The 60,948-nt window shown below is 38.0% G+C and overlaps 2 protein-coding genes and 1 long non-coding RNA gene across 33 annotated transcripts in view; 1 reads left to right on the top strand and 2 right to left on the bottom strand.

The window, feature by feature from the left end:
- Nucleotides 1–8,671: 8,671 nt before the first annotated feature.
- LOC139755585 (ribitol-5-phosphate xylosyltransferase 1-like) lies at nucleotides 8,672–33,684 on the top strand. Of its 2 annotated transcripts, XM_071674096.1 has the most exons (11): nucleotides 8,672–8,965; nucleotides 11,768–11,815; nucleotides 12,148–12,346; nucleotides 13,346–13,458; nucleotides 15,002–15,167; nucleotides 18,514–18,677; nucleotides 21,644–21,771; nucleotides 24,057–24,230; nucleotides 28,931–29,035; nucleotides 31,831–31,995; nucleotides 32,912–33,684. In XM_071674096.1, exons 1-11 carry the CDS (start codon nucleotides 8,921–8,923, stop codon nucleotides 33,033–33,035), a joined length of 1,431 nt encoding a protein of 476 aa, XP_071530197.1. In that variant the 5' UTR covers nucleotides 8,672–8,920; the 3' UTR covers nucleotides 33,036–33,684. The 2 variants fall into 2 exon arrangements, with proteins under 2 accessions (XP_071530197.1, XP_071530198.1); XM_071674097.1 differs by lacking the exon at nucleotides 11,768–11,815 and having other exon boundaries at nucleotides 8,674–8,965.
- A 9,433-nt stretch (nucleotides 33,685–43,117) lies between these two features.
- LOC139755584 (uncharacterized) lies at nucleotides 43,118–49,724 on the bottom strand. The gene is made up of 2 exons (XR_011714129.1): nucleotides 49,064–49,724; nucleotides 43,118–46,469 (listed from the first exon to the last, which is right to left on the bottom strand). It is a non-coding gene; the product is annotated as an uncharacterized lncRNA (long non-coding RNA).
- Nucleotides 49,725–49,734: 10 nt separating this feature from the next.
- Nucleotides 49,735–60,948, bottom strand: part of LOC139755581 (uncharacterized) — an 887,125-nt gene continuing 875,911 nt past the window's right edge. For all 30 annotated transcript variants that reach the window (XM_071674063.1, XM_071674071.1, XM_071674089.1 and 27 more), the window contains one exon: nucleotides 49,735–53,261. In XM_071674063.1, the coding sequence (XP_071530164.1) occupies nucleotides 53,190–53,261 (72 nt within the window). In that variant the 3' untranslated portion in view covers nucleotides 49,735–53,189. The remainder of the gene's footprint in view (nucleotides 53,262–60,948) is intronic.

The following is a 60,948-nucleotide window of genomic DNA, read 5'->3' as shown; positions in this document are numbered from 1 at the left end:
TGAAAACAGCAAATACAGTTGCTTGATTCAACTTAAGCCTGGTTACTCTTACTTCACTCTCAAGTGTGGTTTTGCTCAATGGTTCAGTTTTACACAGAAGTATTTAACTATCTGTCCTTCCATCATATATTGAAACAGTCACTACATGTATCAGGAGACAAGATGAATATGGAAGGAAGAAATTTGCCTCAGAAAATATATCCTCTTGGAGGTTTGAAGTACAATAGCAAGAAACACAAAGAAATGTTATAAGGAAAGATAAAAGAGAAATGTGAAAATAATTATGTTTGACAGCTAATACAGAATTTGAGAATATATGGTAGACCAGTAATTAGTGCTGCAGTGAACTTGTGACTGAAGAAAAGAGCCCTGAATGAGATATTGTCATCATGTGTGACTGAGGTTAAGAACTGTCTTTCAAAGAGTATCATGCAGGAATTAAGGGCAATAAAACTATATTACAGAAAAATGGCAAGAATATCCATTACAATGTTGGTGTTACCTACCATTCTTCGGAATTAAAGTATTTTCACAAGTTTTTAGATATCAGTCACAAGTTTTCATTGAAACACTGTGTTTTATGCAAATGATATACTGTAATATAAAGTTTCCAGTTCATAGGACTGAGGTTATTTTGTCATTTCACTGTGTGTTTATCTTTATCTTGTATTACAAGGTGTACAGTGCAGTTTCTCTCAGTAATGCTTATGGTGTCCTTTTCTGAATGATTCCTATAGCCCAAAGTAGCCACGATATCTCACAATGTAATTTATATAGTTGATTATATTGTTAAAACTGTTATCCAGAAACTTCATCAGTAGAATGAATTTCAGATTCCTGAAAATAACTATTGTGAACTTCATAAATCTTTTATAGCAAGAGAGAAATATAATTACGAATCAATATTTTTCATAATATTGTTATTGTTTGAGGTGTTAGAAAAGTAGTTTTTGACAGATGCTATTCTCTGTTCATAACATATCAATGATTAAAAGATTTGTAACATCCTGACAAAAGCTAGTGGGTACAATAGTGTTATGTTCATATGTCTGTGTGTATGTCTGTCAGTGGATAAATTCTCTTGAAATAGCCTTCACCATTGTTGTATAATGAGACCATTTTTGGGTTTAGCTTAATGATCATATGGTTGGAATTTGACACAAGAAAATATGCTGCCATTAGTATAAACCTAGAGTTTTAGGTTAGGTTGTATCTGAGTGATTAGACAATTATAAGGGGTACAGCTGTTTGCAAAATAACATCTTTTTAATGGTATACTCATAGCTTATGTCATATATATATATATATATATATATATATATATATATATATATATATATATATATATATATATATTTACAATTCATTGTACCCCAATTTATTTTGTATAATGAGATCATGTTTGAGGGTAGCTTAATGATCATGTGGTTAGAATTAACACAAGAAAATAAAATATGCTGCCATTAGTATGAACCTGGAGTTCTAGGTTAGGTTGTATGTGAGGTATTAGTCAGATATAAGGGGTACAGATGTTTGCATAGCTTATGTTTTATATATATATATATATATATATATATATATATATATATATATATATATATATATATATATATATATATATATATATAAGTATAATAAATAAATAAATAATATATATATATATATATATATATATATATATGGAACCATGGAAGCGGAAGTGGATCATAGGGTGGGGGAGGGGGCGAAAATTCTGGGGGCCTTGAAGAATGTGTGGAAGTCGAGAACATTATCTCGGAAAGCAAAAATGGGTATGTTTGAAGGAATAGTGGTTCCAACAATGTTGTATGGTTGCGAGGTGTGGGCTATGGATAGAGTTGTGCGCAGGAGGATGGATGTGCTGGAAATGAGATGTTTGAGGACAATGTGTGGTGTGAGGTGGTTTGATCGAGTGAGTAACGTAAGGGTAAGAGAGATGTGTGGAAATAAAAAGAGCATGGTTGAGAGAGCAGAAGAGGGTGTTTTGAAGTGGTTTGGGCACATGGAGAGAATGAGTGAGGAAAGATTGACCAAGAGGATATATGTGTCGGAGGTGGAGGGAACGAGGAGAAGAGGGAGACCAAATTGGAGGTGGAAAGATGGAGTGAAGAAGATTTTGTGTGATCGGGGCCTGAACATGCAGGAGGGTGAAAGGAGGGCAAGGAATAGAGTGAATTGGAGCGATGTGATATACCGGGGTTGACGTGCTGTCAGTGGATTGAATCAAGGCATGTGAAGCGTCTGGGGTAATTCATGGAAAGCTGTGTAGGTATGTATATTTGCGTGTGTGGACGTATGTATATACATGTGTATGGGGGGGGTTGGGCCATTTCTTTCGTCTGTTTCCTTGCGCTACCTCGCAAACGCGGGAAACAGCGACAAAGTATAATAAATAAATAAATAAATATATATATATATATATATATATATATTTTTTTTTTTTTTTTTGAAAGATATATATATATATATATATATATATATATATATATATATATATATATATATATATATATATATATATATGTTAGCAAGGGTGCATCAAGAAGAGATGACTGAGGCCCAGAGGGGAAAAAGAAGATATATATATCACATACAGTTCATCGTACCCCAGTTTATGGAGTGAGTTGCACCATGTAATGTATTGTAGTGCTTGTACATAAGGATATTGAAAAATGTGAATATTTTGCTCTTCAGCTTCTTTCTGAACAAGAGTGTAAAGTCTGTCTTCAGTTTCTTCTTTGAGTAAATTTTATGTTTTTCACTGTTGTCATTAAAAAAAAAAAAATATATGGTGGTGTCTGGCAGCTGGATAGTAGCAATGCAATTTGTGAATATGCTTCTGTATTGAACAGTAAACTTCAGCAAATATATGTGTATATATGCAGTGAGTGTGTATGTGTGTGTATTAAATATATAAATATTTATTTTTCATACTTGATTGCTGTTTCCCACGTTTGCAAGGTAGCTTCAGGAACAGATGGAGAAAGGCTGCATTTGCTCACGTTCATTTTCTAGCTGTCATATAAAATGCACTGAAACCACAGCTCCCTATCCACAATCAGGCCCCACAGATCTTTCCATGGTTTTACCAGGCTGCTTCACATGCCCTGGTTCAGTCCATTGACAGCACATTACCCCTCTATGAAACATTGTTCCAATTCACTCTCTTCTGTGCCAGGCTTTTACCCTCCTGCATGGTCAGGCCCTGATCACTCAAAATCTTTTTCAATCTATCCTTCCAACTCCAGTTTGGTCTCCCTCTTCTTGCTCAATTCAATCCTGACACACATATATCCTCTTTGTCAAACTTTCCTTTCTGTTTCCCTTTATACATCCAAACCATTTCAGAACACCATCTTCACCTCTCTCAACCACACTCCTTTTGTTACCAAACCTCTCTTTTACTCATTTATTATGCTCTCGAGGAAACCACTTCACAAAACATATCGTCCACAAACATTTCATCCGTAACACATCCACTCTCCTCTGCATATACTCATCTATAGCCCATGCCAGACTAGTCACAGAACCAAAGGAAACATGGAATGGGATCGAGTGACCATGTAATTAGTAAGAGATGAAGTTGCCACAAAGGTCAAGTAGAGGTTGGGTCACTGAGACTCATGTGCCAACCTCGTCTCATTGATTACAAAGTCACTTAACCCTATTCCATGTTTCCTCTGGTTGTGTTTACATAACCTTCATTGTATCTATTTTCTCCCTCAGTAAATAGTCCTCCGAAGATGTGATGATACACAAAAGTACTGAGGATTCTTATGTTTACTTTTCAAAGTGGTGTTTCGGCATGTGTGTATATATACCACATCGTTCCAGTTCACTCTATTCCTTGCAACCTTTCACCCTCCTGCATGTTCAGGCCCCGATCGCTCAAAATCTTTTTCACTCCATCCTTCCACCTCTAGTCTGGTCTCCCACTTCAAATTGCTCCCTCCACCTCTGACACATATATCCTCTTTGTCAATCTTTCCTCACTCATTCTCTCCATGTGACCAAACCATTTCAATACACCCTCTTCTGCTCTCTCAACCACACTCTTTTTATTACCACACATCTTTCTTACCCTTTCATTACTTACTCGATCAAACCACCTCACACCACATGTTGTCCTCAAAATCTCATTTCCAACACATCCACCCTCCTCTGCGCAACCCTATCTATAGCCCACACCTTGCAACCATATAACATTGTTGGAACCATTATTCCTTCAAACATACCCATTTTTGCTTTCCGAGATAACGTTCTCACCTTCCACACATTTTTCAACGCTCCCAGAACTTTCGCCCCCTCCCCCACCGTAACTCACTTCCGCTTCCATGGTTCCATCCGCTGCCAAATCCACTCCCAGATATCTAAAACACTTCTTCCTCCAGTTTTTCTCCATTCAAACTTAACTCCCAATTGACTTGTCCCTCAACCCACTGTACCAAATAACCTTGCTCTTATTCACATTTCCTCTCAGCTTTCTTCTTTCACACACTTTACCAAACTCAGTCACCAGCTTCTGCAGTTTCTCACCCGAATCAGCCACCAGCGCTGTATCATCAGCGAATAACAACTGACTCACTTCCCAAGCCCTCTCATCCACAACAGACTGCATACTTGCCCCTCTCTCCAAAACTCTTGCGTTCACCCCCTCACTTGGGAGATAACAATCTTGTTTGAAATCTATATGAATATATATATTGAGAGAGATGTTTGAAAGATGGCATTAGACTGAAGTTGTTTGAGGCAGAAATGTGTTGAAGCTGTGTTTGAATCTTGCTCAATTATGGTAATACAGTGTACTGCTATAAGAATTTATTGTTGACATGCCAGTTCCAGTGTGCAGTTACAAATTCAAATATTTTAACAAGCTTCCAATCTTGCTGTAGAAGATAATGTGTTAAATGTTTTGCAAGTTTATTTATAACATTAAAATCTTTGCTTAAGCATGGACTTTAATTTTCCTAAATTTTTGAAAATTTATTATTTTTCTCTAGCAAAGTACTGTTTTTCCCCCACTATGAAAGTGGAGTGATAGTAGCACTTCCTGGATGTAGATGGTACTGTGTTGATATAGCTAATGACATTTGAAATAGAGTCTTGGCTTGTCCTATGAAAAGGCTGTGTAAGCCCTACGGAAGGAAAGGCTACAAATATATATTTGCTTCCAGTTTTCCACTTTTTGGATTGAAAACAGCTTTATCTATCATGTATGGTTTCCAGACATTACAAATTTCTTGAATTGTCCTCTGAAAAAAAGTTGCATCTGCTGTTGCAATTAAAATGAACCTTGGTAATCACATGGTATTTGCCAACCCACATACCATCAGGGATATTTCTGTTACCATGATCTCGGTTTCATTGCCCTGTTGAGTGACGATTGAAAAAAGAAATTGCAAACATTCTATAATTACACTCATGGGATCCTATTCCTTGAGCTTTCCTTATCGTTTGTATAAAGCTGATATTGCAGTATCATTACTTTATTCCAACTATCCACCACTGTTACAGTAAAACATGAGACAGTTCAATTAAAAATGTGATGCAGTGCTTGTTGATAGTAATATTTTGAGTTTTTACTGCTTTTTTTTTCTTAGTTATAAACTGACGAAAATTTAGCCACAAGTTGTGAAATTTGGCCAAAAATCTTTACGTGCCCTACACTATACATACATCAAAATTATAATGACCATTTTTAACTCTACAAGAGTGTCCACAGAAAATTAATGTAACCCCTTAAAAGTTTTTTTGAACTTATTTTCTTTCATATTTTCTCTAAAATGATATTACTATCAAATTTTCTCTAAAATGATATTACTGTTTTATTCATCACACTAAAAATCATTTACCACCTGCATAAGCTTTTTTCTTAACTCCTGAAGGACCCTAGCCATACTAGTATGTTTTATGGCCTGATCCTAACTATTCTCGTACTGCCTCCTTTTGCCCTCATTTGAATACAAAGGTGCTTTTTGTTGGTATCAATGTAAGGGTACCTCATGTTACAAGCAACAGTAAATACCACTGAGGAAAATATCCTTCAGTTACAGTTACACATAAAGCACATTCTTACTCCACCAGCTTCCTATCCATACTTGTACAGGATCTTTTCCTTACCATCATTTGAATTTAAAAGGCATACTTTATTGGTATGTAGGGAAGCCTAAGTCACACAATATCATAATGATGAATGCAGTGTTGAGTTTTTAGCACTCAAATGCACCTGGTTATCTGTTAAAGATGGAAAAATCATTGAATACAAGGAGTGTAGGTAACAGGACAAAACTCTGGGAACACTGATGTTGATGGAAAAGAGGAAAAGATTGATTCATTAACAAATATGGAGATAGATTAGCCAATGAGGAAATTAGGCATAAAAAAGGCGAAACTAGTATATCTGTCAAAAGCTTTTGATATATCAAGGGGCTACAAAAATTTTTTTTCCAGAATCTCGCGGAGATGACTGAATGATCTTGCCCTGTGGAAGCCATTCTGATGATGAGAAGAAGACTAAGATTCAAGATGTTTAAGGAAGTAAGGAGGAATTCAAATATGAGGGAATAAAAGTCAAAGCAACAGGCCCATAGTTGGAAGGGTTAGAGTGGTCATTTGTCTTTGTTGGAGGCTGCACATGTACATGTTAATGAAAGAAAAATTGCAGTTTTTTTTTAAACATGGGACAGATGACCAAGCACAGATGCAAGTAAAGAGGCACACTTTAAAACAAGGATGGGTGCCATCTGGTCCATATTCCTTACCTGTGTCCACAGAAAGATGCATTCGGACTGTATGAAAATATCATAGAGGAACATTAGACTAGTAAGAACATCTGGGGATGAAAAGTTAACCATCCCAGTTACAGGAAAAAAAAGAAGCAAAACTAGTTGATTTGCCAGTGAAAGAGACAGGTATACAGTATGATCACTGGAACAGAAAAGCAAAGGCAGGTGTGAGAGAGGGAGACCTACGTGTGGATGAGGAGAGGTTGTCACTTTTCCTTTGGTTGGAACACTTCATCTTATGACTAACATATGTCCCAACAATGATTTCAAGCAGAGATGACACCTAAATGTCAATCTGAGGAAAATTTTTTTTTTTTCATGTCATCTATCACTTCCCTTACCCAAATAGCTCTAGAAAAGAATGTTTGTACAGCATGTTGGAAAAAGAAAGTTTGGTTAGAAGAGGGGATATGTGCTTCCATTCCTGCACCAACAACTTCAGTTGCATGCTTGGTAGGGACAAAAGTACCACCACAGGAGCAGTGATTACTCACGAAAGCCACGTTAGCTATTTTTTGAATACCAATATTCTATAGTAGGGCATCTGGAGGAGTTGCACTTTATAAAGAAATATTTGCATGTAGCCATGTCATCTAAAGGGGGTAACACTGCTTTACCATGTAGGCTTCCTTTTCTCTCTCAAGAAACTTTTGAAATCTGTAAATCTGAATGATCAAGGAGGGAAATGATCATGAGGCCTCATGCCAGTAATGAATGGCTTATGAGGCCTGCGGGCACTATATCTTCTGCTGTGAATTAAGATTGTGAAAAAAAAGAAATGTGGACCAAACCTAAATTTTACCTGGCACCAAGGTCACTGAAGCCATCTAAGCTGTGATTTTTAGTTGTTCAAAAATACTAGAATAGCCAGATGTATTTAACAAACATTTCTTCACAGTATAAGCTAACCCCTGCCCCATCTTTTTGAGGTCTGTCCCAACTATCATATGACAAAGTGTTTTCCTTTCCCTTTGAGAGAAGCGAGATGCAAGAGGAACGGGGTACCAGTGACACTTAACCTCACCTTTCGAATTGCTGGCCAAAATATGAAAAAGAAAATATCCTTTGCTTTACTATACAGCATCCATCTATTTGAAGTACAGCCTAGGAGTACAATTCTTATTCCAAAGATAACTTTGTCATAGACCATTAGATCATCTATTTTGTGGCTTTCCCATACTCCCATGTACGAGTCCTTTTAGACTATTTCCAGGCTGGGACAATCTTAACCACATCCAATAATCATAAACCTCTGTTGATAGCATTATCTATCTATCTATCATTATTTCTAACGCCTGTTCCCTTAATGTGCCACTGGCAGAGAAATCAGCGCAACTTTTGCGTGGGGTTTCAGTCTCCTAGATGTTCCCACCAATTATTATTACCTAATGAGTTTACCTAATGCTCTAGTCTGGAAGTGTGTGTGATAGGAGGGAGCTGAGAGTAGATGTTAATGAAAGCTAGGTTAAGGGACCGGTTAGATGGGATGCGAGCCAGAATTGAGAAAACTATGGCACATGGTAGTGTACATAATAGCGAATGGAACCATAGAAGAATCACAAGGTAGGTTATGGGGATAATGGATACATAATAAGGATACAGGTTATATATCCTAAGCATATTTATTACATAGACAAAAGTTGATATGTGTTTGAGCCTGCTATATACCAAAGCTTTACCCATAAAGCTAGTAAGAAAATCAGAGAAGGTAAAAGTTCTAAATTAATTTATCCTATCTTGGTTCACAGTTTTCCAAAGTTTTTCGTAAAAGAAAATAATTGATTTTCGTTGGAATTTGTGTTGCAAGTCAGAACGTACGTCAACCCTCAGGGACTACCAGCCTAAAGCACTGTAAACATTGTAATCACTTCAAATGTCTTCAATAAAAACTCGTCATACATTCAATAAGGATATTAGTGGTAGAATAAATTTCAGAAGTTTAATTCCAATAATGATTTCATGGTTATAAGTATTCATTGAACGATATAGATCAGAGGAGACAAAAGTGTGTAAATACCACAGGTTCTGGTAAATACCACTGCAATGCGCATGTGTTTCTCAAAGATATTTTTCGTCTGCAGTCCAGTACTACGGTGTGTTTAAGGTCTGTCACTGATATGGCTGAGAGAAGAGTTTCAGCTTCGCCTCACAGGATTCCTGAGGTGAGTTAAGATCCTAAATGATGTTTCAAGTGGATTGTTGTCTGGACTTGAGGATGAATTTTGCATTGCAACATCTTGCAAGTCGAGCTTAAGGAGCCACTCCCATGTGGCTCCTCCCATAGACCGGACCAAAAATCTGTTTCATTTGGTGTTAGAATGTAATTGCTTTTCTATGAGTAGAGTAAGTTTAGGGTGCTTTAGGTTTTGCTATATTTAAACCTCCTTATACCCCATGGGTGTAGCAGGACTCTATTATTATGTTCGCGTTTACATCGCTAGTGAAAAGTCTCATTTGGCGAAGCTGTGCAACTGGGAATACAATTTTGTCAAAGAACTTTTCACTCTAAAGGAGTCTACGTTGTCCTGCTACTGGGTAATGCTGCCTTGGGTTGAAGGAGCATCTAGAAAGGTTCTGGGTAACACCAGGACTTTCATAGAAATTGGTCCTAGGGTAATGATTTGTAAATATTCTCTGTGCTCTAAAGCTTTTCCTGTTTATTTAGGATAAATGGATAAAGAAGTCTAAGTTAACCCTCAGTCTATCTTGACACATCATGATAAAATTTTGGAAGATGGAAGTGCATTTTCTAGATGATAGAATTGAACGAAATTTAGAGTTGATGTATTGTGGGATTTTAGGTGTAGCACCTCTTACTCCATCAATTTTTAGTTTTTATTCAGAGAACAGGGCTTTGAAGTAAATGGAAATCGTGGGGTAAAAACACTGAAAATGAACAGCTGAGAGTGTAAAAATTGCATTTGTTACACTTTCATTCGAATTTTACTAATAGTAAATGAACAGGAGGAATATCCATGGCATCCCTACATCATATTCTAATGTCCTTGAACCGTATGTGAAGACATTAGAAAAGTGACTATTGTGCAGACAGCTGACAAAAACTTTCACCTGTTAATTTATTTGTATATCGATACACAAACGGAAAGAAGCTGTAGTACTAGAAGAAAACTAGCCTTTGTTATGCCTCTGTAAAAAGTTATTTAAGATTGTTGGATTTTCCATTTTCAACTTTAAAATTGATGTTTTTTATTCTAATCAAATCATTAGGGATTGTGTCATGAGGGATAGGGAAAATGTGGGGGTCATATAATCATTAGGTAATGGAGAATACCCATAAGTATAAAAACACAGATAACCTGCCAGTTTTGATGGTTCAGATGTCTCATGGGTTTTATTTTTTAAATCAGATCATTATCATAACATGTACCCCACTTAATTGTGCCATGCTTCGTTTGGTACAGAAGGTAGATGATGAGATGTCTGTTGAGATATAGAAATCTGACACTTTGTGGGACAGATCTCACAGGAATTAATTCAATCCCTAAATCTAAGTAGACATCTGAACTTACCCAGCATATTTGCAAATATCAGATTCTGTCAGATTTAAGTGCAATGCTTAAATGATAAAGGCATAATATTGACCACTAAATTACTTGAGTACTTAGATTACTATATTTCAAGTGAAGGGATTAAACCATCTCCAAGGAAACTCTTAGATGCCCCTCCTTCTGCCAGTGTATTGGAAGTACAATCATTTCTTGGAATGGTCACATAATATGATACATTTGTTAAGAATTTTTCAACTAACTTATCACCTGTGTACGATATGCAAGAGAAAGATGCTAAATTTAAAGGATCTGTTGTTGAACAGAAAGCTTTTAAATATATTAGAAATAACTCATTAAATTGTAAGAAATTAATTCATTTTTATGTAAATTATTCACTGTTTGTGGAAGTTGATGCTTCATTAGTAGGTATAGGTTTGTTCCAATGCAAAATATGGATTGTCAAGAAAAATGAATTATTTGGGGGGGTAAACAAATTTCCCTTAATGTTAATGGTAAGATTCAAAGGTGGGCTTTGTTATTGCCCGTTTAATTATCCCTTGGTTTATAAGTTAGTTTAAGGAAAATGTGATAGCAGATGTATAAACCCATTTGCCAGTTAATGATCATTTTGAATTAAATACCCCTGTTGAGTATGTTGAACCACTTGAATTCAATGACATATCCATTGAAACTATCAAATGGTTAACAAGTGAAGGTACAATTTTGACACTTGATTTCTTGCATAATATTTGGTTGGTCTGACTCTAGTCTGTAACTTTCTGAATATGCATCAGTTAACTCAGATCTCATTTTTCATAATGATGTGCTTTTGTACAGAAATAGGGTTTCATCAGCTCCAACATGGATATGTAAAATCTTAGAACATTTACACTTTGGTCATAATGGCATAATTGCCATGAAAGGTTAGGTACTAAATTGTGGTATGTTAGCCTAAGATAGATAGATCAGGACATTGGTGGTCACAAAGAATTCTCTTCACATTTTTGCTTAATAATACAAGTATGTGTTGAGTGTTTCAGTCATGTGGTAGTTAAATGAAAATGCAGAGTTCTTCAATAGAGGCTTAGATTTTTTTGAAGGTAGAGAGGTTTTCTCTAACTAAAAAGTTTGTTTGACTCATTCTGCTTTGAAAGTAGGAAAAGATGTTGACAAGTTAATCCTTTAGAATAGATAAATGTATTTGAGACACAGCAACAGGAGGAAACAGTACACTGTAAGCATATTGAATTAGCAGGTTTGATGATTCTTAATCCCAGTAAATGAAAAAGAAAAAACTACTAGATGCTGGAGAATTTACGGTTTGAATTGGTGTAGGTCCAGTCTCCTGTTTCTTGACTAGAAACTTACTTTTTGCATTAAGATGAAAAATAAAGATGAATTATTCTGTATTAAAGGGTTTTGCACGCATTTGAAAGTTTTGTTGTATATTTACAGTATTTCTCGAAGGAAGCGCAAGGGAAACTCTTGCTGGAGAATAACAGGGTATGCAAAGCTTTAATAGTTCATGGTAAACAAGTTTCTAATTATATGCTTTGCCATTGTTCAATATCAGGATGATTTATTTGTATATCATTTCAGTTGTTTTACTTGAAGATATTGATAGCATCTGTGAATTTGATGATTTTGATTATATACATCATTTCTGTATATATATTTCTCTTAGTTCCATGCAGTGCTTCAGATTTGAAATAGTGGCTGTTAATGTTCCTGCTAATAAGATCTTATGAAATTTTGCTTTTGGCATAGGTCTTGGTAAAAGTACCAGTATATTACTATGAAGTTTATTAAAAGATCTGTATTTGTATCACCAACAGATGTCTAAGGGACCTGGAATGATTCTTCGCCGGGTCCTGCTAGGTGTGTGCATTATCCAAGTTCTTATAACGGGTTATCTTGCCCTTTGTATCTTCAATTCTGCGTATTCCTCTGTCAAAGATATGAAGAAATTGCCTCGGTTAGATACCAAACGACAGAGTGAGAATCAACAGCAAGGTCGTGGCAAGAAAGTTGTTGGTACGTACTGTTATACTGGGGTGCAAGATAATTGATTTTTTTGTAGCTTTTTCCTATTGCTTTTAACACTGTACTGCTGAGTATCTTTGCTTCATGTATCGTAAGAGCAAACCAGACACAGTATTTTTGTTTATATGCATCTGAAATCATTTATGGATTTTTATATGTAATATTTAACAATACTTAGATAGAGTTTTACACTCAAAAAATGAAATGAGAGAAACTTCTAGTTGTCTGGAAGATTAACTGGATTACAGTGTTTTACATTGGCTAATTATGTTCTTGGAAGCTAGTTCCAAAACACAGACAGTAGCTGTTACTTGAGGCTCATATTGAATTGACTTACTCTGTACTGAACAGTTTTTATTAGCACCAAAGCCAGCAAGCTTTGGTGCAAATAGAATATATTCCTGTTCAACATTTATCCTTGATGTGCATTATGTTTCAAACTTTTTATCTGTTTAATTACATCCATAAATGTATGAGTAGTTATGATGAGCATCTAGAATAACTGAAGGATTTGTCATAGATTGTCTCATGAAGGAGAATGGGGAAGTTTCAAAGAAAGTCATATAAAGGAGTGCCACTTGCTTATTGCACTGTGTACATCAAAGCATTGAGAGAATGTATGTTGATATTTCATTACTTGAGTACATTGTTTCAGTGTATCTTATCAGCACTTGCTGCATTCAGAGAATTGTAGTAAAGTACAAACAAACTATTCCTCAAACATATTTTGTTTTGAGCATTGCCAAACATCAGTGCTGAAGAATTGAAAATTTCTATACTGAAGGATTCGTTTGTGAAGTATAGCCACCTGATGTCATTATGACAAAAAAATAATGCAGTACATTCATAACAACAGGATCAGCTATGAATATAAGACTTTGATGTTGTGGAGTATTTATGATGCACTGCATAAAAGAGCTTTTTATCCTATGTCTGTATTGATATTGTATTTAAAGAGATGTTGGTAATGAAATAGATATCTCATTACAGATTTTGATATTGGGGAAAATCAGGCTGCAATTGTTCTTGCACAGCAGGAGATGAAACCTCATGCAGTTCAAGGGATGGAAGTAAAGTGGGATGATACTCCTGTCAGAAAGCCGGTATGTTGAAGTTTTTTACCATCAAGAAAGTTCGTGAAATTTTGATAACCATAAATGATAGTGTTTGATGTATATCCCTCTATCTCTCTATTTGCATATCCATCTAGCTATTTGTATATCTGTTTATCTGTGTGTATGTATATCTGCCACTTTATCTATTTGTATATTTAGATATATCTAACTGTCTTTAAAGAAAACTTTGAGGAAGTGGGTTGTGTAAGGTACTTAGGAACAGACATGTCTGTGAATTGATTCAAAGAATTGGATGTGAGTTATCAGGTAAGTGAGGGCAGCGTGAATTTTCAAAGAGCTTTGAGGAAAGTGTGGAAAGAGAGGTCGCTGTCTGGGAGGGTGAAAGTGGGCATTTTTAAAGGTATAGTAGTTACACCAATGTTGTTTGGAAGTGAGGCTAGGGCTACAGATGAGAATGTATAGAAGAGGATGAATATGTTGGAAATGAAATGTTTGAGGACAGAATTTGCTATGATGAGCGCCGATTGAGTAAGTAATGGTAAGGTAAGAGTGAAATGTGGTAATGATAAGAGTATGATTGAGAGAGCTGTAGAGGGTGTGCTGAAATGGTTTGGACATAGGGAGAGAATGAGTGATAGGGAGATAATAAGTGAGAAGTGGTTGATAAAGAAGCAGTATGTGTCAGGAATGGAGGGAACAAGAAGGAGACCAAATTGGAGATGGAGGGATGGAGTGAAAAAGATTTTGAGTGTTCTAGGCTTGAACATACAGGAGGGTGAAAGGTGTTTACTGGATAGAGTGAATTGGGGTGATGTGGTATACAGGGGGTGACATGTTAATGGATTGAACTAGGGCATGTGGAGCAGCCAGGGGAAACCATGGAAAGCTCTGTGGCTTTAGTACATTTCACATGACATTTAGAAAATGAATACAAGTGAATGAGGCCCTTTTTTGATCTGTTCCTGGAGCTACTTCATTAATGCAGGAAATAGTTGAAGTAGTCAGTAGGAACATTAGGTAGGAGCCTCTGCAAACACTCATGTGGGTGGCCACGGCAAAACAATCTCCATAACTGGTGAATTTCAGTGCTGCTTTGTAGCCCTTAGTGCTATACCTTCAGCAGGCCACTGGCAGAGGGCAACTCTAGCACAGTGATTTCAAAGGCTCCTACTCAGTGTTCTTACTGACTATTTCTACCTAATGTATTTACCTAATGTTCCTGTCTAATGCTCCCAAGTAATATTCCTACCTAATAATTTTACCTAATGCCCCTGTTTAATGTTATTTCCTCTCAGAATCTAACCATTTCTTTTTCACATTTAAGTCCACCTTGATTATAGTTTTTTCTAGAGGTGTTAGTTAATTCAAGTAAAATATTTTTCCAAATGATACCAGAACACTGTACCGGTTTTGCACATATCTTTACATTATTGTAATGTGCTCATACTCTCTGCTTTCATTTCTTACTACAGTTTCCCCTCTCAAATCTTATACCTTTTATTTTTCACATGCTGATCCTAGCTTAACTTTCTCAGATTTTATGATTTTTTGATATATTTATATTAAACAGGCTGCTGTTATAAATCTTCCTGTGGTAGAGGTGTGGAGCAAAGCTGCAGTTGGTACGTATCTCTGGCAGCACATTTTGGAAGGTTTAGAGAGCCTAGATGAGACAATTCCTGGAGCCACTGTTGGAGAATTGCGTATGCCAGCATTTATACTCAGGTATAGATCAGGTAATGTAACTTAACAAATGATGTGTAGATATAATCAAGTTGATTATTAACAGTAAACTTTTGCCATCATTCATCTGTGTGTAAGGCTGATTATGTAAAAAAAATCTATATTTCTCTGCATTGCTAGAAATGCTCCACCTCAAGATCTCTTCAATACAATATTCCTTCCACATGATCTCTTTACTCTAAATTTGTATCTATCTTGTAACATTGCTGCGATTATCAATTAACTGAACATCTTGATTCCCTTCCCTACATTGGCATTGTGAGATATGCATAGATTTATTTTTCATACTTTTTCATTATTTCCCTGTTATAGACTGTGTACTTGCCCCTTTTTCCAAGACTCATGCGTTTACCTGCCTCGCTACCTCATTCATAAACAAATCTTATGTTAACCCTGTCGTATACTTTTTTCAGATCTAAAATTGCCACATACAAATCCTTCTGTTTTTAAGACAGATTTTGCATTTGTGAAATTTTTTTAGTATTCTTTCTGTATGTAATATACATTCTTTATTCTTTGTGAAATGCTTGAATAATCTGTCTGTTTGTGACATATATTCTCGATTTTGTTATATTGCATGTTTTCCTGTGGATATTGTTTTGTATACAGAAACACTTATATATACTAATAGTGTTCATAGTCTTTTGTGAGAGTGGCTGTAGTTTAAAATAAAAGCCTTCATCAAGGCCAGGCTTTGGAAGGAGAAGGGGGCAAAGAAAGATAAGGAAAATTAATAGTCAAAGAGCTTTTAGAATGAAGTAGGGTGAGAAGTATTGACCCATGAGGTAAAACAAAAAATTTATTCAGTATATGCTTTGAAAAAATATTAAGTTTATTTTTGTATCATTATTTAAATGGGAATGGAAGATTATAATTTTCAGTCTTTCTGCTTTTTTATTTCCACCATAGTCCTCTTCTGACTTTATTTCTATTGTTTGTATCATTTATACACAATTCACTGAATTGTTTATGTGTCTTCATCTTCTTCTGTGACTTGTTTTAGGTTCATATACTTTTGATGGTATCGACTAGGCAGAGAAATCTTTATATGTCAATCTAAGATTGCTCAAAGAGGATATATGTGTCGGAGGTGGAGAGAACGAGGAGAAGAGGGAGACCAAATTGGAGGTGGAAAGATGGAGTGAAAAAGATTTTGTGTGATCGGGGCCTGAACATGCAGGAGGGTGAAAGGAGGGCAAGGAATAGAGTGAATTGGAGCGATGTGGTATACCGGGGTTGACGTGCTGTCAGTGGATTGAATCAGGGCATGTGAAGCGTCTGGGGTAAACCATGGAAAGCTGTGTAGGTATGTATATTTGCGTGTGTGGACGTATGTATATACATGTGTATGGGGTGGGTTGGGCCATTTCTTTCATCTGTTTCCTTGCGCTACCTCGCAAACGCGGGAGACAGCGACAAAGCAAAAAAAAAGAAAAAAAAAAAAAAAGATTGCTCAAAATTTTACTTGTCAAATAAATCAGCTTTTACCACCTACAGAATACAAAATCCATTGAAAAGTGCCCAGTGCCCATGATAAGTCAGTATTATGGATGATTGGTCCTGCTGAATTGGACTTTTGTTTGGTATCTGCAAGAGAAGTATCATTGAAATTCATCATAAAAGATGTGAAACCCATCTTTTATTCTGGAAATCTAGAAGCATGCCAAAAATTCTTTGTTGGGCCACCAGACACTTTGCCTACTTGTCAGAGTTCCTAATGTATCCATACTTGCATTTCACAAAGAATCCAAGCCTGCTCTGGTCTTCTGTTAGGGGTCTTATGATTAAGTCAACCATTCAGATTGGAGTGGTTAGACAAAATCCACATGTTCAGTTTTAAGGTGCAGGGCAAAACATCACTTTTTTATTAAGTATTAGAATCTGACATAGATGACGACATAAATGTTTTGATAATTCATAAGATTTGCATAAAAATTTTGTCCAAAGCACAGCATATATCACAGATATACAGTATACGGGTACACCACCAAATTTCCGGCAACTGATGGCTTGACACCTCCTTTAGTCCGGACAGAATTATGTGAGGAACTTGAAATTACCCTGGCCACCAGACTAGTTTATTGGGCGACCACAGATGGCGTTTTGTGTAGTGTGTGCTTATTTACATTCTTTACACTGCATTTGTTGGTGGTGATACCACAATTCTGTGAGATTCTTAGCTTATTTTGCTTAAATTTAACCCTAGCTTTGGCTTCTAAGACATATGAGAGTGTCAGTCATGGTGTCAAATGTATACACCAGTCCATATCGATCCAAGATAAAGTAGAACTGTTGAAAAAATGGGCTGTGGTGTTTCGGTGCGTAAGCTGTGTGACATCATCTGTATTGTTTTATCAATTGTTTATGGTATAAAGAAGCAAAGGGAAGAAATATTGAAATTCTATGCAGACAGTGATTCCAAGAAGCAAATGATGATTAGAAAAACTATGAAAGATGGTAAGAGCACGATTGAGTGATGATGGAATGGTTTCGACATTGTCGGAGTGATGGAGTGGACTTGTCAGGTAGCATGATAATGGACCAGGCTAATTTGTTCCATAAAGAACTTAAATTACAACATGAGTGTGACTCTAGTGAAGGATGGCTTCAAAGATTCAAGAAGCATCATGAAATTCTGTGAATAAAGTGTGCGGAGAAAAGCGGTCTGCAAACCACGAAGGAGCTGCCGAGTATGTGGATGAATTTGCGAAACTCGTAGCTGACCAGCATCTCAGTCCTGAGCAGATGTATAATGCAGACAAAACTGCATTATTCTGGTGATGTACACCTAGGAAAACACTAACAACAGAGGACAGAGAAGACCCCACAGGATTCTAACAATCTAAGGACAGACTTACCATCTTAGGGTGCTCAGACATTTGATATTTGTTTAATCAAAGTTTCTAGCAGTTCATGGTATACTTTAGACACTTGGGAGGTGTATAATTAGTGGGTTAGAGGTGCGTTGATGAATTATTATTATGTGACCAAGGTTGGTCCGGCAAAATGGTTAATTCAGCAAGGCTTTGGAACCAAGAGTGCCGGAAAATTGGTGGTGTACCTGTATGGCATTTCAAGTAGAACTTACGCATATCATGTTACACGGGGATGTACTCTCGTAGTAAGCTTGGAGAAGCTCTGTTTAATTTGGATTTCAAGGCAGCTTTGAAAGTTGACTTCTCAGGATTGTACTGTAGTTTCAGAACCTAAGGGGTAGTAACTAGAATGACACAAGTAAGTGGAGGAGACTTGTTCAGAAGGAGATTGGATTAATGTATATTTGAAATTCCATCTTGCCTCACTTTGATATGACCATAGCTTCCAATTTTACTATTTCAGGTCCAGGGGTGGTACCTGAGATTGTGCCACATGATGTGAAACATCTGGTCTTAGTTGTGAATGGTCGCACTGAAGAGAAAGTGAAAGATGCAAAGCTTTGGCTTGACTATTTACAAACCTGGGAATCACCTCCTGTTACAATATTGCTTATGCTGGGGAATGAGGTAAGTTGGATTAATTGGGAAGGATGTAAGTTTTACTTGTTAGTTATAGAGATAAGGGATACTTGCAATTAGAAATGATTGTCAATCACATGGCATTCTACTGATGTATTATGATTGTGTGGTTCAGAGATTTTAGCATATGAATGATGAAATATTTGAATGCAGAATGGAAAAGGTATTTATATCTCGGGTTGACCTATGTTGCAAGCTGAGAGATCTCTTAATTTCCAAGAGTCAAAATCCTTTAACCCCCAACCTTCTGCCTAGGTTGAGAGCCCCCCGCTTATCGTCAACCATCCATTCAGCAGTAGCTACTTAGCTTGGTGGGTGTCTGCTTTCAGCCATTCAGTAACCCCCACCTGGCAGTGTAGGACATACCCCTTTTTTACTTTCTTTGCTTTTGTGTGGCTGTTCCTTACCTCCTTGATACTTAAGTGTCTTTTCATGATACTTAGGGAGAGGTTTATGTATAATATTTTTTTTTTTTTTTTTTTGCCGCTGTCTCCCGCGTTTGCGAGGTAGCGCAAGGAAACAGACGAAAGAAATGGCCCAACCCACCCCCATACACATGTATATACATACGTCCACACACGCAAATATACATACCTACACAGCTTTCCATGGTTTACCCCAGACGCTTCACATGCCCTGATTCAATCCACTGACAGCACGTCAACCCCGGTATACCACATCGCTCCAATTCACTCTATTCCTTGCCCTCCTTTCACCCTCCTGCATGTTCAGGCCCCGATCACACAAAATCTTCTTCACCCCATCTTTCCACCTCCAATTTGGTCTCCCTCTTCTCCTCGTTCCCTCCACCTCCAACACATATATCCTCTTGGTCAATCTTTCCTCACTCATTCTCTCCATGTGCCCAAACCATTTCAAAACACCCTCTTCTGCTCTCTCAACCACGCTCTTTTTATTTCCACACATCTCTCTTACCCTTACGTTACTTACTCGATCAAACCACCTCACACCACACATTGTCCTCAAACATCTCATTTCCAGCACCTCCATCCTCCTGCGCACCACTCTATCCATAGCCCACGCCTCGCAACCATACAACATTGTTGGAACCACTATTCCTTCAAACATACCCATTTTTGCTTTCCGAGATAATGTTCTCGACTTCCACACATTCTTCAAGGCTCCCAGAATTTTCGCCCCCTCCCCCACCATAGCTATGATCCACTTCCGCTTCCATGGTTCCATCCGCTGCCAGATCCACTCCTAGATATCTAAAACACTTCACTTCCTCCAGTTTTTCTCCATTCAAACTCACCTCCCAATTGACTTGACCCTCAACCCTACTGTACCTAATAACCTTGCTCTTATTCACATTTACTCTTAACTTTCTTCTTTCACACACTTTACCAAACTCAGTCACCAGCTTCTGCAGTTTCTCACATGAATCAGCCACCAGCGCTGTATCATCAGCGAACAACAACTGACTCACTTCCCACGCTCTCTCATCCCCAACAGACTTCATACTTGCCCCTCTTTCCAAAACTCTTGCATTCACCTCCCTAACAACCCCATCCATAAACAAATTAAACAACCATGGAGACATCACACACCCCTGCCGCAAACCTACATTCACTGAGAACCAATCACTTTCCTCTCTTCCTACATGTACACATGCCTTACATCCTCGATAAAAACTTCTCACTGCTTCTAACAACTTGCCTCCCACACCATATATTCTTAATACCTTCCACAGAGCATCTCTATCAACTCTATCATATGCCTTCTCCAGATCCATAAATGCTACATACAAATCCATTTGCTTTTCTAAGTATTTCTCACATACATTCTTCAAAACAAACACCTGATCCACACATCCTCTACCACTTCTGAAACCACACTGCTCTTCCCCAATCTGATGCTCTGTACATGCCTTCACCCTCTCAATCAATACCCTCCCATATAATTTACCAGGAATACTCAACAAACTTATACCTCTGTAATTTGAGCACTCACTCTTATCCCCTTTGCCTTTGTACATTTGTATATTTATAGTATATATTTGTGTATATCACTGCACATGGATCTTATGTATTTCCTTGTCACCTTTGACAATATTGTTGATGCTAAGGAATTAAGGAAGATGGACTATTATAAGAGGTACTTCAGATTCACAGTCATACTTTGTTATAGCTGTTCTATCAAAATAAGAAGAATGTGATAATTGATTATGTGACATACATTATAGAAAGATTATAATTAACTTTGAATAATATATGGGAAGGTTATTTTTGAAAAACTAGTTTATGGGACTTTTAAACAGCTTGGTTTAAGTTTTTAGCTCAAAATAGGAACTTCCAGTTTGTGAGGTGATTGTTTTCAGAATTAGAATTATTACATCGTTCATATTAAAGCTGTGGTAAAATAACACAAAATGGTCCCAGTACTGCATTTCTGGGGAAACATATCCAAAGTCAGCAGCTAGTTATGTTGTAGATGGATGAAATTATGGTGAAAGGTAATGAATAGAGTGAGTTTAGCAGTAGTTTTATTTTATCTTTATTGACGGTCCTTGCGTAGAACATTAAGGACCCAAAGTGAATCCTGTATGGTGCTTTGTGATGCATCTTTTTACTGGTATTTTGTGATTTTACTAAACTAATTTATTTCGTGTCATTCCCTTCTTTGTTGATGCACTTAAAAATGTATCAGGAATGATAAGCTGTGGGTGATGTGGTGGAGGTGACGTGCTGTCATTGGGCTGAATCAGGGTATAAAAAGCAGTCAAGGCAAACCTTAGAAAATTCTGTAGGGCATAGCTTGTGAATGGTGGGCTTTAGTTTCTGTACATTATGCAAGACATTTAGAGGGTTGATATGTGTAAATGAGCCCATAGTTTGGTTGCTGATGGTACCTCATTAGCGTGGAAGAAGTAGTTGTGTATAAAAGCTAGAATCAAAGTTCTGAAATGCTGATGTCTCCCTCTCTCTCTTCAGAAGTGTGAAAATAGTTGGGTGGATAGTTACTTGATACCAAAAGGTCCTTTAAAGGCTGTTCTTTTAACCTATGATGATCCTCGAGTAGATCAAGTGATCTTTCACCAGTGGCCTCTTGGTGTTGCTACGTAAGTCTTCAGATGTTTTCTGCATTGTTTGAAGGTTTAAGAGTTGTACTGCTATAGGGCTTAGATTATCTCATACCTAATTTGTATGTTATATGAAGATATCTGTCACATAGTTTCATTTTTTAATTCTATGTCTTTTTGTATGACCTCCAGTCTTTCTTTGTAAACTAATTACAGTAATGTTTCTCTCTTTCAGAGCTTCACTCATATGTTTCCTTTTTTTTCTTTCTCATTTTCATGTTTAACTAATTTGGAATTCTTAAGGGCCATGATTTAGTGAGGGCACCCCGCAGATTTTCTGTAATTTTACTCATTATTTCCTGCCGGAGAGGTTTGATGGTGGTGAGAAACTTGTGGCTATGGCAAGGTCCATGGATCTCACTCCTTCAGCTGCAATCATCATTAAAAACATAAAGACAAAATAAGACTTAAATCTTTGACACTCCATCAGCTGCTAGATTAGTGTATAATAGGAGCAATGAGATGGAAGAGATGGAAATCCTACTAAGATTTTAGGTAGAAGACCAGAATCAGAGGAACATGCTGATAATAACTACATTTATTCATGAGAAAGCAAAGTCTTGGAATGAAAGAGCACTGTAGGGAGAGAATTGGGGGAAGAATATGCAGAATAGTGTATGCAAGGGATGCATATAAGGACAGGGATAAGTGAGGACCTTATCCATGGTAACTTACCCCCTTGATAGCCAAGTTCTTACATAATGATTTGAAGAGGGAACTAGGGGAGGCAACTATAGAGGAAACTTTTGGTGTGAATAAGGGGGGGTTTGAGATGTTTAAACATATCTCACTTTGCATAACATCCACATGTTTTGGGAAGCTGCCACTGCTCGTACGGAGGCAACACAACAGTACTACCCTGAGCACTTGAAGAAAATTGAAAAGTGTTTAATGTGGATGAAACTGACTTACTGGAAGAGAATTCCAATCAGGATTTTTATTAGCATCGAAGAAAAGACTGCTCCAGGGTTGAAAGCAGCGAAAGATCAATGATACTTTTACTGGGAAGGACTGCTGAGGGAGATATTAAGCTTAAGCTTAAAGATTTGGAAAATCTCAGGGTTATGTAGAGTTTGCATTATGTGAGATTTTATATTCTAACTAGAAGGCTTGGGTTACCCAAAGCATTTTTCACGAGTGGTTTATATGCTCTTTTTCACAAGCCGTAGAGCACTACTGTGCTTGGAGAATTTTTGTCAACAAAGCATTGGTTAAGTTATCCTGCCAATGCGCCAGTTCATTGTGAATATTTGACTGAGATGAATCCAAATGTTAATATGGAGTTCACTTCTAAAAACACCACTTCCATGTTTCAGACCTTGGATCTAGGTTCAATTGCCACAATAAAGGCACAGTTTAGTGGGACATTTGCAAACTCTTCAGTAATGCTAATGGGGAGGATAAGCCTTTGATAAGGGAGTGATGGAAGAGTTATATCATCATTGAATGGCTTTGGACATCCTCCAAATGTTATGAGAGGAAGGTAAACCCGTAAAAGTGAATGGTATTTGGAATAATGTATAGCCTGAATGTGTGCACGGTTTCTCAGGTTTTTAGCAAGCAGAAACAGTTCATCAGATCAAGTAGACAGTGACTGTTGCCAGCAGTTTTGACTTTGAGGATGTTGAAGAACTAGGTGTGGCTGAATTGCATAGTTGCATTCTGGGTAGTTGGCAAAGTTTGCAGCAGAAAATCTTCAAGGAAAGTGCAAAAACATCCTCTTCCACATGCTACTTTACAACAAAGGGTTAACAGAAGTGTTTAACCACTTAGGCAAGGCTGTTGGCATCATTAATATGTATCCTTGTGTTACTTAGAGGGCTTACAGATCTTTTACATAGCTACTGGAAGCTTTATAGAAAGAAAGAGACATGCCACACAGCAAAGATTGGATAGCTTTTCCTAAAGGCTTAGGAAAACTAATCTTTTACTTCCAGTTGCCATAGTTACTGATTCAGTTACTCAGGGAGTAACATAGACAGTCCTAAAGCCCTTCCCGCTCCTTCCTAGTGACACTTAGTCCACTCCACCACCACCTGAAATACTCTGTATATTTTCTGGTAGTTTTTCATTGAATTTGCTGAGATTGATCAATAGAATTCTGTGATAAGTTGTTCTTAGGCAGACTTTTATAATTTCAATTTTCACCCCCATTCTCTCTTCATCCCCTCATCACAGCTCTGAAAAAGACTAGCCGTAGATTTCTCTTCATTTTACACAACTAAATCCATTTGTACTATATTTACATTTGTCATTCTTTGCAGGTACAGACAATTTCCAATTATAAGTGAAGACCAAATCTCTGCAGAGAATCCAAGAAAGTTTGTGTGTAACCTTAGGGTAACTGTTCATGCTAATACCAGCAGAAGTGAACTTCATAGATATGTTAAAAATGATCCCTTTGCATTTAGTCACTGCTCTATCAGTGTAAGGGAAAGGTAAGAGAAACACTGCCATTCTTAAATCATAATTTCATAATATGGCTAGTGCCTTTAACATAGATTCATCCATTCAAAATGTGTGGCTGGTAGATGCAAGTTCACAGGGACTCACTGATTATACAAGCCACCTGGCTTGTGAAATCATGGTGTGGAGGCAAGGTGGTATGATTTAACTTTCTATTTTGATTAGTTTAGTTGCTAACTCTGACACATATTAGTTTAGTTGCTTACTCTAACACAGTATACTCTGGTTTTCTTTGACGTGACTCCCTGTGAAAAAGCATCTGCTGGCCTCATATAATTCATGACAGTTGTAGGAGCTGAATCCTCATAGATAGTCCTCCTTCTTAGAATTAAAACTGTATTAATTTTTAATTGAGCAAGTGTTCTCTGAGGTGCTAATTTGGTTTTGTCAAAGGTAAAGAAAGGTTTTTTCATCCATCAGGGTTTACAGTTTTACTAGAGATATGAAAACATGTAGAATAAAAACTTAGGGAATTTGTTTTAGTGACATGCTCTTGATAAGACATACACTAACATTGTTTGAATGATTATTATTCTTCCATTTTGCCACTTTTGCTTTGTACAGAACCTATATATTTGATATCTGTAACTTTTTCATGCAATTCACTGCCCATCCTAATGTTGCACTTCAACTCCCTGTTTTCTTTATTGTTTATGGCAAAGTGTACCACTTCATAGTCCATCTTTTGAAAACAATTATCTTAATCCTAACAACTGTTAACTTTAACTTAATTTCTTAATTGCCACATAAAACTCACCATCACTGTCTTTAATTTCCATTTTTTCTCTGCTAGCATCACTAAATCACACAAATATGCTGGTCACCACAGATTAGGTCTTTCCATCCAGTTTAAGCTTTTTTCCCATACAAATATGCTGGTCACCACAGATTAGATCTTTCCATTCAGTTTAAGCTTTTTTCCCTCCCCTCCTATTCTTGTTATCATCCTCTCAGTGCCTCATCCAAGTATTGAAAAACCAAGGTGACATTACACAACCTTGTCTTGGTCCCATGTTTATTTCAGAACTTCCCCATAACCTGTCATCCATTTTCATACAACACATGCTTTACTGCTTTTGAAGAATGATTTTGTTGGACCCAGCAATATTCCTCATACAGTAATTCTCACCGAGCATTCCAGTCCACTTTATTGAACACCTTTTTTAGGTACATGAATGGTGCATCCAACTTTGTTTACTTTGCTGCCTACTTTTCTTTTGCCATCTTCACATAGAAGATTTTCTTGACATAATCTCTCTCTGAAACCCTCTTCATCTCTTTCACCACTGCTCTTAGACCTGGCTTTTTTTCTCTTCATTTCTGCAATGTTTGCAGCTTCTGTCTAAAGCTGTCTCCCCTCTACAAAATCAATTATTCACCTATAACCTCACCTTCATTTCCACCTCAGTGAAAGGGTTTGTGCTTATTGCAGTACAAAAACATCTCTTGATTTGTGGATCTTGAATCTCCCTACCTTAAAGCCACCAGGCTCAGAATTTTTCTGCTAACTTTGCTTTTCTACTGACTGCTTTTGACGTGCTGTCAATGGACTGAACCAGGGATAGAACCATGGAAATGTCTGTGGGGCTGGATGTGATAGGGAGCTGTGGTTTCGGTGCATTACCATGACAGCTAGAGACTGAGTGTGAGCGAGTGTGGCCTTTTTTGTCTTTTTGTAGTGCTGTCTCGCTGAAGGCAGGGGGATTACTATTTCTTGTATGGCAGGGTAGTGACAGGTATGGATGAAGGCAAGCAAGTATGAATATGTACATGTGTATATATGTATATGACTGTGTATGCATGTGTATGTATATGTCGATATGTATATGTATCCATACGTGCATGTATAGGTGTTTATGTGTGTATATATGGGTATATATAAGAGTGAGTGCTCAAATTACAGAGGTATAAGTTTGTTGAGTATTCCTGGTAAATTATATGGGAGGGTATTGATTGAGAGGGTGAAGGCATGTACAGAGCATCAGATTGGGGAAGAGCAGTGTGGTTTCAGAAGTGGTAGAGGATGTGTGGATCAGGTGTTTGCTTTGAAGAATGTATGTGAGAAATACTTAGAAAAGCAAATGGATTTGTATGTAGCATTTATGGATCTGGAGAAGGCATATGATAGAGTTGATAGAGATGTTCTGTGGAAGGTACTAAAAATATATGGTGTGGGAGGAAAGTTGTTAGAAGCAGTGAAAAGTTTTTATCAAGGATGTAAGGCATGTGTATGTGTAGGAAGAGAGGAAAGTGATTGGTTCTCAGTGAATGTAGGTTTGCGGCAGGGGTGTGTGATGTCTCTATGGTTGTTTAATTTGTTTATGGATGGGGTTGTTAGGGAGGTGAATGCAAGAGTTTTGGAAAGAGGGGCAAGTATGTAGTCTGTTGTGGATGAGAGAGCTTGGGAAGTGAGTCAGTTGTTGGTCGCTGATGATACAGCGCTGGTGGCTGATTCATGTGAGAAACTGCAGAAGCTGGTGACTGAGTTTGGTAGAGTGTGTGAAAGAAGAAAGTTAAGAGTAAATGTAAATAAGAGCATGGTTATTAGGTACAGTAGGGTTGAGGGTCAAGTCAATTGGGAGGTAAGTTTGAATGGAGAAAAACTGGAGGAAGTAAAGTGTTTTAGATATCTGGGAGTGGATCTGGCAGCGGATGGAACCATGGAAGCGGAAGTGAATCATAGGGTGGGGGAGGCGGCAAAAATCCTGGGAGCCTTGAAGAACGTGTTGAAGTCGAGAACATTATCTCGGAAAGCAAAAATGGGTATGTTTGAAGGAATAGTGGTTCCAACAATGTTGTATGGTTGCGAGATATGGGCTGTGGATAGAGTTGTGCGCAGGAGGGTGGATGTGCTGGAAATGAGATGTTTGAGAACAATATGTGGTGTGAGGTGGTTTGATCGAGTAAGTAATGTAAGGGTAAGAGAGATGTGTGGAAATAAAAAGATTGTGGTTGAGAGAGCAGAAGAGGGTGTTTTGAAATGGTTTGGGCACATGGAGAGAATGAGTGAGGAAAGATTGACCAAGAGGATATATGTGTCGGAGGTGGAGGGAACGAGGAGAAGTGGGAGACCAAATTGGAGGTGGAAAGATGGAGTGAAAAAGATTTTGAGTGATCGGGGCCTGAACATGCAGGAGGGTGAAAGGCAGGCAAGGAATAGAGTGAATTGGATCGATGTGGTATACCGGGGTCAATGTGCTGACAATGGATTGAAGCAGGGCATGTGAAGCATCTGGGGTGAACCATGGAAAGTTCTGTGGGGCCTGGATGTGGAAAGGGAGCTGTGGTTTCGGGCATTATTGCATGACAGCTAGAGACTGAATGTGAATGAATGGGGCCTTTGTTGTCTTTTCCTGGTGTTACCTCGCACACATGAGGGGGAGGGGGATGTTATTCCATGTGTGGCGAGGTGGCGATGGGAATGAATAAAGGCAGACAGTGTGAATTGTGTGCATGTGTATATATGTATATGTCTGTGTGTGTATATATATGTGTACATTGAAATGTATGGGTATGTATATTTGCATGTGTGGACGTGTATGTATATACATGTGTATGGGGGTGGGTTGGGCCATTTCTTTTGTCTGTTTCCTTGCGCTGCCTCGCAAACGCAGGAGACAGCGACAAAGCAAAATAATATATATATATATATGTGTATATGAGTGGATGGGCCATTCTTTGTCTGTTTCCTGGCACTACCTCACTGACATGGGAAACAGCAATTAAGTATAATAATGATATAAATATATGTTTTCCTTTCTGGGTCTTCAATGTACAACTTTTAGACTGTTTGACTTCCTACCGTGAAACACTGCTCCAATTCACACATCATATGCCTGCCTTCTACCCTCCTGCATGTTCATGCTCCTAGCACGAAAACCTAATTCATTCCATCCTTCCATCTCTATTTCAATCTTTCCCTTCTCCATACCCCTACTACTTTTGACTCGCATATTCTACTTGTAACTCTCTCCTCATTCATTCTCTCCATATGTCTAAACAATTTCGGCACACCCACATCACCTTTCTCAGCCATACTCTTCCTATTATATTATCACCTGTCTCTCCTGCCATATCATTTCTCATTTGATCCACCCTCCTCACACCACGTATTGCCCTCAAACATATCATTCCCAACAAATTCACTGTTTTAAGAATATTCTCATCTATGACCCATGCCTTGCATTCATGCAGTGCTGTCAGATCTGCTATCCTTTCAGACATACCCATTTCTGCCCTCCATAATAATGACCTCTCTTTCCACACATTCCTTAATGCTCCTAAGGCCTTCACCCCTCGCCCACCCTAAGGCTCTCCTCAGTTCCCATGGGTCCATTTGCTGCCAAGTCCACTCCCAGGTATCTAACACATTTCACCTCCATTTTTTCCATTCAAAATCACTCCATGAATATGTTTAAACTTGCCATAAATTTCCCACACAACAGAATGTTTAAGAAGTAACATGAAATATGTGTTAGGGAAATTAAGGTAATATTGTCATTAGTGTTTGGTTAATCCTTTTGGATGAATTCAGTCAGATGTCAGAAGTCACTGTCATTTATGTGTTAGCATATTTTAGACATTTTAAGTTGATATTGATGACCATCTTATTTTGAAAGAATGTAAATATTAAAATGATACTTTTCCTGATATTTATAATTTTTTTCCGTAGTTGGGTGCCAAATGAAACCCCAGAGTCTATGAATGACTATGTCACATCATTGTTGCAGTCTGATCTTACCTTATGTCCTGCTGGAATGAACACAGAAACATACAGGTATAGCTAATTTTATTTTCTTCACTTGATTTAATGATGTAATGTACCTTGTGGTATTTTTTTGATTTTCCAAAAGAAGGAACAGAGAAGGGGGCCAAGTGAGGACTAAGGCTCAGTCCTCTGTTTTTAACGTTACCTTACTAATGCAGGAAATGGCGAATATGTTATGAAAAAAAAATCATTTAAGGTATTATTCTACAGCAACATATGAAAAATATTTGTAAGTATGGCGATTACAAATTACAGATTGGGGAAGAGCAGTGTGGTTTCAGAAGTGGTAGAGGATGTGTGGATCAGGTGTTTGCTTTGAAGAATGTATGTGAGAAATACTTAGAAAAGCAAATGGATTTGTATGTAGCATTTATGGATCTGGAGAAGGCATATGATAGAGTTGATAGAGATGCTCTGTGGAAGGTATTAAGAATATATGGTGTGGGAGGAAAGTTGTTAGAAGCAGTGAAAAGTTTTTATCGAGGATGTAAGGCATGTGTGCGTGTAGGAAGAGAGGAAAGTGATTGGTTCTCAGTGAATGTAGGTTTGCGGCAGGGGTGTGTGATGTCTCCATGGTTGTTTAATTTGTTTATGGATGGGGTTGTTAGGGAGGTAAATGCAAGAGTTTTGGAAAGAGGGGCAAGTATGAAGTCTGTTGGGGATGAGAGAGCTTGGGAAGTGAGTCAGTTGTTGTTCGCTGATGATACAGCGCTGGTGGCTGATTCATGTGAGAAACTGCAGAAGCTGGTGCCTGAGTTTGGAAAAGTGTGTGGAAGAAGAAAGTTAAGAGTAAATGTGAATAAGAGCAAGGTTATTAGGTACAGTAGGGTTGAGGGTCAAGTCAATTGGGAGGTGAGTTTGAATGGAGAAAAACTGGAGGAAGTGAAGTGTTTTAGATATCTGGGAGTGGATTTGGCAGCGGATGGAACCATGGAAGCGGAAGTGGATCATAGGGTGGGGGAGGGGGCGAAAATCCTGGGGGCCTTGAAGAATGTGTGGAAGTCGAGAACATTATCTCGGAAAGCAAAAATGGGTATGTTTGAAGGAATAGTGGTTCCAACAATGTTGTATGGTTGCGAGGCGTGGGCTATGGATAGAGTTGTGCGCAGGAGGATGGATGTGCTGGAAATGAGATGTTTGAGGACAATGTGTGGTGTGAGGTGGTTTGATCGAGTGAGTAACGTAAGGGTAAGAGAGATGTGTGGAAATAAAAAGAGCGTGGTTGAGAGAGCAGAAGAGGGTGTTTTGAAGTGGTTTGGGCACATGGAGAGGATGAGTGAGGAAAGATTGACCAAGAGGATATATGTGTCGGAGGTGGAGGGAACAAGGAGAAGAGGGAGACCAAATTGGAGGTGGAAAGATGGAGTGAAAAAGATTTTGTGTGATTGGGGCCTGAACATGCAGGAGGGTGAAAGGAGGGCAAGGAATAGAGTGAATTGGAGCGATGTGGTATACCGGGGTTGACGTGCTGTCAGTGGATTGAAGCAAGGCATGTGAAGCGTCTGGGGTAAACCATGGAAAGCTGTGTAGGTATGTATATTTGCGTGTGTGGACGTATGTATATACATGTGTATGGGGGGGGGTTGGGCCATTTCTTTCGTCTGTTTCCTTGCGCTACCTCGCAAACGCGGGAGACAGCGACAAAGTATAATAAAAAAAAAAAAAATATGGCAATTAACATTATTTGATAGAAAACTTGCTCTTTGTATAATTACTCCACATGGTGAATCAATTTGACAAAAGGTATGCCTGTAAGTTGTGGATTTTTTGCAGAAGTGCAGGTTGTAAATAAAGTCAGAAACTGTAAAACACTTTAAATTCCAGTTTTAAAGGAAAATTTTCAAACCAAAAGCAGTTTGTTTGTTTTACTATCTTTACCCGATTTTGATTTGTTGAAAATGATATTTGAATTTTTGGACAACACGCCAATTAATGTTTTTTGAATAAAAGACAGGCATTTCATAACAGATATCACTTCCTGCTGTATGCTAGTTTCCTGTTGCCAAGTTGCACTCCTCTGACCCAGGTAGCTGTCTGTCTTTCTGCCTCACCCACATGTGGACTACTGGATTCAGTCCACAAACATAAGATCTTTCCTTGTCAAAAGTAACACTTGACAACTCTTAACTCACACAGCTCATTCTTTGTAACTCAGTTTTCCTGCGATGAGCACTAAGTGTTTGCCGTGCCTTTTAGCAAAATGGTAGGAGCAGTAGATAGAAGTTGTACGTAGGAACATTTAGGCAGGAGCATTAGGTAGAAAGAAAGATTAGGTAGTAGTAGTAGGTAGGAAGATTAGGTAGAAGTAGTCTGTTGGAACTTTAGGTTGGAGCCTCTGCAAAGACTGTGCTAGAGTTGCCCTCTGCCAGTGGCTTGTTAAAGGTGAGGCACTAAAGGCTGAGAAGTGGCACTGGAGTTCACTAGTTATGGCGACTGTTACCATGGCCGCCCCTTTGAGGGAGTTCCAGTTGGAACAGGCTTAAAAGATATAGATAGATAGCTAGTTACCTGTAAGTCATTTATGAATTGTTAGGTTAAAATGAGGGATTTTTTGTTGTTGACAGTATTTATTTTATTAACAATTTCTTTGGAAAGGCATGGGGGTTTTTGTTACTTTTTTGCAAGCTCATAGTTTTGATTTGGTTTTGATAACACACAACTAATTCTCATGAAATATTCTGTGAATATCCTTTTAGGTAATAAGTGAACAGGAAATTTTTTGTCCAGATACAGAAAGAAGCCACTCCAACTTGAAAATTAAATATATAGCCAAATTTGATGATAAAGGTATTAACCTGTTGCAGAGTGTATGAAGCACTGTCAGCGGGTAGTACACCTGTTATTGAAGATGTTGCAACTCGGGGACATTGTGACAATAACCCATGGAGACTTATGAAAAGGCATGGTCCTCCAGTCATATGGGTCAAGACGTGGAACCAGCTACCTAGGATTCTGGGAAAAGAGCGCAGGTACGTCTAAATAATTTTTCTTATCGCAAGGATCTTACTTTAATATTAGTAGACTGCTAGGATGGAAAGTGGCTTTTTTTTTTTATAGAGAAAACAATATTACCGATGCTCTCAGTTTACAGTTGTCACTGCTCCATTAATTCAGTACTTTCTCTTAATCTTAGTTGCTCTACCTTATCACTTTCACTTGAATGTTGCTTCTCTTTTCTTGGATTTCTGAATCTTAGTCTTAGCGGTGGTTCTTGTTCTTTGAAATTCAGCTGTGGTAATCTTGGATTTCTGAATCTTAGTCTTAGAGGTGGTTCTTGTTTTTTGAAATTCAGCTGTGGTAATCTCCTGTAGCCTTTCCAGACTAGAAACATTTGTTATCACAAACTGATAGTAGAATCATTTTTGGAACATGATTTATACAAACTACTTTTCAGCAAATGTGAAAGTTCTGATAAATGAATAATTTGTTAGTTATACATATGAGTTTATCATTGTATAGTGGGAGAGATACTGTTTATGAGGATATTCCCATATTGGTATGAAGACTGGTCAGACTTTGAGAAACAGATATGAGGATTTCAAGTTATTGATTATGAGTTGCTTAAGGGCATGGTTTTCTGTTAATCTTTGTTTAGCTCCTTCAAAGTGAATGCTTTTAGAATTATGCATGGAAAATAGATCTTAAGTAATTATCAATGCTTGCTCATCTGCACATAGTATTGTTTAAATTGTGCAGGCTCTTAAATGGTTCCTGGCCAGTACCTAAGGAGATGTGATGCCTGTATTTTCAGATTGCCCATTTTAGGCTGGGTGAGAAAAATAGTCTTTCAGCACCTAAAACCTTCTTCACTCTTACAGTACTTTAAAGGTTTTGAATTTGCTGGCAAATATTGAAGATGATTTTTACAGCTCAGATGTCCCTCAGGTACAGCAAGCAGTATAAAGCACTTCGTCGTTTACGTGTTTCTCAGTGGTATGAGTGGTTCAAACTCAAGATGAGAGACCAGTTCATCTCTGTTGTTACATCTTCCTTACTTCATCCTGGTTGAACAAGAATCCCCAATAATGCTGTATTGTGCCTACAGTAAGACTTTCATTTTAAGTCATATAAGTACTTCAGACCTGATACCTCAATAAGATCTATCTAAGTTGTAGGTAGCTTAAGGCACATGAATTATTATATACTAGGCCTAAAGTCAGGGTGATAATTAGTGTATAAGTTATTGATATGATTGAGTGCTGATGTCATCATTGATAGAAAATAGATTTCTTTATTATCCTCTTCAAAAACATGTGCAACAAGACTTGAAAAGAAAGTTATTGTGATAATTAGTGTATAAGATATTGATATGATCGAATTTTTATGTCATCATTGATAGAAAATACATTTCCCTATCATCCCCTTCTAAAACATGTGTAACAAGACTTGAAAATGAAGTTACGATTTCACTACTTGCATTTCTTTGATTACTAAAGATAGTTGGGGTAGTCGTGAAACCATCCGAAATAGCTTTTGACAAGAACATTTAATTAATATGCCTCTTGATAAGAACATTTACTATGCAGTAAGTAATGTAAACTTTTGTCTGTGTGAAACTAATGTGAACATACAGAGAAATGATGATGAATTAATGAGGTGATATTGTGTGATAACTAATCAGACAGAAGTGCTCATGAAGGGCATTAGGATCTATCAAACTGTTTTGACATTATTGTTCCAATATAAGTGTGACCATTTTTCATATATACTATCTTTATATGGTGTTATATCTGTAACTTTTAAAGTTTGATGATTGAATGTTACTAGATATATGCTTTGATAATTGCTTCTCTTGAAATGAATCTCATAACATAAGAATAGTTATTGAATTCATAGCTTAATATCATTGGTGTTACATTCTTATGCTTAGCACAGCATTTTGATTATTGCCATTCTCCACCTTTTTTAAACATGAGCTAGTTCATAGATATACTGTGCATGAAGAAGAGATAAGGAGAAAGCTAGTATTTATTTATTTTATTTATTTTGCTTTGTCGCTGTCTCCCGCGTTAGCGAGGTAGCGCGAGGAAACAGATGAAAGAATGGCCCAACCCTCCCACATACACATGTATACACGTCCTCACACGCAAATATACATACCTATACATCTCAATGTACACATATATATACACACACACAGACATATACATATATACACATGTACATAATTCATACTGTCTGCCTTTATTTGTTCCCATCGCCACCTTGCCACACATGGAATAACAACCCCCTCCCCCCTCATGTGTGCGAGGTAGCGCTAGGAAAAGACACCAAAGGCCCCATTCGTTCACACTCAGTCTCTAGCTGTCATGTAATAATGCAGCGAAACCACAGCAAAGCTAGTAAAGGCATAAATAGAGAATGGGTAATAGGAGTAAGATGTGGAGGTAGTAAGGGGGACTTTGTAAAATTTGGACCATTTAATGGTAATAGCAAAAGTGAGTATAAGAACAGTATGGGTACATAAATCCAGGAAGGTGGTAAAATTCAGATGTGCAAGAGTGTTTGATTGAACAGGAAATTAAGGTGGAGTACCTGAAAAGGGAAATTAGGAAAGAGGAATAAATAGCCAAGAATGGAGGTGAGTGAGGCTGATGTGAGGGATATGTGGTACTACATCAAGGAAAATAAACTGTAGATGGCATAGGATGTTTGTGACAAGAAAGTGAAAAGAGGAGGAGGAAGAGATGGCTGTATTTGGTGGGTTGGAGAGGTAGAGAGGCAGTATGAAAGTGAATTAGAGGCATATGTGAAGTCTCATCAGAAGATTTTTGCCAGAGGAAGTTAGAAAAATGATGAAACAGGTGTACAGGAAGAGTTACAAAAAGTGAAAAAGATGGTAAGAAGAAGAGAAAGAAGCTGATTCAGAATGAAAGATACGAGGAAGGTTTGTTCAGAAAAAGAAACTTTGAAAGGAAGTGCAGAAAAAAGGGGGAAAACTGGTAGAAGGAGAAGATAAAGAGAAAGGTAGCGAGGTAGTGCAAGGAAACAGACGAAAGAATGACCCAACCCACCCACCTACACATGTATATACATACACGTCCACACATGCACATATACATACCTATACATCGCAATGTATACATATATACACACACAGACATATACATATATACACATGTACATAATTCATACTGTACATGCTGTATTCATTCCCGTCACCACCCCGCCACTCATGAAATGAAAACCTCCTTCCCCCGCATGTGTACGAGGTAGAGGTAGCGCTAGAAAAAGACAACAAAGGCCACATTTGTTCACACTCAGTCTCTAGCTGTCATGTATAATGCACCGAAACCACAGCTCCCTTTCCACATCCAGGCCCCACAGAACTTTCCATAGTTTACCCCAGACGCTTCACATGCCCTGGTTCAATCCATTGACAGCACATCGACCCCGTTATACCACATTGTTCCACTTCACTCTATTCCTTGCACGCCTTTCACCCTCCTGCATGTTCAGGCCCCGATCACTCAAAATCTTTTTCACTTCATCTTTCCACTTCCAATTTGGTCTCCCACTTCTCCTCGTTCCCTCCACCTCTGAAACATATATCCTCTTGGTCAATCTTTCCTCACTCATTCTCTCCATGTGCCCAAACCATTTCAAAACACCCTCTTCTGTTCTCTCAACCACACTCTTTTTATTACCACACATCTCTCTTACCCTATTATTACTTACTCGATCAAACCGCCTCACACCACATATTGTTCTCAAACATCTCATTTCCAGCACATCCACCCTCCTTCGCACAACTCTATCCATAACCTTAGCCTCGCAACCATATAACATTGTTGGAACCACTATTCCTTCAAACATACCGGTTTTTGCTTTCCTAGATAACGTTCTCAACTTCCACTCATTTTTCAACGCTCCCAGAACTTTCGCCCCCTCCCCCACCCTATGATTCACTTCTGCTTCCACGGTTCCATCCCCTGCCAAATCCACTCCCAGATATCTAAAACACTTCACTTCCTCCAGTTTTTCTCCATTCAAATTTACCTCCCAATTGACTTGTCCCTCAACCCTACTGTACCTAATGACCTTGCTCTTATTCACATTTACCCTCAGCTTTCTTCTTTCACACACTTTACCAAACTCAGCCACCAGCGTCTGCAGTTTCTCACCCGAATCAGCCACCAGCGCTGTATCATCAGCGAACAACAACTGACTCACTTCCCAAGCTCTCTCATCCACAGCAGACTGCATACTTGCCCCTCTCTCCAAAACTCTTGCATTCATCTCCCTAACAACCCCATCCATAAACAAATTAAACAACCATGGAGACATCACGCACCCCTGCTGCAAACCAACATATATTTTGAAGGTTTGTTGAATGTGTTTGATGATAGAGTGGCAGATATAGGGTGTTTTGGTTGAGGTGGTGTGCAAAGTGAGAGGGTTAGGGAAAATGATTTGGTAAACAGAGAAGAGGTAGTAAAAGCTTTGCAGAAGATGAAAGCCAGCAAGGCAGCAGAGTTGGATGGTATTGCTGTGGAATTTATTAAAAAAGGGGGTGACTGTATTGTTGACTGGTTGGTAAGGTTATTTAATGTATGTATGACTCATGGTGAGGTGCCTGAGGATTGGCGGAATGCCTGCATAGTGCCATTGTACAAAGGCAAAGGGGACAAAGGTGAATGCTCAAATTACAGAGGTATAAGTTTGTTGAGTATTCCTGGGAAATTATATGGGAGGGTATTGATTGAGAGGGTGAAGGCATGTACAGAGCATCAGATTGGGGAAGAGCAGTGTGGTTTCAGAAGTGGTAGAGGATGTGTGAATCAGGTGTTTGCTTTGAAGAATGTATGTGAGAAATACTTAGAAAAGCAAATGGATTTGTATGTAGCATTTATGAATCTGGAGAAGGCATATGATAGAGTTGATAGAGATGCATTGTGGAAGGTATTAAGAATATATGGTGTGGGAGGCAAGTTGTTAGAAGCAGTGAAAAGTTTTTATTGAGGATGTAAGGCATGTGTATGTGTAGGAAGAGAGGGAAGTGATTGGTTCTCAGTGAACGTAGTTTTGCGGCAGGGGTGTGTGATGTCTCCATGGTTGTTTAATTTGTTTATGGATGGAATTGTTTGGGAGGTGGATGCATGGGTTTTGGAAAGAGGGGGCAAGTATGCAGTCTGTTGTGGATGAGGGAGCGTGGGAAGTGAGTCAGTTGTTGTTCGCTGATGATACAGCACTGGTGGCTGATTCATGTGAGAAACTGCAGTAGCTGGTGACTGAGTTTGTTAAAGTGTGTGAGAGAAAAAAGTTGAGAGTAAATGTGAATAAGAGCAAGGTTATTAGGTACAGTAGGGTTGAGGGTCAAGTCAGTTGGGAGGTAAGTTTGAATGGAGAAAAACTGGAGGAAGTGAAGTGTTTTAGATATATGGGAGTGGATTTGGCAGTGGATGGAACCATGGAAGCGAAAGTGAATCATAGGGTGGGGGAGTGGGCGAAAATTCGGGGAGCCTTGAAGAGTGTGTGGAAGTCGAGAACATTATCTCAGAAAGCAAAAATGGCTATGTTTGAAGGAATAGTGGTTCCAACAATGTTGTATGGTTGTGAGGCATGGGCTATGGATAGAGTTGTGCGCAGGAGGGTGGATGTGCTGGAAATGAGATGTTTGAGGACAATATGTGGTGTGAGGTGGTTTGATCGAGTAAGTAATAATAGGGTAAGAAAGATGTGTGGTAATAAAAAGATTGTGGTTGAGAGAGCAGAAGAGGGTGTTTTGAAATGGTTTGGTCACATGGAGAGAATGAGTGAGGAAAGATTGACAAAGAGGATATATGTGTCGGAGGTGGAGGGAACGAGGAGAAGTGGGAGACCAAATTGGAGGTGGAAAGATGGAGTGAAAAAGATTTTGAGTGATCGGGGCCTGAACATGCGGGAGGGTGAAAGGCGTGCAAGGAATAGAGTGAATTGGAACGATGTGGTATACCGGGGCTGACGTGCTGTCAATGGATTGAATCAGGGCATGTGAAGCGTCTGGGGTAAACCATGGAAAGTTCTGTGGGGCCTGGATGTGGAAAGGGAGCTGTGGTTTCGGTGCATTATACATGACAGCTAGAGACTGAGTGTGAACTAATGTGGCCTTTGTTGTCTTCTCCTAGCACTACCTCGCACACATGAGGTGGGAGGGGGTTGTTATTTCATGTGTGGAGGGGTGGCGATGGGAATTAATAAAGGCAGACAGTATGAATTATGTACATGTGTATATGTGTATATGTCTGTGTGTGTATATATATGTATACGTTGAGATGTATAGGTATGTATATTTGTGTGTGTGGACGTATATGTATATACATGTGTATGTGGGTGGGTTGGTCCATTCTTTTGTCTGTTTCCTTGCGCTACCTCGCTAATGTGGGAGACAGTGACAAAGCAAAATAAATAAATATAAATAAATATATAAATATTTATTATTATATGACAGCTAGAGACTGAGTATGAACGAATGTAGGCTTTGTTGTCTTTTCCTAGCACTATCTCGCACACATGAGGGGGGAGGGGGTTGTTATCTCATGTGTGGCGAGGTGGCGATGGGAATGAATAAAGGCAGACAGTATGAATTATGTACATGTGTATATATGTATATGTCTGTGTGTGTATATATATGTATACGTTGAGACGTATAGGTATGTATGTCTGTGTGTGTGGATGTGTATGTATATACATGTGTATGTGGGTGGGTTGGGCCATTCTTTCGTCTGTTTTCTTGCGCTACCTCGCTAACGCGGGAGACAGCGACAAAGCAAAATAATAGATAAATAAATATTTTATTGTTTTCTTGCGCTACCTCGATAACATGGAAGACAGTGACAAAGTATAATATAATATGATATAATATGATATGATATAATATAATATAATATAATATATGTATGTGTATGTGGGTGGGTTGGGCCATTCTTTCGTCTGTTTCCTTGCGCTACCTTGCTAATGCGGGAGACAGCGACAAAGCAAAATAATAAGTACATAAATAAATATTTTATTTACTTATTTTGCTTTGTTGCTATCTTTCGCGTTAGCAAGGTAGTGCAAGGAAACAGATGAAAGAATGGCCCAACCCACCCACATACACATACATATATTATATTATATTATATTATATTATATTATATTATATTATATTATATTATATTATATTATACTTTGTAACTGTCTTCCGCGTTAGCGAGGTAGCGCAGGGAAACAATTGAAAGAATGGCACAACCCACCCACATACGTACACATGTATATACATACACACTTGCATATACATACCTATACATTTCAACGTAGACATATATATATATACATACACAGACATATACATATATACACATATACATACTTGCTGCCCTCATCCATTCCCGTCGCCACCCCACCAAACATGAAATGGCACCCCCATCCCCCTGCGCGCGCATGCGCGAGGTAGTGCTAGGAAAAGACAAACAAAGGCCACATTCGTTCACACTCAGTCTCTAGCTGTCATGTGTAATGCGCCAAAACCACAGCTCCCTTTCCATATATATATATATATATATATATATATATATATATATGGATATATATATATATATATATATATATTAAGAATATATGGTGTGGGAGGCAAGTTGTTAGAAGCAGTGAAAAGTTTTTATCGAGGATGTAAGGCATGTGTACGTGTAGGAAGAGAGGAAAGTGATTGGTTCTCAGTGAATGTAGGTTTGCGGCAGGGGTGTGTGATGTCTCCATGGTTGTTTAATTTGTTTATGGATGGGGTTGTTAGGGAGGTAAATGCAAGAGTCCTGGAAAGAGGGGCAAGTATGAAGTCTGTTGGGGATGAGAGAGCTTGGGAAGTGAGTCAGTTGTTGTTCGCTGATGATACAGCGCTGGTGGCTGATTCATGTGAGAAACTGCAGAAGCTGGTGACTGAGTTTGGTAAAGTGTGTGGAAGAAGAAAGTTAAGAGTAAATGTGAATAAGAGCAAGGTTATTAGGTACAGTAGGGGTGAAGGTCAAGTCAATTGGGAGGTGAGTTTGAATGGAGAAAAACTGGAGGAAGTGAAGTGTTTTAGATATCTGGGAGTGGATCTGTCAGCGGATGGAACCATGGAAGCGGAAGTGGATCATAGGGTGGGGGAGGGGGCGAAAATTTTGGGAGCCTTGAAAAATGTGTGGAAGTCGAGAACATTATCTCGGAAAGCAAAAATGGGTATGTTTGAAGGAATAGTGGTTCCAACAATGTTGTATGGTTGCGAGGCGTGGGCTATGGATAGAGATGTGCGCAGGAGGATGGATGTGCTGGAAATGAGATGTTTGAGGACAATGTGTGGTGTGAGGTGGTTTGAGCGAGTGAGTAACGTAAGGGTAAGAGAGATGTGTGGAAATAAAAAGAGCGTGGTTGAGAGAGCAGAAGAGGGTGTTTTGAAATGGTTTGGGCACATGGAGAGAATGAGTGAGGAAAGATTGACCAAGAGGATATATGTGTCGGAGGTGGAGGGAACGAGGAGAAGAGGGAGACCAAATTGGAGGTGGAAAGATGGAGTGAAAAAGATTTTGTGTGATCGGGGCCTGAACATGCAGGAGGGTGAAAGGAGGGCAAGGAATAGAGTGAATTGGAGCGATGTGGTATACAGGGGTTGACGTGCTGTCAGTGGATTGAATCAAGGCATGTGAAGCGTCTGGGGTAAACCATGGAAAGCTGTGTAGGTATGTATATTTGCGTGTGTGGACGTATGTACATGTGTATGGGGGGGGGGTTGGGCCATTTCTTTCGTCTGTTTCCTTGCGCTACCTCGCAAACGCGGGAGACAGCGACAAAGTATAAAAAAAAAAAAAAAAAAAAAAAAAAAATATATATATATATATATATATATATATATGGAAAAGTTTCTTCCTCATCTCTTCTTTTCATGCTTGTCCATCTTTCTTACACACACTTTCCATTGTGTAATGTCTTGCCTTACTTCTTAGGTGGTGGAGGATTTGATAAAGCTAATCATACAATTTAAGTAATGACTGATAATCGTAATAGAAATAACATGGTTTTGAAAGTTTTGCCTTGTTGCTTGAAAACTTAGATGTGTTAAACTTCAGCAGCATAGTTTCATTCATTAACATCAGTCATGGATGAATTATATGAATGTATAATTATCATATTAATGATAATTAATAGACTGTGAGAAGATTTAAGAAGCATCATCATATTATCAGCTTTTTAAGAAATGATTGAGGATAATATTCAGAACAGGCATAGGATGTTAACAAAAAGCTTTGATTTAGTAGTAAACTGAAAGTATTGTGGCCTCAGACTTGCTGCTTGGAATGTCCAGGCAATAGAGCTGAAGTCCAACTCTGTATTGAGAATAATTGCCAACTCCTCAAACAACCAGTTTCATTAGGTTCATCCAATTCAGTTATCTTTTGTTTATAAATAATCAGATACTCTCCTTCCCCTGCTAAACCTTGGTGCTAGTATCATTCTAGGCTTGTTAAGTTTTAAATGTTTTAAATGAAGTTTGTCTTCTTGTTAAATTGGATGATAGAGATTTTTTTTTCATTTTGGCATGAAATGTTAACATGGTGCTTTTGTTTTCTGTACAATGCACAGAAAATGTAATCAGACCTATGATGAAATCTAAAGAATGTTGGTAAGTTAGCTTTACTGTTTGTAGTCTTATAACACATGATTTATTTGGCATTTAGGCAGATGATCAAAAGCATAATGTGAAACAGTACTAACAGCAAAGAATGATGGCGCTTCCCTATTAGCACACTAAAGATTTAGCAGCAAAAATGGGTTCCTTGAGCTATGATCGTCACTCAACAGATTTTGGGTAGCATAAGTCAAACTAGCATGGTATTCTACAAGAATAGTTAGTAAGATTGATACATAGTGATACATGTCATTTCATTTTTTGGTATATTGGTCACAGTAAGTCCAAGTGAAGTCATCAATTCTAAAATGAGGGTCTTGGGAGGGGCCATTTCTCTACTACTTAAGCTCTCCCTTTCATTTGCAATGGAGTCACTGTATATGTTACTCTAACTCTTACAAGTATGGATGTAGTCAGCTTATCAGTACTTATTGCTATCCACTACCTTATAATGTGATTCTCAAGCAAATCTATTACCCCTAAGAAAAATGCCAAAAACTGCTGGTATTTTTGGTACTTTTTTTGCCCAAAAACCTTTTTGTCACAAAATTGATATATAACATAGAGAAGCACTCCCATACTTGCAATAATCACAGAAAATATCTCTCAATGGTTCCCCAAACCATCATATACTCAAAAGATATGAACCAGATTTTTTATCACAGAATCTTCTAAAAGAGTAATAATTAAATATTCATTAACAAGCCTTAATGAGCCCTAACATATATTTCAACCATAGAATCGAATTCAGCATGAAAAACAGTCCTTATACTGAGATTTCAGGGAAATCTGTTACCCTCACAAAAATACCAATAATAGCAGGTAGTAGTTAAGAGTATTTTCTAGTTCAAAAACCCTTTTATTTTAGAACTGAAATATAATGAAATGCTTTTATACTTGAAATAATCATGGAAAATATCTCGTAATGCTTTCCTAAGCTTGCAGGTACAGAATGAATATGAAGTGAATAATCTGATAAACTTCTGAGTGACCATTTAAACAATTACAGGCCTTAAGGACCTCCAAACAGTATTTGAACCCTAGATTCATTTTCAGTGTGAAAAATAGTCCTTATGCTGAAGTTGTCAAGCAAATCTATTTCCCTCACAAAAGTTGCAGGAAATAATACTTCAGGGAATTTTTTATCCCAAGAACCTTAGTTTTATAATCAAAATATAACCAAAAAAAATGTTTCTGTACTTGAAATGATCATGAAAGATATCACAAGATATTCCCAAGGCTGACAGATATGCAATAAATATGAACTAAATAACCACAGAATCTCTTAAAAGAGTAACTGTTAAATACTTAGGCTCCACAATCGAATTTAGCATGGAAAATAGTCCATGTACTGAGGTTTTCAAATAAATAAATCTGTTACCTTCACAAAAAATACAGAAAATTGCAGATAGTTCAGGGATTTTTTAACCCAAAAGCCTTTTTGTTATAAAATTGAAATATTCAATTAAATGTTCTTTTTTTTTTTTTTTCCGCTGTCTCCCGCGTTTGCGAGGTAGCGCAAGAAAACAGACAAAAGAAATGGCCCAACCCACCCCCATACACAATGTATATACATACACGTCCACACACGCAAATATACATACCTATACATTTCAATGTACACATATATATGCACACATAGACACATACATATATACCCATGCACACAATTCACACTGCCTTTATTCATTCCCATCGCCACCTCGCCACACATGGAATACCATCCCCCTCCCCCCTCATGTGTGTGAGGTAGCACTAGGAAAAGACAACAAAGGCCCCATTCGTTCACACTCAGTCTCTAGCTGTCATACAATAATGCCCGAAACCACAGCTCCCTTTCCACATCCAGGCCCCACACAACTTTCCATGGTTTACCCCAGACGCTTCACATGCCCTGATTCAGTCCACTGACAGCACGTCAACCCCGGTATACCACATTGATCCAATTCACTCTATTCCTTGCCCTCATTTCACCCTCCTGCATGTTCAGGCCCCGATCACACAAAATCTTTTTCACTCCATCTTTCCACCTCCAATTTGGTCTCCCACTTCTCCTCATTCCCTCCACCTCCGACACTTATATCCTCTTGGTCAATCTTTCCTCACTCATTCTCTCCATGTGCCCAAACCATTTCAAAACACCCTCTTCTGCTCTCTCAACCACGCTATTTTTATTTCCACACATTTCTCTTACCCTTACATTACTTACTCGATCAAACCACCTCACACCACACATTGTCCTCAAACATCTCATTTCCAGCACATCCACCCTCCTGCGCACAACTCTATCCATAGCCCACGCCTCGTAACTATACAACATTGTTGGAACTACTATTCCTTCAAACATACCCATTTTTGCTTTCCGAAATAATGTTCTCGACTTCCACACATTCTTCAAGGCTCCCAGGATTTTTGCCCCCTCCCCCACCCTATGATTCACTTCCACTTCCATGGTTCCATCCTCTGCCAGATCCACTCCCAGATATCTAAAACATGTATGTATGTATGTATATATACATACATACATAAATGCCCATAAACGCACATATACATTTACACAAATGCTCTTGTATTTGAAGAAATCATGGAAAATGCATATATTTCAACCCCAGATCGAATTCAGTAAGAAAAATAATCCTTATTCCAAGGTTTTCACGAAAATCTAGTACCCTTATAAAGAAATACCAGAAATTGCCGGAAATAAGTTTAGGAAATTTTTTAGCTGAAAATAGGATTTTGTTTTAAAATTGAAATATAAGATGTGCAAATCCTTCTTAACTGAATATAAATTAGGGAAAATAATCACAAAATCTTGTAAAAGAATATGCTATTTTAGATACTTATTTACGGGCCTTAATGACTCCCAACATAAATTTCAACCCACAATTCGAATTCAGCATGAAAAAGAGTGCTTGTACAGAGGTTTTTGAGCAAATATAGTACCCTCAGAAAAATACTAAAAATTGCAGGTAACAGTTCAAAAATACTTTTTGTTATAGAATAGAAATATGAGATAAATGCTTCTTGAAGTAATCATGGAAAAAGCTTCCCAATGCTTCCCCAAGTCAATAGGTATGCAATAAAAGAAGCGAATAATCACAGAATCTTTTAAAAGAGTAACTAATGATACTTGATTACAGGTCTTAATGACCCTGAGATATATTTCAACCTCAGATTCATATTCAGAAAGGAAAAGTAGTCCTTAGATTGAGGTTTTCAACCAAATGTATTACATTCACAAAAATACCAAAGAGTGCAGGTATTAGTCACGGTATTTTCACCCAAAAATCTGTTTGTTTAAAAATTCAAATATATAATATAATATAATATAATATAATATAATATATAATATAGGATAGGGGAGAAAGAATACTTCCCACGTATTCCCTGCGTGTCGTAGAAGGCGACTAAAAGGGGAGGGAGCGGGGGGCTGGAAATCCTCCCCTCTCGTTTTTTTTTAATTTTCCAAAAGAAGGAACAGAGAATTGGGCCAGGTGAGGGTATTCCCTCAAAGGCCCAGTCCTCTGTTCTTAACGCTACCTCGCTAATGCGGGAAATGGCGAATAGTTTGAAAGAAAGAAGAAAAAGAATATAATATAACCCTTCTAAACTTGAAATTGTAACAGAAAATACCTCACTTGTAACAGAAAATACCTCTCAGTGTTTCCCCAAGCCAACATATGAAGTAAATACGAAAGAAATGATCATAAAATCTTCTTAAAGAATAGCCACATTAGATAATTATTTACTGACCTTAATGACTCCTAATATTGAATTCAGCATGAGAAATAGTTCTTTTACTGAGGTTTTCGAGAAAATATATTACCCCCAGAAAAATGAAAATTACAGGTAATAGTTTAAGGAATTTTTAAGACAAAAAACTTTTTGTTTTAGAATTGAAATATAGGATAAGCATATGCTTCTTGGTATGATATAAACATGCAAACTGCTTCTCAATGCTCCCCCAGGTTGACAGGTATGCAATAAATATGAAGCAAATGATCACAGAGTCTTCTGAAAGAGTGACTATTAAATAATTGATTATAGGCCTATATGACTCCCAACGCATATTTTAACCCTAGAGTTGTATTCAGCATGAAAAATAGTCCGTATATTGGGGTTTTCAAGAAATTATATTACCTTCACAAAAATACCAAAAGTGCAGGGTATTTTTTCACTCAAAGATCTTTTTGTTTTAAAATTGAAGTATAATATAGTAGGTGTTAGGTAGGGTATTTTGCTGATTTTTTTTTCCAAATAAGTAGTTAAACATCACTTCATGTATTAAGCAAGAACATAGTTAAGAGACCTGTAAAAAACAAAAATGCAGTTTACCACATCATTCACCAAATTAAAGATGTATGTTTAAAAATACTTTTAAACTGTGCACTAATGTGCAATCCATATTTTTGTTACAGTATTTTTCTTAATATTTCATACTATGTTATTAATTTTTAGTGCATGAATTAGTGAATAATCTACTGAAAAGATCTGTGTTGAAAAAATATACCAAAGTGCACTTTACATTATCATAGAGGGGGTAAGGGATCAAAGGCCAAAAATACATGAAATCATTCTCAAAAGTTTATGTAAGCAATGGAAATGCTATACAGTAGTGTAGCAAATAATACATTGTATGTCACTTTAAGGATGAAAATAATCTACGATAGAGTTCATAAAGAAAATAATAGACAGCACCCAGTTCTGCCATTTATTCTTGAGCTGACTCACTATGCATCCCACCCTCTACAGATATTAGCAGAATAACAGAATATGTCATCCAAATTGTTTAAGTTTTGTTCAGATTAGGTAGTAGAACAATGCCTGAAATAAAAAAGAAAAATTAGTAACCAAAGGAAAAATAAGTTTGCCTTGGTGCTCACACCAGTTTGGTCTCTCAAAAAATGGTACACACAATTTAAATAGTGAAGTAATAAAGTTGAAAAAGCCATTTCTCTCTAGTGAAATGAAAGAACAAAGAGAATGATACACCAACCAAGAAACAAGTGATATAAGCCTTAACTAGGGAGAAATAAAGGTCCAGCCTTATTATTAATGTGATTGTCATTAATGACAGAGACTTCCAACACATCCCCCCCTCCTCCACACAACCCTATGTATAGCCCAGGCCTCACATCCAAATAATATTGTTGAGACTACTATTCCTTCAAAGATATCCATTTTTGCCTTCCCAGATAACTCTCTTTTCACACTCATACACACAAACATATACCTACATAATCCCTGCATGTTGTAGAAGGCGACAAAAGGTGAGTGGGAGCAGGTGGGCTAGAAACCCTTTTTTCTAGTATTTCAATTCCTAAAAGAGGAAAGAGAAGAGGCTAGGTAGGGAGTGCTCATTCTTCTCAGAGACTCAGACTGGAGGTGTTTGAATGTGTGTGGATATAACAAGATGAGAAGAGAGAAAAGATAGGTAATATGTGTGGAGGAGGGTGTATGTGTTGGAAATGAAGTGTTTAAGGATAGTGTGTGATGTAAGGTGGTTTGCTTGCATAAAAAGTGAAAGGGTAGGAGAGATGTGTGATTATATAAAAAGCATGGTTGAGGGAGCAGAAGAGAATATGCTGAAATGTTTTGTTCCCTCCACCTCCCGCATCAGCGAGGAAGTGCCAAGAACAGAGGACTGGGCCTTTAAAGGAATATCCTCAATTGGCACCCTTCTCTGTTCCTTCTTTTTGAAAATCAAAAACGGGAGGGAGGGATTTCCAGTCCCTTGCTGCCTCCCCTTTTAGCCTAAGCCAGGTACCTAGTTTATCAACCAACCCTTGGGAGTGTATGAACAGCTGGAATGACAGTAGACTGATTGCCTTAACCAGGATTTGAACCTGTGTTTGACCCTGGGCAGCCTGTGAATTTGTCATGAATGGTAACAATACATCACGGAGGTCCATATACTTTAGGTATAATAGACCAATATGTTCTGATACAGGCACAGTCCTAGGCAAAGTTTATGGTTAAGTTAGAATGAAGATATTGAATTTGTGATTCAGTGAAGAATATTCATCAAACAAGAATACAAAATATATTTAGAATATATTTTACAATGACTTTACACAAGTAACATTATTACTTCCATCCCTAGGTACAGGCATGAAAGAATATTCCACAAATTGAATAGATCATTCATAAAGATACCATTTATTAGTCTGTCACTCAATGAATCATATTAAGAATAAGGCAGTGCCAATGACTTTCATCATTTCATGTATTATGATTATATTAATGATAAGGATGGGCCAGGATAATAAAGCTACATAAATGTCTTCCAAAGAACTGGGGCTATATAGGAAAAGGTGAACTTCATTATAATATAAAAAGTACAAATTAGGAGGTGACGACACCACCTGGGGAGACATGTCAACACGTTTGTTTTTGGTGTTGACCTTAGTTACTTATATGCTGCCACCATGGTTTTTCATTTCTCCCAAGTTAAGTAAGGCTAATAGTACTTGCCTCTTGTTTTTATTATTCATTTATTATGATCTTTCATTTCACAGGGGAGAAATAGTTTTTATTTCATTATTCAAGGTGTGTATTGGTGTTTAGGAGACCAATCTGGTTTGAGCACCAAGGCAGAATTATTACTTTTTTGATTGGCTATTATTTTTTTTTTATCAAACACCATTCTACTGCCTCCTTTTAACAAAACAGGCAATTTGGATGGCATACACTCTGTGATTCTGGTATATTTTGGCAGCTTTTAGCTGATTTTGGCATATTTCAGGGTTTTGTCATGTAGGTAGCTTGAGATACACTATTAGCGTCAAAATAGTTGGCTAAGAAAAAACTTTCCTAATTGATTAACTTTACAACTTGATAGTGAAGATTCTGGTATAGTTAAACCTAAATCGGTGAGCAACTGCTGAAATACCAAACATACATGCTCAGGTTCTTCCAGTATTCTTACCTTTTCCTCAAAGTTAAAGGCTTTCTTTACTCTCTTGCTAGGATTACTTGTAGGAGTACTTGCTTTGTGGCATTGTTGATGGGGTACATTGGGGCATAAATGTAGAATCATATGAGTGGCAAACGATTTCCTTATTCATTGAATGGTTGCAGAAAACTGATGTAGTAATCAGACTGGCATGGGCAGCATTAGTGCCACATAGCCAGCTGGGCTTATGTCATATCACGATTGCTTTTGTTAAAAAGTTGGTAGTAATTTAGGGGCTTGTACTGCATCAAAAATATTGTATCTAGTTGTGCTGTATCCTGACGTATCTGTACCAGGGAATCATAGTTGGCAACTTCAGGTTTTGAACATACATAGTTAGTCCAAGGTTTAATATTACTATTGATGCAAAGTAAGCTGATAATTCAATGTTTTCTAGAAGTGGAGATAAAAAATCCAAATAGGAAAATAATGCAAAGAAGGAATTTATTACCTTAATACTTACTTAACATCCTGTATGTCACTAGGTTGTTTCTAACTTAGAAGTGCAGTTCATGGAAATAGTTGAAGGCTTGAGAATAGAAATTACAGAGCGCGGATGGTTTTTCAGGATGTTTGGTATCACCTGTAAAGATTTTGAACAGATTCAAATTTTGATAAAAGTTTGTAAGGAGGCTAGATGGTTCATTCTTATATTTGGTCGAAAAGATTGTTCCCGAAGTGGAAATATTGTGATGAAGGCCTTTGTTATCTTCAAAATTAGTCTAATATCACAGATACCCCAGAACCATGGGTCATGAAAAATTCAGAAGTTTGTGAACACTAACCCAGTGTTTCATAAGTTAAAATTGGCAGAAACAACTTTTAGGGCCCAGGTTCTCTTTCTAGCATATTCAATAGCTCCTGAGATTTGAACCTGCATAACCATTTTGAAACACAAAAATGTTGAATATGAGTGTTTTTTCAAGAAAAGACACTGATTCTAAAGTGCAAAATACCTTGAGAAAGGACCTGATATCCTTTAAAGTACTACCAGTGAACCACATTTGAGACTGCAAAATTTATTCAACAAGCACTAAGGACAGTGCAAAAGATAGTAATTAACCTTGGCAAAAAATAAATGACTGTAACCAGATGTTACATTAAACTCTCTAGGCTATGGAATAACTACTGAAGTGTTTAACAACCATTTTATTAAGAATTGACTGGCAGAACAGACTTCAGTACATATGGCACACAACGTGGTGACATGATAGTTTTCCTAATGTTATTACTGATCTCATCCTTTGGTTTCACCTCTCATTTTCATGTCAATACATATAGTACATCATCACACAGCAAACATTTCCAAAGGTTTTAGGTGTATGGACACTTGTCTGTGGCAAAGCCTGTGTGTTGTCTACAGTAAGCAGTCTGGTCTTTAAAGTATGGTCATTTGTCATTGCTAGACTTTGGTGTGTGGTATGCTGTTAGCCAGTCCTCTAGGATTTTACATTAACGTCACAAGTCGCTCACCAGGATTAGTGCTGTAAAGCTGTCCTTATGTACCTTGTCTCCTATAACCTTGAGTTTCTGTGTGATGATTAGAAATGCAGCTATGAATTCCTAGGAAGAAAGAGTGTAAGGTAAGCAATTTAAATGGAGGCTGTAGTTCTAAAAAAAAATATTGCATAGCATGACTGCAGTGCATTATTTTTTTTCAACTGTGAATTATCAAGAGTTCAGTGATATTACAATTATGAAAGTCCTGTGTGTGTGTGTGTGTGTGTGTGTGACCTTACACCCTGTCTTACGTAAGACACAGTTTTCAGTTGATAAGGGAAAGTGAGGTTTTCATTCACAACTGAATAGTTTTCATTTTGGCAATGTTTGTGGTATTGTAAGCAGTGGTATGGGTTGCTTTTGTTATGTGATCACCAAATATAAAACATACATGGGTTTTGCATACAGCTCATGTCTGTATTTGTTACTTAAGGAAAATTAGCTATGTTGTGACTTCTGCTTGTATAATCACAAATCTCAGGGGTTGGAAGAGTTGATATTTTGGTGTCACAAAGCTATTCATGTGTATAATTAAATGAATTATAAATGGAAGTGTATAAATAACCCAACTGTCATCACTGTTTGTATGTTCACTCACTCACATAAAATTTGGCATCATAATTTTATGGATGACTTGGAATATCAAGGCAGTTTTTCCTAGAAGTAAAGAATTGTACATCCAAAGATATTCCAAGTAAATCTTAAAATAATGGGCCAAGTGAAAAATGATGAAGCAAGCAGAGAATATCTCCACTTAGGAGTGTGATATTTTTTAAAGATTGTGATATATTTCAAGTCATAAGGAGCAGCTTCTGCATTATAAGTACTTTAGCTTGCAACTTAGGCACTCACAATGCAAAATGATGTTCAGAATAACTTGAGGAAAAAACTACATCAGAACACAAAGTGGGCATTATAAATATTGAACATGGGTAAGGCTACTCATGTCTTACCTAGTTATAATAAAAATAAGACAAACTTGATAGCACTATATATTTATATGTATATATTTATATATATATACTGTACAGAGGTTTCCCTACCATCACAAATTTATTGTTACAAGACTCACATATACACTCTACATTTTACTTGCTCTTCCGTATCAGGCACAAAGGCAACACAGTACACAACGCCATGGGTCACTGGAACATAATGGCAGCCTGCATATTGGAGCTTTCGTGCTTGCTAGACTACTAGACAGTATCCATCATATATACTTTTTCAATTTGTTGTGTTTTTATTATTATAACAAATTTATCAAAGTACAAATGAAATATTTCAAGCTTAAGATGCTCTTGTATTAAAATGTTTGAATCAAAATGCTTTATTGGAATTACAAAATGAAGCACAAATGGTTCTTTGAATGAATGATCATGAGGGCAGGAGTGGCTCATCAATATCTTCCAGTGGTCCACTGAACTCTACTGTAAAGACGAGCTCAAGGGCAAATAAGGTACGAGTCCTGCAAGGGTTTATAATGATTTTAATGATATGCTCCTCTGTATAAACTTAAGTCTTATTAGTAAATAGAGGGAATCTTATGAACAACTTTGTCATTACCTTCAACTGATGGCAAAATAAAGTGGGTTGCAATAAACTGCAATGATATACTTCATAAAATGTTAATAAAATTCTCAGATTCTACAACGCCAGTTTTTCTGAGTTTTCCCTGGATTGAAGCAAAGTCACACTTTGAACTAAAATATACTTGTGCAGTGACTGTGAAAATATGACAACTTCAACTTACACATCTGGGGGATATTATGGATTAGATTAGCAGACATGAGTCCCGTATATTATCTCCATAAGGCTCATATAATAACAAACAGTATTTTCTGAGATTAAGAGAGAGAGCCTCATGGATTTAATATTTCTTGGTCACATCTGCAGACAATGCCACTATAATTAATAGTGACAACTTTAGGATGATCTTCAGTCTCTTGGGATCACAATATATCAACTGTTAAAAATTCTGAGCACATTCCTATTATTCTGTAGCAATATGTTCATGCCTTCAACTTTTGTGATCCACTGCATGTTATCACATGACTGGCAAGAATCCACTTGACTGATAAGTCTGTTACACCCACACACACAAATTAAAGGGTATCATATATATATCATAGTAGCTATTCCTAACTAACTGTGATACCATATTAGTTCATCTGAAGGCATTTCAATTATATATATTACCTAATCTATGCAAGTGGAAAACCAGTTACACACTGAAATGTATTCTAAAGCCTAAATGCACTTCAAATCACAATGTTATTGAAAAGATCATGCCATTTTTGCCATTTGCCATGTAATCAAAGCACAGCCAAAAGCTTGAATAGTAATTTCAGTATACAGTTTGTAGCTTGACATGGCTACTTGCCTTCTCACCATGTGTACGTGTATGTTATACCATATCATCTACGAACAATGCTTCCCTCATTTTTAAATCAAATGTTGATAATGCAATGCCCAAACTGGATCCAGATATTAACTGCTGCATAATTTTCTTCATTTGTGTAAAGCTAAGGAACATCTAAATGATGGATATGATTTTCGCATATAATTTTGAAAGTAATGTATACCTGACCTTGTGCTCACAGATTATATTCTTAACATTTTAACATCACAATAATCAAGATAGCATTCTACTTACAATGAGGTAAAAACAACTTTTACCTCCATATATACAGCACAAGAAAAAGGGCCTTACTCCACACATGCTGATACGGAATTTGACAAATTTTGCATACTATTATCAGTTTATACCCCACTTCCATATCAACAATATGCCTAACATTATTCCTCAGTGTAAAAAAAAAAAATTCTGAGACCACCACTCACTCATCAACAGAGCAGACACAGGTTCAACTTCTCCAGATTTTTGAGCTATTACAAGAAAGCCCTGAAAAACATTTTCAGCTCAAGTATATTTTTGTTCAGAAAGGGTGTTTATATTCAGTTTCCACTAAATTTTGATAAAAGCAACAAGTGGGTAACTGGATAGTTTGTTTAAGCTCCACATGGTTCCACCCATGTAGTTCAAAGATGGCTGTAGTTAACATGAACTGAAGAGTTGCAAGGACCAAACACTATATATACTGTGGAGTTTCTTGGCCAGTTAAAAGTCGGAATATCGAAGTAGGCATTGTCTTCATTCGGATCTGAAAAAATGAGACGAGGGTGTTGTCATTCTTTTTAGCAACTAAACTAAGTGTCAAGAATAGGCACAACTAAATGTGTAAAAAGAAATGTGTATAAACACACTCATAGTAAAGAATGCGTGTATATGCAAAAGAACACAAAAAATAATAATAAAGCACTAGTACATATTTTACAAGATACACTTTCAAATACACAAATGAATGGTAAATCAAATAAATTCCTTACAGGCAATGATGCGGATAGTTTTGAAAGTCCACTTCTTTTACACAGAAAAACTTTGCAAGCAAAAAGGGCATATGAAATTAAGTTTTAAATGGAAAATTCATGAAGGACATGTAAACCACTTCTTTTTAAAGCTAGAATAAATGAATGCAGCCAACAGTTTAAAACAAAGCTGTGCACCGTACAATCTCTTCCTCTCCCAGATGCAAAGAGGGATAAAAAGTTATCACATAAAAACAAAAGATCACTCTTACATACACAAACCTCCACAGTGTAATTTAAAATGATACAACCCTAAAAATCAAAATCTCATGCCTGAAACTGTGACAGGGCATCCAGTAAACTTTCATTCAACCTTTCCCTGAACTTTATTTAACAATTTAGTGAGACAACCTCCTTCCTGGTTTGTATGACCATAAATGATCCAGCAATCTAGTGATCTCTACAGGATTTTGCAGCGATCTGGATATATATATATATAGGGTGGATGTGCTGGAAATGAGATGTTTGAGGACAATATGTGGTGTGAGGTAGTTTGATCGAGTAAGTAATGTAAGGGTAAGAGAGATGTGTGGAAATAAAAAGAGCGTGATTGAGAGAGCAGAAGAGGGTGTTTTGAAATGGTCTGGGCACATGGCGAGAATGAGTGAGGAAAGATTGACAAAGAGGATATATGTGTCGGAGGTGGAGGGAATGAGGAGAAGTGGGAGACCAAATTGGAGGTGGAAAGATGGAGTGAAAAAGATTTGAGTGATCGGGGCCTGAACATGCAGGAGGGTGAAAGGCGGGTAAGGAATAGTGAATTGGATCAACGTGGTATACCGGGGTAGACGTGCTGTCAGTGGATTGAATCAGGGCATGTGAAGCGTCTGGGGTAAACCATAGAAAGTTCTGTGGGGCTTGGATGTGGAAAGGGAGCTGTGGTTTCGGGCATTATTACATGACAGCTAGAGACTGAGTATGAATGAATGGGGCCTTTGTTGTCTTTTCCTAGCACTACCTTGCACACATGAGGGGGGAGGGGGATGTTATTCCATGTGTGGCGAGGTGGCGATGGGAATGAATAAAGGCAGTGTGAACTGTGTGCATGTGTATATATGTATGTGTCTGTGTGTGTATATACATATGTACATTGAGATGTATGGGTATGTATATTTGTTCACACTCAGTCTCTAGCTGTCATGTAATAATGCCCGAAACCACAGCTCCCTTTCCACATCCAGGCCCCACAGAACTTTCCATGATTTACCCCAGACACTTCACATGCCCTATGATTCAATCCATTGACAGCACATCGACCCTGGTATACCACTTCGATCCAATTCACTCTATTCCTTGCCTGCCTTTCACCCTCCTGGATGTTCAGGCCCTGATCACTCAAAATCTTTTTCACTCCATCTTTCCACCTCCAATTTGGTCTCCCACTTCTCCTTGTTCCCTCCACCTCCGACACGTATATCCTCTTGGTCAATCCTTCCTCACTCATTCTCTCCATGTGCCCAAACCATTTCAAAACACCCTCTTCTGCTCTCTCAACCACGCTCTTTTTATTTCCACACATCTCTCTTACCCTTACATTACTTACTCGATCAACCCACCTCACACCACACATTGTCCTCAAACATCTCATTTCCAGCACATCCACCCTCCTGCGCACAACTCTAAACATAGCCCATGCCTCGCAACCATACAACATTGTTGGAACCACTATTCCTTCAAACATAGCCATTTTTGCTTTTGGAGATGATGTTCTCGACTTCCAAACATTCTTCAAGGCTCCCAGGATTTTCATCCCCTCCCCCACCCAATGATTCTCTTCCGCTTCCATCCACTGCCAGATCCACTCCCAGATATCTAAAACACTTTACTTCCTCCAGTTTTTCTTCATTCAAACTTACCTCCCAATTGACTTGACCCTTAACCCTACTGTATCTAATAACCTTGCTCTTATTCACATTTACTCTTAACTTTCTTCTTTCACACACTTTACCAAACTCAGTCACCAGCTTCTGCAGTTTCTCACATGAATCAGCCACCAGCGCTGTATCATCAGCGAACAACAACTGACTCACTTCCCAAGCTCTCTCATCCCCAACAGACTTCATACTTGCCCCTCTTTCCAAAACTCTTGCATTCACCTCCCTAACAACCCCATCCATAAACAAATTAAACAACCATGGAGACATCACACACCCCTGCCGCAAACCTACATTCACTGAGAACCAATCACTTTCCTCTCTTCCTACACGTACACATGCCTTACATCCTCGATAAAAACTTTTCACTGCTTCTAACAACTTGCCTCCCACACCATATATTCTTAATACCTTCCACAGAGCATCTCTATCAACTCTATCATATGCCTTCTCCAGATCCATAAATGCTACATACAAATCCATTTGCTTTTCTAAGTATTTCTCACATACATTCTTCAAAGCAAACACCTGATCCACACATCCTCTACCACTTCTGAAACCACACTGCTCTTCCCCAATCTGATGCTCTGTACATGCCTTCACCCTCTCAATCAATACCCTCCCATAAAATTTACCAGGAATACTCAACAAACTTATACCTCTGTAATATATATATATATATATATATATATATATATATATATAACAATACGGGGGAATACGGGAGAAAGAATACTTCCCACGTATTCCCTGCGTGTTGTAGAAGGCGACTAAAAGGGAAGGGAGCGGGGGGCTGGAAATCCTCCCCTCTCTCTTTTTTTTTTTTTTTTCCAAAAGAAGGAACAGAGAAGAGGGCCAGGTGAGGATATTCCCTCAAAGGCCCAGTCCTCTGTTCTTAACGCTACCTCGCTATCGCGGGAAATAGCGAATAGTATGAAAAAAAAAAATATATATATATATATATATATAACTATAGCGTCTGTCACCATTTTCTCAATCACTCTCCCACACTACTTACCAAGTACACCAAAATTTTTTTTTCAGCTCTCTTTGAACATATACTGTTTATCACTTTATACAACAGCCCAAATAGGCATGCCTATTTACCTATCTTTTCTCTTTCTTGAGCAACTTATTTTTTTCATCCCACTGTTCACTAACCTTTCTCACATGTCAGCACTGCTTCCCTAAAAACCTCCTATTTCTCACCTTTTGCCACTCTTCACTCAAAATCTCCTAGTATCTTATCACACTAACCTACCAGTTCCATTTATGACATGGTTTTTACAGTGTTAAACTTTTCAAGTGAGCACTTTTAAAAAAGTATGCCCATGGGGTTGCTAAGGCAACAAAGAGTTACTGAAGGGCATGATAAACTATCCACTTGAGAAAACTACCTAGTCATAATTTTCTAGTTACAAGGACTGTAACTTGTGCTCCCTCACTCACATTTAATGATTTATTTACTGCTTGTGATGTAAAAATTACATTTACAATTGTGATAGATTGATATACCTAATTTGTTGGGAAGAGTAAGGTAAACTTACCGAGAGCATACAACTGGGACAGTGGCCAAGAAACCACATGGAGTGTCAGAAGTTCTAATCTATAAATGTCTCATTCATCCCCACCATCCCCTTAACCTATCCACATTAAGTTAAACTTGGTATCTTTTGTGTTTCACCTGTAGTTATTTCAATGTTTTATATTACTGTTAGTGTACAAGTGTAATATGTTGTTTTGTCTGTCAGAGGGCAGAAAGTAAACAACCTTACCCACTGTTACTGGTGGTGAATTTGTAACTTTTGTTTTTAATTTGTAGATCTGGCATTTGCTTTGAAGAATGTGTGCTAGGAATATTTAGAAAAACATGGATGTGTATGTGGCATTTATGGATCTGGAAAAGGCATATGATAGGGTTAACAGATTTTTTGTGGAAGGTTTTAAGAGTATATCGTATGGGAGTTAAGCTGCTTGAAGCAGTGAAAAGTTTTTATCGGGTGTATGGCATATTAGTTTCATATAATATTATAATAAAAAGTAAGGTAGACCGGCCCTTCACAGGTTAATACTACATAATAATGAACTTTATAAAGCACCTAAAGTACAAGATGTCATTTCCTTGAGCTAACTTTGCTATAAAACTAAATTTTTGACTTTACCCCCATTCATTTATGAGTGTAGGCTGGACACCATTCCAACATCAAATAAATATCTCCCAAAATCCATTAGAGAAGTTATCATAACGAATTGTCTTTAGTGTATTACAGGAGGATAATCTTGGCTACATGTAAGGAGACGTGTTAAAGAAGGTGCTGGAGGGTATCCATCATACGGGGGCAACCGACACAACGATGACACACCTCAACACATGACCATCTATTATGTACCTACGTCATCACTCTACATACCACACTACCTACACACTCGTGTACATATTCTTAACTTTACTTACTCTCATTATTAAGTCTACAGAAAGGCTAAATGAGCTCCACGAATCGTAAATTATTCTTCAGGCACAGATTATCTGCATCCTCACTACACGATATCGCCACTTGTGGAGCAAAGGAATTTTGAATATACTCGTGAGGAGTCAGTTTGCATTGCGCCATCGTCAGAGTGAGTGATGGAGATCATTGGCTGGGGTTAGGGGTCGCCAATGTCATTCAAAATCCTTCACTTTACAGTCTTGTCACAACCTAACCTCACGTCAACACCGGCAGGCCTTCGGCCTTGTAAACAGATGATCCAAGTGTCATGGCGTCTATAGAAACAGATGATCGCAATGTCATGGCGTCTATGAAAACAAATGACGGTCGGCCAACCCCGTCTTAACAACCTTCTCTTCGTTTAATAAAGTTAATATGGTGAGCGCGTTATGAGCAGTGGAAAGTAGTTTACTGATGAGAGAATAAGTTGTGAAAGCTGAATAAAATCAAATAGGACAGGGTGAATGATAATGAAAAACTTCTTAAGGAAGGGAATGACCGATTACGATTATCAATGTATGGACGGATCATGGTGAGCTGCTTGAGCATTGGTGGAATAAATGTATAACAACACTATATATAAGGGCAATGGGGGTCAAAGGAGACTGTTTGAGTCAAGAGGTAATTTTGTTTTCTGTACGGTGGTGGCATACTCAAGAGAATCGGACGGGAGGAACAATGTGGTTTCAAGAGTGGCAGATGATGCGAGGATCAGGCGATAGCTTTGAAGAATGCGGAAAAAGTACAATGTGGCATTTAAGGATCCAGAGAACGCATAAGACAGGATTGATAAAGATGCCTTATGGAAGGTCTCCAGAATATGTGGTGAGAGAGGAAGGCAGCCATTACAGTAGTTTTTTTTTTTTTATCATGGTTATTACCGCAACGTGCGAGTAGGAAGAGAGAATAGTAAGTGGCTTATAGATAAGGTTGGTGTGTGGCAGGAGGAGTGTGTGATGTCACCATAGCTTTTACATATATATAAGGTATAAGTTTGTTGAGTATTCCTGGGAAATTAGATGGGAGGGTATTGATTGAGAAGGTAAAGGCATGTACAGAGCATCAGATTTGGGGAACAGCAGTGTGGTTTCAGAAGTGGTAGAGATGTGTGGATCAGGTGTTTGCTTTGAAGAATGTATGTGTGAAATACCTAGAAAACAGATGGATTTGTATGTAGCATTTATGGATCTAGATAAGGCATATGATAGGGTTGATAAAGATGCTTTGTGGAAGATATTAAGAGTATATGGCGTTGGAGGGAACTTGCTAGAAGCAGTGAAAAGTGTATGAGTAGGAAGAGAGGAAAGTGATTGGTTCCCCGTGAATGTTGGTTTGCGGCAAGGGTGAGTGATGTCCCCATGGCTGTTAAATCTGTTTAAGTATGGGGTGGTTAGGGAGGTAAATGCAAGAGTTTTGGAGAAAGGGGCAAGTATGCAGTCTGTTGTGGATGAGAAGGCCTGGGAAGTGAGTCAGTTGTTGTTCGCTGATGATACAGCGCTGGTGGCTGATTTGGGTGAGAAACTGCAGAAGTTGGTGACTGAGTTTGGTAAAGTGTGTGAAAGAAGAAAGCTGAGAGTAAATGTCAATAAGAGCAAGGTTATCAGGTTCAGTGGGGTTGATAAGACAAGGTTATCAGGTTCAGTGGGGTTGAGGGACAAGTGAATTGGGAGGTAAGTTTGAATGAAGAAAAATTGGAGGAAGTGAAGTGTTTTAGATATCTGGGAGTGGATTTAGCAGCGGATGGAGCTATGGAGGCAGAAGTGAGGGTGAAGGTTCTGGGAGCATTGAAGAATGTGTGGAAGGTAAGAACATTATCTTGGAGAGCAAAAATGGGTATGTTTGAAGGAATAATGGTTCCAACAATGTTATATGGTTGTGAGGTATGGGGTATAGATAGGGTTGTGCGGAAGAGGGTGCGTGTGTTAGAAATGAAATGTTTGAGGACAATATGTGGTGTGACGTGGTTTGATCGAGTAAGTAATGAAAGGGTAAGAGATGTGTGGAAATAAAAAAGAGTGTGGTTGAGAAAGAAGAAGAGGTTATGTTGAAATGGTTTGGTCACATGGAGAGAATGAGTGAGGAAAGGTTGACAAAGAGGATATATGTGTCAGAGGTAGAGCGAACAAGGAGAAGTGGGAAACCAAATTGGAGGTGGAAGGATGGAGTGAAAAAGATTTTGAGCGATCGAAGCCTGAAAATACAAGAGGGTGAAAGGGCTTGCAAGGAATAGAGTGAATTGGAATGATGTGGTATACTGGGTCGATGTGCTGTCAATGGACTGAACCAGGGCATGTGAAACATCTGGGATAAACCATGGAAAGGTCTGTGGGGCCAGGATGTGGATAGGGAGCTGTGACAGCTAGAGACTAAGTGTGAACGAATGTGGCCTTTTTTTTGTCTGTTTTCCTGGTGCTACCTTGCTGAAGCAGGGGGTAGCGATGCTGTTTCCAATGAGGCAGGGTAGTGCCAGGAATGGATGAAGGCAAACAAGAATGAATGTGCACATGACAGCTTGTGTATGTGTATGTTCACTGTCTCCATTCCCTCACCCGTTCACAAGCTGTCATGTGTGATGCAGTGAAACTACTGCTGCCTATCCGCATCCAGACACCACAGACCTTTCTGTGTTTTCCCCTGACAACATCACATGCCCTTGTTCAGTCCACTGACAGCATGTTGTACCTCAAATTGCTCTAATGCACTCTATCCCATGGATGCTTTTCATTCTCCTGCAAGTTCTGCCCCCAAGCCCGCAAGCACTTATAATCTTTTAATTCCATCTTTCCATTACAAAGTCAGTCTCCCCTTCTTGTTCCCTCCACTTATGACACAAGAACCCTCTTCAGCTCTCACAATCATACCCTTCTTATTATCACACTTTTCTCTTACTCTATCATTTCCTTCTCAGAAAACCCTCCTCACCACATATTGTCTTCAAATATTTAATTTCCAACACATTTACTGTCTTATGTACATTCTCATCTAGAGGCCATGTCTTGCATTCATACAATGCTGTTGGAACTACTATACCTTCAAACATGCCCATCCTTGCTCTCCCA

This window comes from Panulirus ornatus, chromosome 19 (genome assembly GCF_036320965.1).
Source record: "Panulirus ornatus isolate Po-2019 chromosome 19, ASM3632096v1, whole genome shotgun sequence".
Classification (NCBI taxonomy): domain Eukaryota; kingdom Metazoa; phylum Arthropoda; class Malacostraca; order Decapoda; family Palinuridae; genus Panulirus; species Panulirus ornatus.
This window is presented reverse-complemented; position numbering and strand designations above follow the sequence as displayed.

Coding starts and splice junctions, on each gene's coding strand:
- LOC139755585 (XM_071674096.1), top strand. CDS start 8,921: ATGGCTGAGAGAAGAGTTTCAGCTTCGCCTCACAGGATTCCTGAG. Junction 8,966..11,767: donor CGCCTCACAGGATTCCTGAG/GTGAGTTAAGAT, acceptor GTATATTTACAG/TATTTCTCGAAGGAAGCGCA. Junction 11,816..12,147: donor TCTTGCTGGAGAATAACAGG/GTATGCAAAGCT, acceptor TATCACCAACAG/ATGTCTAAGGGACCTGGAAT.